Raw genomic sequence first — 72,089 nt, forward strand, 5'->3', positions numbered from 1 at the left:
TTGCCTTATGGAAACTTGTATATGTGCAGCAGATCTAATTTACCTCAGACTTAATGTCACAGTCTATACATCTAATCTCCCCACTGTTCTGTGTTACTGTCCAGTGAAGTTGTTCAAATGACCCAGTGATGATCCTAACACCGCAAAGTTGTGTTACCTCCATCACTGTAAGGTGTCACAGTCCTTTAGGACAGAAAATCAGTATTTTAAGGATCTAAACATTGCCTCAACAATTGAAAATAAAGTGTATTTTCAATTTTTAAATTTTTTTTATTATTAATGGAAACTAAGGTTGGCAACATTTTCAATTATTGGTTATCGTCATAGAGTTACTTATAATCTTGATTTTCTTGGTCTGCTTTTTGACTTTTTTAAAGCAAAGCCATAGCAGTGTTCTCTCCCACAATAGAGGGGCTGCTGGACTTAAATAATTTTCTGAGGACGTTGCACTTTACACCACCCACCCCCACCCCCCACCCCCCCCGGCATTTTTTTTATAGACTAATCAATTGTCTACAGGAAGAAAGAGAGACCAAACATATTAGTAATAATGGTGATGATCCTGCTTACCTTTAAAGTACTGTCAGAAACGTGATCATCACCAATAACAATTATCATGTGCAATAAACAATCAAGACTAAACTAATTATTTATAATATCACTATAATTGATTATTTTTTCAACTCTATTGGACACAGCATTTGTTTTCTAGTAATTTTAATCTAGGGGCTGACAAGTATCAAGGGCGTGAATGAAGTTAAGGTCATGAAGGGCAAGACAATGTTGCCTTTGTTGGACGTGAAAATTCAGGGGCAAAAAATCAGTTCTAGGGGGCAAATAGGCAAAACATAAATCCAACCCAAGGGCACCAGGGCAATTTCATACTCTTTCGTAAACCAACAAAAAATAGAGAGCATATTATGTTGATGAAATGAATTCCAACAAACACAAACCAATGTTTTCTGAGTGATTCACACACTAATTGTTACAAAAACAAAACATAGGTCACTTTTCCATTGTAAAAATAAAGTGGTAGAAAAAAATCCAATTTAAAAACAACAAACTTTTATAATGAAAAAATACAAAGGGTAATTTCACAAAAAAAAAAAATCAGGGTATTTTACTAAACTCAGTAACACACCATTGACTAATACATAGATTAGATTAGATTAGAAAATGGAAAATTAAAAACAAAAAAAGATAGATTTTCAGGCAAACTGATTGAAGATTTATCCATGGTTAGAGTTTGATAACGATAGTGGTCAAGTTAGTTGTTGGAGCTGTAGTTTGCTAACCGCTGTTAGAAAACCTATACAAACAACGTGACTTTGGCAGAAAAAAAACTCGAAATAGAAACATCGTCAGGTAATGGAGAGTGCTCTGCATCACAATTGTTTACCTATTGTGTGTTCATTTTTAGCGTTGGTGTTGGTGTGTTACAAAACAGCAACAGTCATTGAAATGTCTATACCAATTACCAAGTTATATACACTGAAGACATGAAAGGAGTCAGAATGTGTATTGCACCATTGCGTTTTAAATATTGCAATCTTAAGCCTGTTTTCTCACAATTCAATTTAACTGTCTAATCTCATCCTTCCTGCAGTACTTGACAACTAACTGTAAGTTTATTATTATTATTATTATTATTATTATTATTATTATTATTATTATTATTGTCAGGGATGAATTGTTGTGCACCTGAACATTAGGTAAATCTGAACACTTTGCTGCCACTTTACAGCTCTATTTTCTTTTTAAACATATTTTGATTTAATATGGTGCTCACAGACATAAAAATCACAGTGACACTGCCAGGAACACGTGTGATTGAAAATTCCTTGATGCGCAGTCATATTGAGCTCAGTCTAACAGCATCCCTCCCTCTGTTTGCCCGTCATTAACCAAAGATACAGTATGCTTTTCTCGTGGCTTAGTGCTGGGAGGTGCACAGTAAAAAGAATGGCAACAATAATACTTTATGATAATGAGTCATTTTCTCGTAGGTCGAGATTAGACAATGCAAGCCAAATTGTCATTTAGAGATATCTCAAATTAATTTATAGATCTGATTGATTTACAGAGATCTTTAAACTAATTCTAGATATCTTAAAAACTGCACAATTAAAGGTATCTGGAATTCAATTTGAGATATCTCGAAATGTTTTACAGATATCTCAAAATATTTCAAGATATCTTAACATGCAATTTGAGATATCTCTAAATGATCATTTTGCTTGCCATAATTAGACAGAGAATAGGCCAGCTGATTCTGAGCAAGTTTATGAATGCATTGTAGATGAGTGCTGACGGACACCGTTGGCAATGACGGGCAAACTTATAGGCAAATGTTGGCGTAAGTTTTTTTTTTTAAATTTGAGAGGCATTGTGGCAAGTGGCTTGGGCACTTTGGCAATTGCCGACAGTGCCATCGGTATCTGTTGGGTTACTGACCTGTATCTGAAACATACAGGGGGCATGCCTGCTGTACAGTACTATACTATAGTGAATGAAACAGGTTCCTACACAAAAGCTGAAATGAAACACGAAACAAAATAATTGCAGAGTTCTTTAATTAAATACAAATTATTTTTTTCCTATCACTAATTATGTACTCCATAGACAACTGAAATATGCAGAAAAGTATTTACTTGCGTAGACTACTGCATTTCCTTTACACAACTAAAATATACATTAAAAAAGTTGTGCGATATTCCTAAATATAATTAAATCAATGAAAGTATAGGGAAGCACAGAGTACAAACATTGTAAACTGGCGAATTACTGTGCAAATTTACCATGGTAAACGTCAGTACGGTGGGGTAGAAAAATTAGTGCTACACCATATATAGAAACAATCTTTTTTATTTATGCTTTCAGTTTTTGGGGAAACCTTTCTTTCAGATCTACATTTTTGTTTGTTATTGCTGCGCCCATGGTCACTACATTTTGCACATCGCATTCAGTGTGACACAATACATTGTCACATTGTAATGTTTCTGTATTACATTCATCATTGCATTTTAACACTGGCTCATTTGAAGTAATCTGAACAGGAAAGATGCTTGTTAAATGTCTAACAGCAGAGCAAATCATTTATTGAGGCTCGAATATCTTTCAGATAATCAAATTTTGCACTGATTTCATGGAAAGACATTTGCTGCAAAGTAAGCAACTGACTCATTGACATTGGACATAGACTTTAATATTAGGTTGGCATTTGTGTTTTGTTTCTATTTACTTTGGGAGTGTGTGTGCTTGTGTGATTGCGTTCATAAATTTGATTGTTGTGCTGCAATTCTCCGATAGAAGGCTTTTTTTTTTTTTGCCCGGTGGCATAGTTGCATCAATGTTGAATTCTGCAGATGCCATCGCTCAATCCTATAGTTGTATATTTGCCAACTACTGGCACTTCTATCTGTTCACTTGCCAGAAGGAAGTTCTAAATCATGACTTTCGGCACTGCAAATCCATTTATAGTGAAATCTCTCCTGTATAATGAGCTGTAATTTAAGCAGTTCTACGAAGGACAGAGGCTACAAATTTGCAGCATTTACGAACAGGTAACCAATATTAGTATATAGAGCCCTCAGTATGTGGAAATACGAAACAATGAAAGGGGGAAATCGCATGCTAAAACAGATGATGGAAATCATGTTTACTGCACAAAAACTGCATTCATAATCGTTGAGGGAAAATCTTGTGCATTGAGTCTGTACATCAAAAAATAACAGCCTGCCCAGATATGCTGAGATATACAGACACTCTACATATAAGGAAAATACTACTAGTTTCTCAGCATGTGTATTTTACAGAATTGCCAGAAGCCAAATTGACTAGTTTTTTTAGAGAAGGCATTTTATCTTTTAAATAATACATCGCCTATCTCAGCCCCTCAGCTTACAAAAACCCTCTTGTGACAATACTAGGGAATCTCATCTTTACTGATGAACTACTTATATAAAGGTATAGTGTTACAAATAGTGGCATGGTATATACTGTAGACAGCAGTGGTGGTCTTCAGAGGTGGCAAGGGAGGCAGTGCCTCCTCAAAATTACAATATACGTGATAAATTTATATATATATATATATATATATATATATATATATATATATATATATATATATATATATATATATATATATATATATATATATATAGTGCCTATAGAAAGTCTACACCCCCTTGAACTTTTTTCACATTTTGTTGTGTCAGTGCCTCAGAGTTTCATGCATTTAAATGAGGATTTTTTTCCACTTATCTACACACTATACTCCACATTGTTAAGAGGAAAAAGGGGGTGGGATACTTATCCAACTAAGCTATTTCAGTTTTTATTTTTAATTAATTTTCTACAAATTTCTAGAATATTTTTATCACTTGGAAGTTATGGGGTAGGATGTGTAGATAAATTAAAAAAAAAAAAAATTAAAAATTAATTCCATGTTATAAGGCAACATAATGCCAGGCTATAAAGCAACATAAGGTGAACATTTGACTTTCTACAGACACAGTATTATTGTATAAAATTCAAGAAAAAAAAAAGACATTTAACCTAAACCCTAAACATTCCTATATTAACAACAATTCTGGCTGCTTAGAGGAACCCAGAGAAGGTTATTTCCTCACAGGAGACTAGCCTCCATTATAAACTCATATCTGCTAGTAAAAACAGTACAGTGACACTGTATTTTTAAGCTTAGTTCACATCTATTGGACAATAAACACTAAACAAAGACACAATTGGTCCAAGTGTATTTTATTATCCACCAAAACCAACCAAGCAGTACTTTGCATTGATGAAAGGAACCAATCCTGTATCTGAAACTGCTGAGTCAACCAGTCACAGCCTGTCAGCTCGACTGGAGCTCAGATAGCATCTGTCAACAACAACCGAGACACAGACATTTGAGTCATATTTCTCTGTTCAGATATCAGGCACTAACCAGATAAACTATAAGCAACTCTGACAATAAAAAGTTATTTGTTTAATTAGGGTCTGAGGCATTTTTACCTGCTTGTTACTGTTGTTAAATTTTTGGCTTTAACTTCAGCTATAAAAGTTACAGGTACCTGTCATACATGAAATGAATGTGCGCACACTAAACTTTCATTTAAAAAAAGTGAAATAGTCTGAAACTCACCCTGTTCAATACAGATAACAAAAACCACAGAAAAACTTAGACTTAGAAAAAAACAACATTTATTACAAAATATTTTAGCATGGCCAGCTCAAATCTGACAGTGTACAATGCAACTTTAACAAACTGGACAATAAATAAGGGAATTGTGGCCATATATACAAGAGGGACCAAAAGCAACCAAAATGTTGAAAATTGAAAAGAAAACAGAAACACAAATCCATTCAAATTATTCGTCCCAGGTACCGAGATTATGTGGCACAAGATGGGGCTGTTCTCTGTGGCTTGAATGGTCAGCACGGTGGTGACCATGGCAACATAACCCTAGCTTTGGTCTTGTGCATCTGATCCACAAACATGAAAAATAAATATACATATTTATCGGAAAATAGGTCCTTATGCCTTCAGTGTCACCATTTCTCTTATTTTGTAAAGATTTTGTGTGAAAATATTTGTTTACTGCACCAGGTTAGGTGTGTTTTAGCACAGCAGCAACCTTCCAAAACACTCTTATTCAAGGCTATCTCTTAATATGGTCATCTACTGGAAATACACAAATAGGACCTAGTTTTAACACTAGAACCGCCACAGTTATACTCATACCTAAAATCTGCACAACCAAAATTAAATGAACAATTAATCATAAAAGGGTTTATTTAAAAAAAAAAAAAAAAAAAGTATCATAACAGTAGGAAAATGAAAAAATCACAATAAATTTAACACTTGCACCACCATAGCCGCTTTTTGAAAGTTTTGTGCAATTGATATTTAAATATCTCTGCGTATGTGAACATCTCGTGTATGTCCATTCTTAAGTGTTACTAAATATTTGAATTAAATACACATACGGTGTTTCAGCTGCAGAATTGTAAAAATGAATACGTTATAAGCACTTCCTTCTGCAACCGCCAGACCCGCAGTTTATGCAGCATATTGAAATCAATACAATATAGCCTGAGCTTTGTTTATTTAGTCTGGGCTTTGTAATAAAATCAGTCATTGTTAAAGAACTTATGATATACTCCTGTCGAGTGCTATTAATAATGAAAATCATAATAAAAGTCATTCTATTATTATTATTATTATTATTATTATTATTATTATTATTATTATTATTATTATTATTATTATTATTATTATCAGTTGTCCCAAAATATACACATTGAATCACAATACAGTGTGATATAGCTACACTACTTTTTTTCTCATCTGCCTGTCCTCTGAATCAGCTCAACTAGTTTATAACTGCCCTTTGTAATTCAATCTTGAGAACGTTGCAAACCCAGGTGTTGTGATCAATGCCTTGATCAGTCACCTCTTGATCATACATGCTAGTTCTTTTGTATCAGGTATAGGGCTGGTGACAGGCTGGCTGGTGTTAGTGTTTATTAGACTCTGCTGTGGGCCCTCCAATTCATTATTATCTGTAAACTGACTGAGATGGCTCAAAGACGAGTACTGAATATGGAAGAGGTGCTTGAACTATTACAAGAATTGGGTGAAGGAGATTCTGATGTTGGGGTGAGTGACAACGACAGTGACGCATCCTGGGCTGTCGAAACCATCAGTTCTGACAATGAAAGTGAGGACACCGAGCCCGATTTACCTGCAGGTCAAATACAACAAGTGCCGACCAGGGGGAAAGGGAGAGGTCGTGGCCGTGGCAGATCCAGATCCAGTACTGGAGAAACAGCTGCTGTCCCTGTGGCTCCTCCTGCATCTGCCACTTCAGCACCACCAGCACCAAGGAAACTATACCTGCTGTATCAGCTTCTCCAGGTGTAATTCAGGAGACAGGCAAAGATGGGACAGTTTGGAAAATTATAAATCCTGGCGATGAGGCTTTGAGAAAACACAGATCAGAAGATGTTTTGTCTGAAGCTTCAGGTCCAACACAAAAGGAAACAGAGATACCCCACTCAGTGCATTTCTGTTGTTGATCTCTATGCAACTGCTGTCACAGAATCACTTTCAGGAAATCCTGATATTCATATGTTATGATTAGAGAACAACTAGAGCCTGACTTATTACAAACAAATTTGCCATGGCATCAGTGGTTTGGGACAGCTTCATCACAAATAGCATTGCCTGCTATAAGCCTGGACCTAACATCACCGTGGATGAGCAGCTGTTTCCCACAAAGGCACACTGTTGCTGGTCACAGTACATGGCCAACAAACCAGACAAGTTTGGCATCCAATTTGGGCTTGCAGCTGACGTGGATTCCAAATACCTTATAAATGGTTTCCCCTACCTTGGAAAGGACGAAAAGCTCCCTGCTGGTGAGAGACTAGAAGACAGTGTTGTGCTGAGGCGATGGAGCTTGGGCAAGGAATGGAATGTCACAACTGACAATTTTATTACTTCTCTCCATTTGGCCAGGGAGGTAAAGAAAAAAAAATCTCAATCCATGCGAGCCCCTCTACACTCCTCAGGCAGAACGACTGTGCCACCCTGAGTGTATACAGGTGTTAAAAAAATTAAAAATGTGCATATTCTAAACTTTCTGCACAAATCAGTGACATCGGGACTGAAGCTAAACGACAGCCAGAGGCTGTTGCATTTTAAAATGCAACGAAGTACGGTGTGGATATACTGGATCAAATGGAACCACTGTATTCTGTCAAAGGTGGTACTCGCAGGTGGCCTGTGGCTGTTTTTTATAATGTTTTGGACCCTGAAGCCATCAGCGCTTTGGTTTTGTACAAAGAGTGCACCGGCAACACAATTGCTCGGAGGAACTTCATTTTGCAGCTAGCCCTGGAGCTACGGCAGAAACATTTTGGTAAGAGACATGGAAGCCGGCTGGCAAATGCCCCTCAACCTTCAACCAGCACTGTGCCCAGTGGCACACGAAATAAAAGACAATGCCAGGTTGTTAAATGCAATAAAAATAGATCTTTTGATGTCTGTGCCCGTTGTGAAAAGGCAGTCTGTGGCAAATGCACTGGTACAATTGAAAAGCGTGTTTTCTGGGTAGATTGTACTTAGAAAGCTGTAATAGAACTCAAACAGACAGACAGAGACATTTTTATAACTAGTTATTTGTGTTTCATAATTGTATATGTGCATACAGCTTTCTATATCTGTTTACACAGAAGTTTATTGTGTAAAGTTTATTTTATTACAGTTTTTCATGTTTATGTATATGTGCTCTTTTTGAAAAAAATAACAAAAAAGTTTAATTTTCAATGTAAATACAGTGTTTCAGCTCTGAAAATGTTATGTATGATGTCCATAAATAAAACTATTAAGTTGTATCTGATTGTTTGCTTTTCATTTTCATATCGAAGCCATTTTAAAATGGAGCTCCACATTTTGCAGGTGAGGCGGTTGTACAGTGTGTAGTCCAAAATCTCGATGGTTCTAGTGTTAAGTGCAGCTGTTTTATTGTCATATTTTTGAAAATTCTACAGGTCATTTCAGAGTGGTTGGTATGATTTATACCTCGTTTCCATGTACAGCAAACTCATGTCAACTCAATTGCGCTCTAATTGGTGTGGATGAAAAAGATGGCGTTTCCATGCTTTTCTGAGTTACCCAAATCAAAGGTCAAGACTTGACTTCGCTGCAGACGGTATTACAATCAGATTGTCAATGATTTAAAAGATAAATCCATCTAGATATTCTTTTGCATTTGTTTCATGCAGTAAATATACCTCTGACAGGCTGGTATGCAGAACAGGGAAAGAAGCGCTGGACAAGGGAAATAATGTGTCAGATGTCAAAGTGGATATGAGAATGACAATGATGAAACAAATTTGCTTGAAAACATTAAATTAGATCAGACATTTTCATCTAAGGATTTAAAAAATCTGAAATTGATTTGATGTGATCAGAAACCCAGAAGCAATGTAAACTGCTCCTGCTACAGTAGTATGATTTTTTTATATTAAGCATTTTTGTGTTATTTTTTTTTTTTATAAGGGTTTAATTAAGTAACAGCAAAAATGGTTTAAGCCAGACTTGTTAGAAAGTCTGTAACAAAATAGTTGATTGTTATTATTGATATGTTGCAGATACAACTATTTAAGACACATACCATGCAGGTATCACAAAGTACATAAACAAAACAAAACATTAAAATAAATTAGTTCTGCACCGTATAAAACTGAGCTGATTTTACCAGCGCTTGCTAGTCTATTAACCAGTTTGAAATGATTCTGAAGCAAATTAAAGCATTTTTGTTTTGGCTTTATATTGTTAATGTTTTCACAAGTGGAAATATTGTTCTACTATTACATGATGCTGTGAGCATTCCACTGTATTGTGTTGTGAACCATAGTTTTAAAACTGAGAGATAGCAAATGTTTAATGTAAAAGTGTACCAGTTACCTTAAAATCCAGGGCCATATAAGAATGATAAATACTGTAACTGATTAGAAGGTTCTTTGTTGTTCTCCAAGTTGCTCCAGTGACATTGTAGATGCTATAATGAGTTACTGTAAATGAGATACTGTTTTAGCAGACATATTTAATTAAGTAAACATTTATGTGAATGTTTTTGGAATTAAAAGTATAAATGCAAAACTGCATTGCAGTTTTCTTTGTGAATGTGCTAAGTAAAAAATGCCAATTCAAAATCCACCAAGGTAGCAAAACCGCCAAATTTAATATCCAAAAGGTCCCGTTGTAATAATAATCTTTATTTATATATAGTGCCTTTCATAGTTGACCACCAGCGGGAAAAAACTTTACAAGATATGAGATTAAGCTGGGTGAACTATGCATCACCTGCAGAGTCACTTACAAGAAGCACAAGGAGGTTAAGTTACTTGCTGGGGGTCACTCAATAAGCCAGTGGCTGAGCTGGGATTTGAACTAGGTCCCTCCTGGTTACAAGGCTGTTTCTTTAACCACTGGACCACACAGCCTCCTACTAATGGCATCTTTCCTCACCCTACAACACTGACATATAGTGATGTAATTTCCTTCCAGCCGGAATTGAGACTAGATTTCAGGCCAGCCCGAGGAGTGAAATCGGACCAGAGAATTCGGGCTCAAGCTGAATTGGGAACCAACTCGAGTGATTTTAAAACATGGAAAAGTTAACGGGGGTGGGGTGGGACAACTCAAGCACGTACCCGAGTTCTGTGGTTCATGGAAACATGGTAAGAGTCCATTGGCTCTCCGGGGGTGCAGCTAATAACAGTCTTGCTGACACTGTTTACTTTTCAGTAACTGATAATTTGCTCACATGGACAAAGTATGGCTCTTTTTTTGTATGGCCGATTGATGAAACAATGAGTTTGTAGTTGTGCCTCTTCTGACTTAAGAACTATTTTAAGCAAAGTATATTAGTGACGTGGTCTTGAAATCTAAATGCTATATTAGTGTTGTATACAGTGCATTTTAAACATACGCTGGCAGTGTGTAACAGTTAAGTTTATCAGAATAAACTATGATGTGCTACTGTTTTATTTTCTCTGCTGGCTAGTGGAGCACTTATGTTTAACAACCAAATTGGGGTAAAACATTAAGAAGATATGAAAAGTGTTGTCAGTCAGAATAGAATAATAAGATTCTGGGGGTTTAAGGGGACACCAAGCCCTCTGCTTTTTTCTGCCACCAGCCGCCAATGGTAGACAGTAAAAGGCAAAAAAGTAGATTTCCCTTGTGGTTTTCCATTAACTAGGTATTTAACTTATTAATATACAATGATACTCATAGATATTGGGACCTTTTGGATTACTGTACTTTTAATTAATTTATATTTAACATATTAAGCTAAATTAATTTTAATGGTATTTACAAGGTGCTCATGGCTTGTGCTGAACAGTTTTTTTTTTTCATAAATATATGTGATTGCACTACAATAAGTGAAATGAATAAAGAAACTATATTTCCAACAGAAAACTGCTCTGTTATGTTGATTTTCATTGTGTGAAGAATACATTTACAATAATAATAATAATCCATCACTGATTTGTTCAAGTGATGCTGTATGCACATGTCTTTTGGAAAAACACTTCACTTTCCTAGTTTAAAATACAATAAAAAAATAGAAACAAAGAAGCTTTGCATATCTGTTTATATAAAAGGGTGTATATCAAAGCTGCATATCTGCAATACTTTATACAGACTCTTCACTAATTCACTGTTTTTTATGTGTCAGAGACTTTGAGTGAATTTGTAACATCCCCCAATCCAAACTGTGTTCTTGGTGCAGAATGTCCCTTCTGATTTGTATAACGTTACTTATTACATTAACATCAATACAGAACTATTTTGCTCATATGCTTTGAACTTTGAATAATGTCAGTCAAAGAACAAAGCTGTTGATCAATGTCAAAAGTAAAAATACTTGATTAAATAAGGGCAGAGGCAAACTGAAATAAGAACAAATTACAAGACATGCTAACTAGGGTTGTCAGAACCATGTAATTGCAGCAATATTTTGTTCTCTTGGGCCTACAGCAATGATGGTTGGTAGACTTGAGAGAATATTTTTTTCTCTCGGGAAGGCATAGGGTTGTAGAAATTGGAATGGACCAGTGGTGCCGTTCTGAGGGGGAGGGTATGTGACAGGGGCAGGAGCAGCTTGGACGCTCCAGGGGAACCGCACTCATTTGCTTGAACAAGGGGCTTGGTCAGGGTTTGCTGACAGTGAATCCTTGTTTGTCTGAGGGGCAGGCCCTGAGGACCGTCCGACCAAACAAAAAGACACTGCACTACACACCCGTGTTGCTTGAGGTTGCAGATGAAAATGGTGCAGGACCAGTGAGGTAGTCAAGCCGGAACGCACCGGAACACTGTTCTGGAAAGTTTTTCAATAGGCAGAACCTTGACTTAAGAATCTTTACTAATTTGTTATAAAAATGCTTATAAAGCGCCCAACCACTGTAAAATTCTAATCACTTTAATTTCCGTGTGGATATCAAAATAGTCTTTCTGCACCATGCCATTAAATAATTACTAGGAACAAAAAAATGAGTGTCCGATTCCCTACATGCCACTTCTGAGTACATGAATTGAAGTCTCCAATAACCGGCCAGTGTTGCCAACTTAACGAATCTGATGCTAAATCTAGTGAGTTTAAGGGCTGACTTGGCAAAAATTTTTGTCAAAAGTGACTAGCTACAAATCTAGTGATTTCCAGGACAGTCATCGGAGAATTTCAGAGATACAGTGGCTCTCAAAAATATTCACCCACCTTGGACTTTTTCACATTTTATTGTGTTACAACATGGAATCAAAATGGATTTAATTAGAAGTTTTTGCCACTGATCAATACAAAAGTCCATAACGTCAAAGTAAAAAATGAAATCTACAGATTGTTCTAAATTAATTACAAATACAAAACAGAAAATAATTGATTGCATAAGTATTCACCCCCTTGAGTCAATATTTGGTAGAGCCACCTTTGGCAGCAATTACAGCCACGAGTCATTTGGATAAGTCTCTACCAGCTTTGCACATCTGAACACTACAATTTTTGTCCATTCTTCTTTGCAAAATTGCTCAAGCTCCGTCAAATTGTATGGGAACCTTTGGTGAACAGCAATTTTCAACTCTTTCCACATATTCTCAATTGGATTGAGGTCCGGGCTTTGACTGGGCCACTCCAGAACATTGACCTTTTTGTTTTTAAGCCACTCCAGTGTGGTTTTGGCTGTATGTTTGGGGTCATTGTCCTGCTGGAAGATGAATCTTCTTCCAAGTCCCAGGTCTCTTGCAGACTTCAGCAAGTTTTCCTCCAGGATTTCTCTGTACTTTGCTGCATTCATTTTGCCCTCTATCTTCATGAGCTTTCCAGGCCCTGATGCAGAGAAGCATCCCCATAGCATGATGCTGCCACCACCATGCTTCACGGTAGGGATGGTGTTCTCAGGATAATGTGCGGTGTTAGGCTTGCGACAAACATAGCACTTAGAATTGAGGCCAAAAACCTCTATTTTGGTCTCATCAGACCATAGAATCTTATTCCACTTGGTTTCAGAGTCTCCCACATGCCTTCTGGCAAACTCTAGCCAAGATTTGATGTAAGTTTTTTTCAACAATGGCTTTCTTTTTGCCACTCTCGTATGAAGGCCAGTTTTGTGAAGCACCCGGGCTATTGTTGCCATATGCACAGTGTCTTCCAGCTCAGCCATGGAAGACTGTAACTCCTTTAGAGTTACCATAGGCCTCTTGGTGGTCTCCCTGACTAGTGTCCTTCTCGCCCCGATAATCAGTTTTTAAGGACGGCCTGTTCGAGACAGATTCACTCTCCATTTCTTAATAAGGGACTTTACTGTGCTCCGGGGGATATTCAACGCCTTGGAAATGTTCTTATATCCTACCGCTGATTGGTGCTTTTGAAGAACCTTATTCCGGATTTGCTTTGAATGTTCCTTCGTCTTCATGATGTAGTTTTTCTTAGGAAATGTACTAACCAACTGTGGGACCTCCCAGAGACAGGTGTATTTAACCTGAAATCATGTGAAACATCTTAATTGCACACAGGTGGACTCCATTCGACTAATTAAGTGACTTCTAAAGACATTTGGTTGCACCAGAGCTTATTTAGGTGTGTCATAGCAAAGGGAGTGAATATTTACAATAATTACAGTGTCCAGATGTGCAAAGCTGGTAGAGACTTATCCAAATATACTCATGGCTATAATTGCTGCTAAAGGTGCCTCTGCCAAATATTGACTCAACGGGATGAATACTTATGCAATCAATTATTTCCTGTTTTTATTTGTAATTAATATAGAACAATTTGTAGATTTCATTTTTCACTTTGACATGAGTTTTTTTGTGTTGATCAGTGGCAAAAACTCCTAATAAATCCACAACACAATAAAAAAAGTCCAAGGGGGGTGAATATTTTTGAGAGCCACTGTATAAAATTGCCAAAGCGTTTAGATTATTCTATATTAGCAAAGTCCTTTTAGAATCACTGCCAGTCCTTTTAGACTCATTGTCAGGGTAATTAAACTTAAATCCAATAGTGCCCCACCCCATTTGCTTAGCAACAAGCTTAACAACCAGGAACCAGATTCTAAACTAACCAGCAACATGGCATCACCAGTAGTAAAGTTGGTTTGAAGTTTGATATTCATTTGATATTCACAACCATATCACCTAGACATTTCAAACCAACTTTAAATGTGAAGCTGAGAGGTTAGCCTTTCATTTTACTGTAAATTGCATAAATAATTTGTGAAAATCTTGCAATGTATGTAAGCCTTTAAGCAAGGTTCAGGGGACGGGAGCAGGGCTCCAGCTATACCTTATAAAACAATGAACACATTCAATTAATACTTTAACACCCATATATGTTAATCACTTAACTCACCTATTTAAAGGCTAAACACAGACACCTCCTGGTCTAAGTGTTTCAGTTCTTCTCTCTTTCTCTCCTTCTCCTCCTTCTATATGTGTCCTCCTTTGCATCAAGTCTCCTCTGGGGGGTTAGTGAGACTCACTTACCCAAGCCCGGGTTGGACAGCACCCGCAAGCCGTTGAGGGATGGTCTCACCATGCAAGTCAGAGGGGACCCCTAGCCATACTGTGTGTTGGTGCAACTAAGCATTCTAAAAAGTGTTTGAAAAGTGTTTTTGTTTTGCAATTTTGTTTTGCTGTTTTTCCACCCTCTTTGTTTACACTCCTGTTTGTGTATGTGCCCGGGGCCTTACTATTGCTGATATGGTAACATAGATTGCCCTGTATTATTCCACTCTGCCATATTCCCTACCATTGCTGGTACCTTAGGGGTGGCACCGTGCAATAGCACCTGCCATAATTGCATAAATAAATCAGCGCGTCTGTGCTGCTTGTCAAAGAAAATCTTCTGTGTCCGCCTCTTCAATACAGTGAATACCCATTCTTGTCACAACCCCATGACAGGGGCATTTGTATTAGCTTTGAACTATGCTTTTCCTCAAGGTGTTCCTCCTGTAACTCCATGCTTCTCTTCTGTTTTTTTAATGTTTAATCACAATATCAGAGTGATTAATATGGTGGCCACATTAACCCTTTGCGGTCCTATGTTGGACCAGGTCAAAGATAATTGTGTCTGGGTATATTTGAATAAATGATTTGCACATTTTATGTTTTTTTAAACTTAAAATGTGTAATGTATAGCACAACTGGCATAATATGCAATGCAAGCCTATTCCTTTTAACAAGGTTTAAGCTTTTCTTTTTTTAAATGTCCACAAAAAGCATAATAATAATAATAATAATAATAATAATAATAATAATAATAATAATAATAATAATAATAATAATACATATGTGAGGGAAAAACACCTTTTACCTAAAACAACCAAAAACCTGTCTCTAAAATGAATTCTTGTCCTAAGAAGAGCACAGGCTCACACGCTGCTGAAAAACACAGGTATTGTCTTTTTTACTGTATTTGGGAATGTTGATATGTAAGTAGGGCTTCTGTTTTTTGGGTTTTATTAATGCTGTTTTTCGGTGCTTATTTTTAGCTATTTTCAAGTTTTATGTAAATCTTTTTTTTCAGGGCTTTTGTTTTTGATATGTTGTATGAAATTAGTGTTTTCGGTTACTTTCCAAAATGCTTGAGCATTTTTTTTTTTTCTGTCAAAATATGTATAGTACTAACTCGACATTTATTGCACACTTAAGTTGTACCTTCATTCCTTTGCTGTCTTCCACAACGAAAGTCACAGGCACATTCTTCTGCTGTTTTTGTGTGTAGGCATTTTTGTACATTTTGCTACAATTCTGTTTTAAATCCCACTAACAAGCCTCCATCCTGATTGTAATCTTGTTTTTAATCTTGCAAGTGGAGTTTCTAATAGAAATGTAGGAATGTGCTGTCCCTCAGTTGTTGGTGCGGGTTTAAAGTATTCAGAACGAATCAATGATAGATGTAAGTCAGTAAGGCGGGACATTGCCCAGCAGAACTGGAAAATGTATTTATTATTAGTTTTGTAGTAGGTTTTATTTTTTAATGGGAAAGGGGTAACACAGTTTTTCCAGTGTTTTCCGATGTTTATTGGCTATCCATCGATTTCTTTTTTTTTTTTTTGTATTGGGGGTGTTTTATCTGGTTTTACTGGTTAAAACCGAAAATCAGAAGCTCTACATATAAGGTAGAAAAAGTTTGTTTAATGATTTCTGAAGAAATAGAATAAGACGTTACACTCAACCAGTACATGGTGACAAAACAGTAGGCTATAAACTAAGGCAAATCGTGTATAACATCTAGCTACCCATTTCTAGACTAAAATTGTTTCTTTCCATGCACTTCGTACCTAATGTTCCCAAAGTGTTAATATTCTACACGTCTTTATGGTGCACACTTTTTTAAATGACCTTTTATATTTACTTTCCTTGATCAAGTATAATGAGTTTATGGTATTAGGTATTAATTTGTTTTGACCTCACTTTTTAACAACAGTAGTTAACCCTTTAATTTGACAAACCCAACTATTTACACTTTCAACGTAACCAATTTCTAACAGTTCACCGTTCAGCACTGTTCATAGTTCCATATGGTACACAGCCGAGGACAGTCCATTGTCCCGTACAGTCCATAAATACAGTTCATAAGTCTCTTGGCACAATCGTGGGTTGCCCCAGTGTCTAATAAGTAAGTGTCTGGGGGTGTCTTCTCTCTCTGATGGGGTATATTCTTCTGGAGGGAGAAGGGGGTTTTTCTTCATATTGGTCACTATGGTCATTTGAATGCTCTCCTGGTTCAGCCATGTTTGTTCCATCCACACTTTGGTCCGGTGTCACTTCCCAATCATTGGGCATCCCTTGATCCTCTATTTCCATAGCCGCATTAAAGCTGGATAGGGTTCAAATTTCTCTACTTCCGGATTCAGTTAACTGCTGACATGGCTTGGGGCGATGTGCTGTGATGTATCCACACAGGTTGTCATCCTCTTCCAAATCAGTCATGGCTTCACTTTCAGCTTGCTGTGGTTTTTGTGGTGTCCTTTCATAAGGATTTCTCTGATTCTGCTGCTTCCCCGTCATTCTGCTTGGTAGATTCTCATTCTACCAGTGCCACTTTCTGGGTTAACTTTGTACATTGGACTGTCCTTGTGTTTCTTCTGGGTAACAACATAAACACTCTCTTCCCAATAGGACAAAGCTTGCCAGGACCACCCTTTTCATTCAAGTTCCTGACCAAGATTCTGCTTCCAGGGAGTAACTTTGCACAATGAACTTTTCTGTCCTAATATTCTGCCTTTTTCACCTTCTCTCAGTGCAGCTTTGGATGCTATTTGTTATGATTCTTTCATTCTCCTTCACTTCTCAACATAGTCCTGGTGTGTGTCTCCATTATCTGCTGGTGAGAGATCATACATGATGTCAGTGGGAAGAAGGGGGGTGGGGTCTTCCATATAATAAATAAAAGGGAAGAAATCCTGTGGCCTCAGTACATTTGCAATTGTAGACATGCACCATTTTGTTCAGGGAACTCTTCCAATCTGCTTTGGGTCTTCAGGTAGGGTCCTCGGCATGCCAAGATGAGTCCTGTTGAACCATTCTACTTGGCTGTTACCCTGGGAGTGATATAGTGTGGTTTGTGAACCTCCACAGTACTTCTCAAGTCTAGACAACAGTCGATTCTCAAATTCTTTTCCCATATCATGGTGTAACTTGGTGGGAAAACCAAGCGAGCACAAAATCATTGAAGATTTTCTCTGATGCTGTCTTCGCTGATTTGTTCGTGGCTGCATATGCTTGAGTAAAGTGGGTGAAATGGTCCATATAATTTTTCAAGATGCAGAACATCAAAAGAGATCATCTCAAATGGATAAGTTGTGACAATGTTCAATAGTGGTGATCTGGTTGGTTTGTTTGGTCGCTTTTGCTTGAGACAACTGCATCCTTTGGTGACATAATGCTCCACCTCCCTCTGTATGTGGGTTCAGTAGAATTGGTCACTTAGTAAATTAAGGTTCATTCCACCCCCAGGTGTCCCATGTCCTCATGAAGCTGCTTATAGATGTCCTGAGGGAATTTCTTTGGCAAAACCAGCTGGGATTGTGATGATGTTTTCCGGTGAAGAATTCCATTCTCATCAATTGATAGTTTGTCTCTTTCTGATGGATGCCTGTTTCTTGGTTTTGTACTGCAATACTGTTCTGATAGTAGGGTCATCTTCTTGAAAGTTTCTCATGGCTTCCATGGTTATCACAGCAATAGGAGATGTTGATTTGTCACTGCAACCCTGTGCTACTGCAGTTGTGATGGTCACCGGGCACATCCATGACACCTTTTCTTTGTGTGCACTTGTATTGCCTGTACTGTGCTACTTATGACCTCAGGATGAACTACTTGTGAGCATTTTTGCATGTATTGCTCAATGTCTAATGGCATGCGGGACAAACCATATGCATCCGCATTTGCCTTCCCAGGATACCTAATTGTAAAGTATCACACTTGAGTATGTGTGATATCTTGACAGGTGTCATTAGTAACAGTTGTAAGATGGGGGGGGGGGGGGGGGGGGTCAGATTCCTCCCAGCCTAAAAATAACATGTGAAAATGCACATTTTGAATAATTTAATTGCTTTTGGTTAATTTAATTGCATTTGTTAATTGTTAATTATTCCCTGCACCTGGAGGTCATTGTAAATTAGAACCAGGTGCAGGGTATTTAAAGAGTGTAGCCAGTCTGTTCAGTGGAGTGTGGCTATAGTGTGAAGAGCTTGTCTGTGACGGTGTGCAAATACAAATGTAAACCTACGTTTGGTTTAAAAGGGTGTTATTATTTGTTTCTGGCAGGTAAACAGCTTAGCTGCCCTGTGCATTAGTCAGGGACCTGCATACGTTTAGTTAGTGTTCAATGAGAGTTAGGTGTTTGTATGTTTTCGGTTGTTTGATTTGTAATTTGAATAAAAGTGTGCGTAAGCGTTTAAAAATCAAAGTTTTTATTTCTGGGTCACATTTTCAAAGGGGCACGAACCCAAATTACGGCCAGCCTATTCACACAGGAATGATCACTGTAGACAAACTGTTCCTCTGAAGACAAAGGAGAGTTTCAGCAATTGCCAATCCATCAGTCCATCTTGGGTTTTCATCTGTTACAAAGAGCACTTTCTGGTTCCTTAAAAGTGGCCCTGTTTGCACACAATATCGAACACCAATGGTCTGACCAGCTGGGATAAGCAGTCTCTGCCACTTCACTCTTACCGCACTCACACTGCTGTCATGATCGTTGTTTTGAATCAGCTTCATCAGCGTCTCTGCTTTCTTAAAATCACAAGAGAAAGCTGAACTCACAACGTGATGATGTCCTTACTGTCCAACCTCCATTTCAAGCTTAATTAATGCATCTAAAACAGATTGTAGCCAATAATTGGTTCCTCTGCTACGCTATGCTCACAGGACACAAGGACAGGTACTTTGGGTTCAGGTTGTAGTCCACTTTGTGTTCCAAGTTGGAATTTTACTTCAATCCATCCAGCAAACTGGATGTTTGTCTGGTTTACTGCCTTCCCAGTTAGCTTGGGGTAACTTTGTTCCTTTTTACCCCACTGGCAACACTGGGACTTTCATTTGATGCAGGTTATAGTCTGTCCTGCTATGGCAACCTCCTTTCAATTCCCTGCTGTTCTTTTGGTACGCTGCAGCCTCTTGAGGGATGGCCCTGCTGTCTACATTCAATGCAATGGTCGCATATCTCACCGTCACTGGTGTCTTGACAAGCCTTACAGCCTTGCTTGAGTGGTCTGGGTCTGCGGCTTTGAAAGGCTCACCATTTTTTTTTATTTCTGCCATATAGGTCGGAGTCCATTCTCTTGTGCGTTGCCGTTTTCCTGTTTTTCTCAGGCTGGGATGTGCCACTGCTTCAAATCTTGAAATCCCTCCTTGAATAGGAAATCTTGAATAGTCAGCTCTGGAACTCTCCCTTTGCTGGGTTGTATCAATACAGACAGGGACTTGGTATGTTTAATTTCAGCTTCCATGGCTCTAGTAGATGCTTGGAAAGTCTTTTGCAATTCAGAATACTGTCTCTTTAATTTATTTTATTGAACAATTTGTGTGTTATCTCCTTTGGCCTGTGTTTTTAGCTGACTGATGAATGCAAGCAAATCCAAAAGACATTGGTGAGCTCTACCCTTTTCCTCATGTTCCACAACATCATCTAAAGCTGGATTTGTTAATTGCATTAATGCATGTCTGTTTTTGTCTTGAATATTGTCATCTGCTACTGCAACCTTCACATTAACACACTTCATTTAACTGGAGCAGGCTTTCACTCATCCTGTCCTGCAATTTGTCCAGTTCCATCATGTTTTCTTAGCAACAGATCACCATGTAGTTGTTCCTTTGTTTCTACAGTTTGTCTGATAAGAGTACACTCCTTTCTGGATGCTACAGAGAATGTTTTTCTCACGTTTTGTCATCAGACACTGCTGTGCTCAATTATTACGGCGAAACCAGCTGATAAAGACATGTTCGGAAAGTAAAGGCTCTCTATTGCAGGTCAATGCTTGGTGCTGATAGGTTGAAACAATAAGCATGCACCCCCACATGGCAATGCGTAGTGCTAATTGGTTGAAACAGTAAATGCCACCTCCCACATGGCAATAATTTTTAGAAAGTAAAGGCTCTCTATTGCAGGGCAATGCTTGGTGCTGATAGGTTGAAATAATAAGCACCCACCCTTGCATGGCAATGCTTAGTGCTAATTGATTGAAACAGTAAATGCCGCCCTCCACATTGCAATGCTAATTGCTTGAAACAGTTGATTCATGGCACTCTGATCAACCATGTTCATATGTTAACAAGAGAAAAGTTGTGAGTACGGCCACAATGCTTCCAAAAGAGATTTCAATATATCATCGACTCCATTAGTAAATATTGAGGAGTTGCCCTTTTTTATGAATCTGCATTTATTTCTACATTTTTACAGTCATTCAGGGACATACTACACCTAAATGTTTATTATTAAACTAATGTGAGTTTAAATTATTAGTAAGAACACACATTTCAATATGAAAGCTGAACATTAATATCAGCAAAGAACAACTAAGTAACTAAGTTACAAGTAATACACATTAAAAAATATATGCTTATATTTAAATATTCATATTTCCTTGAGTCTTCTCTCCTGACCACCTGCCAAGTTTGCATTCACTTAATGTTTTTTGTTAGCTAATGTTAGCCACAATGCAGACCTTGGGTCAAACCAATATGTTTGTTTAGGGATAATTTTTTATATATAAATGTGGCTTCTGAATACATTTCCATTTATATAAACAATATATTTATTTACATGCAGGGCTTTGCCCTGCCACCTTTAATTATGTGCAGGGCTTTTCTCCTGCCCTGCCACAGTCACGTTTCATACTGAAAACTTATCATGATTCTTTGATCTGTATTTTTGTTCACATTTTCTGTAATTTTGTTTGTTATCTGTGTTTAAAATATTTGATTAAATCCACTAGGCTGCTGTGTTTCTTTTGTGCATGTATATAATGAACAACAAAAAGTGGAGGGGCAGAATATATAGTTTGCACCACATATTCAAAGTGTGTGGGGTGGGGTGGGGTGGGGTGGGGTGGGGGACAGGGGCACATGCCCCTTGTTAGGCGTCTAAGGTTGTCAGAAGTAACACTGTGAAATGGACATGCATATCCAGTTGTATTATTATAATTAAATTGTATTAATTCATGTATTTTGGATCAGCGGGGAACCGGTACAGCACGATTATGTCAATGATAATTTTTAAACAAAACATGCAGTTTCATGCAGCTGAGCTACTTTAAAAATTATAATGTAGGGAGCTCATTTAACCTGTAATTCTGTTATTGTTCTCAACAACGGTGGCACTGATGAGGGTTTTTTTTTACCTCATTAATTCAGTATTAAGTGTTTAAATTGCTTGCCTTAGGAAGGTACCTCTATAGCTTGCACTAATTCAGCTTTGCTACTTCTGACAACAGCATCATTCAATTTTGAATGACAGTGGGGCCTAGTGTCAAGGTAGTGCTATGCATAGCAACTCAGCCCTTGAAACCAACTTTTATTATTTTATGCAGTGGGTGTAACACTGGAGAGGACTGCATGAGAACACATAACAAAAACAAGACAATGACACACAAGTACTTTATGCTTTATTATTGTTTAAACATGTGACTTTTTATCCTAATGTCAAGATAACCTCCACCTGTCTTCTCTTAATTACTTTTTTCAGTGATGTGCTTACGTAAAGTGTACACTTTGTATCAAATGCCATGCTTTTATATATAGTAATTAAGGTTTGGAACTACTAAAATTAAAATAATAAAACATTGATTTGTATTAGCATTTAAGTACAAGTTATGCATGGAGCTGCTAAGAGTACAGAACATGTTCTTGATCACTGCCTTTGGCATCATGACTCAACTTACATATTTACAAATACATTTGTCAGTAACTTGCTTTTAACAAGCCAGTTTGTCTTGGGAGACATTTGAAATGCAGGATCAAGTTGTGCTGTTTCTCGATTTTTGTCTTGGGAGACATTTGAAATGTAGGATCAAGTTGTACTGTTTCTCGATTTTCACCATACTTGATTGGAGAAGTTACCTTCCAAGCTAGCTACCACCGGGAATTAAGAAATGTCTTAAGATATCCTGCACTACAATATTGATTTACTTATTCTTTCATAAACAATGTAATGAATCAGAGTCTTGGGGGAGTTTTACGACCCACTTCCGACCTGGACCTGCTACTACAGAACCAGCAACCTGCTGCAGCAACGTCTTCTTACCCGCAACCCGCTTTAATAAGACCAACAACCCGACCCGAACCCGCAAGTGTTTGTCCTTTACCTACTGCCTGCGCTGACTGACTCATGCTCTCACAGTCACACACATAGATATCTCTACCATTCTTCACAGATTGAGTTTATACAATAGGTTATACAGCGTGGTAGCTTTCTCTAGTGGTCTGGATATATTTTAACATTGTAACATATTAACTACCTCTACTTACTATACTATAAAATATATTCCTTTCGTGCCACAAGTTGAAAGGGAGCTACACCAGTGACAGGTTTTACAAGCAACTAATCCAGTCACATGTTCATTATTTTCATTCACTATGATTCTAAAATAATTCCACACTTCTGATTTACCTCTCGCACTATTATCCACTAGATGATATAAACCCTGCACTTTTGTTTGACCTTGTCCCTGGACATTTTTAATATCACCAAGCAGACGTAAAAGGATCTTTAGTGGAAGAAATACCAGTATATTTATCTTCAAATACATTATTTGGGGAAGGGTTAAGAGAACAGAAAATGTTTTTGGTGATTCCAATTCAGACCTGAGCTTCCCTGAAAATTTTATTTTTCTGACCCACACCCAAACCACAAATCACGAAAAAGTTCACATTCTCACCCGAACCTGGCCCGATTTTGTGGGTAACCCGCGGGTACCCGGCCCATTGCAGGACTCTATAATGGATGCCAGAAAAAAATACAGGTATGATACAGGTCTTTTTAATGTACTTTATTTTACCGTTGGCTACTAGAGGTACACTTGAAGTTCCCCAAAGGGAACTATTCAGGATAGATACCCTGGTTCTCAGGCACAAACACATTTGGCAGGAGAAGTGAATCTTGATATAACAGAAATAGCAGCTAGGAGAAATGTCAGTTGATGCAACAACAAGCGCCTGTGTGCAAAACTTCCTATGTATTGTATGTGTATAAAACCCTTGTTGCAAACTAACATGAGAAGAGCGTATCACGCAAGATTGCAGTGAAAGTACATGATGCTTACATTCACAAGGTTGTACAGGAAGCACACCCTGTTAAACAGTTGCATACAATACATAAGCATAGATCTCTCACGTGTAACAACAAGGAGTAGAGCCTTTGTCCACTCTTTCAAACAAGCCTTTTGTTTGTAGAATTAGCTCAATATAATTTTTGTTATGAAACAGAATTATCCTGTTTTCCTGGATAACCCAATGTCAGTACTTAGCCTAAGAGTTAATTCTTAATAGATGCAGCAGCTGACCAGTTAGGCTTCATGGCCTAATTTACATTTCAGGAGCCCCAGGGGAGGGGGGAAGGGGGATATGGGGAGAAAAGGGGTGTATATAAATGGATATATGTCAATTAAGGAAATTACTTGAATGAATTATTTTATCAGGTGTAACTTCCCCATCTAGAACACTATGCTTGATCATCCAATCATGACAAATACAAATTTAAAAAATCTTTAAAATGTAGTTTAGTGTTTTGTCTCTCTGGGAATAATACAGACAACAGATAGCAAAGGAAATAATGTATTATAGCTGTAGAGGCCTTGGTGAACTAGCAGATTTGTGTTTATTACAGTAATTATTATCTTCTCATGAAGCACAGGCACAACATTATCAAGATTAGTGGTAATGAGAGGTAGTACATGGTTTTAAAAAATTAAAACACGGTCTCTCTTAACCAGTTCTGGTTTTCTTTCTTTCTTTCTTTCTTTCTTTCTTTCTTTCTTTCTTTCTTTCTTTCTCTTTTTTGACTTTATTACAGGAATATACATTTAGTTAAAAAATAAATCAGGTTTTAAAATTCTTAATGCAATAGAATGGAATCGGTTCTATATTTAAACCTATTACTGCAAATAGGACTGCTGCAGTAATACGGCATAGTGCCTCTTACAAACCTCAAAGTGCCACATGCAAGTCAGTTGCAGCTTGTTAAGCACCTAGTCAGGACTTTATTTCCACAGGTATTTAAACAAAACCAGGTATTACATAAGTTTTAAGAATTAGTAACAGTTAAGAATGTATCTATGCCTTTAAACCTGTGGTATATATATATATATATATATATATATATATATATATATATACACACACACACACACATACATACATAATTGTGTAATATTATTATTCAAGCACATGTTTATTATGTTGTACTCTCCCTCACCTGCCACATCAAAAGATCTCATTATATTACCTCCAGCTGTCATTTGAATTCAAGGCTTGGGTTTTAAAACTCCATATATTTTCTGTCAGCTATTGAACAAGACAGGATAATCATTTCTCATTTTCTCTTTTTTAAGAGCAGTTTTATTTCCTAAATAATAAAATATGCATTTTATTCTCTAATATTAGGAGCATAATAAACAAAAACAGGACCATGCAATCTTTGAGGCAACCTTAAAAACACGACTGTGTTTTTTTTTTTTTTTTTTTTTGTTAAACCTGGATAACCAGGTTTTAAACCAGAATTACAATCTCTAGAACCAGTTACTTGTGTCAGTCTGAAAACCTACACAACCAATGCTTGCCAATTTCGAAGAGGTAAGCATCTGGGAACCTTTCACTTTGTATACATTCACTATATTATAAAGTAATAAATCCAGTATTCAGCATAAGGAATATAGCTTTTATAATAGTAGTCTGTCTGCTGGGTTAACCCCTGGACCTACAAATATATCTTACCACCTTGTTTTGGTAGAGGTAGTGGAGTTCAAATATAAATGATATAAAATGTAGGTCCATGACTGTCATTATAACATTCTGATATTGGGTATTCTACAATACAATGTCTTTAAACTTCTCTCAGAATGTTGATTTTATATTTTGCACATCTGACTGTACACAACTCTGCAGGTTATCATGAAATATAAATATTGAAAAATAGATCCTATTTATGCTGTGGTGTGAGATGGGTGACTCTAAACACACTTCAAATGTTGACCCTTCCGTATTGAAAACCCCAAACACAGTATGATAATTTATTCTTTCTATGTCTGTAGCATGAATAAATTACATTACCCATTTCAATTTTCAATACCGGAATGATTTAGTTAGCGGAGACTTATGGTCAAAAATATTTAACTGCATCTTATGCTGGGTTCTGTACTTTACATACATTAACTTTCCAAATTCCAGAGTTTCCAGTGCTCCATTGCAGACACCAGAACAGACAAGTTAGTCATTGGCTGCTTCTATACAGGACTGTGCTTCTGCCTCTTCCTATTGAGATTAATTGCTTATGCATCCTTTGTTTTAAAAGAAACAGGAGAGGCTGGTATTAAAAAAAAAATAATTAATTGAGTTGATGGTACTGTAAATATTTGAATTATTTGCAAAAGTGTTTAAGAACTTGACTGGTAATGAAGTATGAAGAATGTATAATGTTGCAATGTTGACATGTCAACAGAATTGTAAATTAATTTTGCCTTGTAGCATTTTGAAATCATTATTCTAGTCTTTAAATTCATATGTGGAATTTTTCCATTCCAAAAAAGGCATAAAACATTTGTAAACTCTTTGAAAATATGCCCCATATGTCCTGTAGTTGAAATCCAGCAATGTACAGATGATGATGTATCTATAAAAACATTTGGAACATTTTATTCTGATATGATCATTTGAGATTTATGTAGCTAATATGTTATACATTGGCTGAAAGGTAGCTTTTAACTTCAGGAGAGACCTTGATAAAAAAAAATCAAACGGATAACTGAGGTTTTGTTTTATTACTATTAGAATTCTGCTGAATCCTTTGATATTTTCAGGTAATATAAAAGCATGTATAAAACACCTGAAGCCATGCAGTATGGAACAGGTAGAGAGCTCATATCTCTACTTCAAATATCTTCAGTTGAGAATAGGTTTTCATAGCAGAACTGCCACACTAGTAAATACTTTGGATTTACACATAGTCACAATAACTACTTACTATGGATTAAAGTAACAATAACGTCCAGTTCTAAAATCGCAGGTTTTGGGGGCCACGTGCCTGCAGTATTACAGTAACAGATTCTCATTATTACCAATGTTGACAGTATTTACAAACAAAGTAGATACTCACTAAGGGTGTACCAAGTATACACATTAAAACATAATAAAAGGGACTGACTCATTACATTTTACCTGTTAATGCTTTCAGCAGTACAGTGAAATCTAAATATAAATTCCTAAGATTCCAACATGCATGGACTCTTTGCTGTGTTTTATGCTACAGGATATAAATATGCATTGTTTTCCTGAATCAAATTTTTGTATTCAGATTCAGGCTATTTCTTTCATCTATCTATATACTAGCTATATACTAGTACCCGGCGTTGCCCAGGGAAATTCAATATTTCAATATTTCATGCATGACAAATTGGGGAACGGTAGCCTTATGGTTTCCCATAAGTTACCGATCTTGGCCGTTTTTTTTTTGGTTTTGTGGGTTTCTTTAATTTGAGATACATGGCTACTGTAGTGATCCAGCAATGGGGTTACTAAATAAAGTACCAAAATTTTGGATCCAAACATAGCCCCTGGCCTTCCCCTGGATGAAAGAGGAGGCCATACAAAGTTTGCATAAAGGAACAGACAGACAGACAAACTGTATTCTTTATATATTAAAAAATATACAGTTGTAATTAAAAGTTTACATACCCCAGTGGAAATTTGTAATTTCTAGAAATTTCTCAAAAACAAAGAATTAGACGAAAAATCTTTTGTAGCAAAAGTTATAAGAAATAGCTGTCTACAATTATTTATCAGCAGTTTTTTTGCAAAACTCAAAAAATGCTAATTCAAAAGTATTTATACCCTGACAAGGAAAATGAAATTAATAGCAAGTTGAGGCACCTTTAGCAAAAATAACCTATTTGAAATGATTAGGATATTTATCAATTAGCTTTTGACATGATTCTTTATTCATTTCTGACCATTCTTCAACTCATACCAAAGGATCTCAATCGGATTTAGATCAGGACTAGGCCAGTCCAGAACCTTGATTTTCTTCTTTACCATTCTCAAGTAGATTTTGATATGTGCTTTGGATAGTTGTCGTGTTGGAATGTCCAGTTGTGCTATAAGTCAAGTTTTGTAGCGGCGTGTTTCAGCTGGTTAGCCAATATCATTTGGTATGCTATGGAATCCATTTTCCCATATAGAGGAAAAACTGCCCCATAGAAGGATATTACCTCCTCCATGCTTGACTGTAGGTATGGTGTTCTTTTCTTTGTATGCCTCACCAGACTTTCTCAAAATGTAAGGACTATCAGCGTGACCAAATAGCTCGATTTTTGTTTCATCACTCCACAAAACCTTTGACCAGAACTCATATCCATCATTCAAATGCCGTTTTGCAAACTTTAAGTAATTGTTCTTCTGACGTTTTTCTAAGAGTGGCCATGCAATACTTTACTTGTTCTTGATGAAAGAATCTTCTTTCTTCCAGACCAAGGGAGTGTTGTAATTGATAATAGAAACAATAGTTGAAATTGGATACTCAAATGCTTGTAAATCTTCTGGTATACTTCCCCAGTTTTATGACAATAAATAATTTTCTGCCTAAGGTCTTTAGATAGCTCTTTACTTTTTCCCATATTGACTTATTGACAGCAACCATCCTATGCCTAACCCTTTTATACTCTCTAAGAATATTCACCTACAATCCAGCATTTTCTAGACTTTTGTAGAATAAGGTTCTGCATTATCACATTGAAATTTCTAGCACCTTGTGGACAATACTATAGTAGCCGGAAAGGTTGTGAATACTTTTGAATTTTTGGAGTTTTGCCAAAAAAAAAATAAGGCTAAAATAAATAATTGTAGTCATCTATTTCTTGTAACTTTTTTTCCTCATCCACAAAAGCAAAACTTTTGCTACAAAAGATTTTTCCTAAAATTCTTTGTTTTAGAGAAATTTCTAGAAATTATAAATTTCCATTGGGGTATGTAAACTTTTGACTATGACTGTATAGAGATATATATTGTATACATTGACAGTATTTATCTAACACACTTTACATTAAATTACCTACTGACTTCAAACATGGTAAAGGTAGTTATTTAAAATGTTCTTATGGTGATGTGAATCTTAATTTTGATTCACATTGTGATTGGCTCTTCATTGTACACAAGTGTTGAATATGAATCAGTGCTTAATTATTGGACATTCTTTATATTAGTTGGGTCTCAGTGGTGTTATTAAAAAAAAATGATTTTAAATCAAATGAATTAAACAAAAGTTAGACAAATAATTTAGATAAAATGAGTGGTTTTATATATTAGATTCTGGCAAGCTATAGACAATTGTATATTAATTTACATTGGTAGACGATCATGTCTTATTATCACTGATTGGTAGTTATATGTAGATTGCAAATGATGGAAAAAGCATCATTCCATTTTTTTTAAAACCTGATGACTTAAACATGTTAAAGGGAAATACTTGGAAATTTCATGTATTTGCACACTCATACTAAATGCCATATTACATATCCAACCCTTTAAACTAGTGACTTCAGTAATGATTAAAAGAGTGTGACACATATCTGATTATTTCGTTTTGGCCCGTTCCAACCCGTTTTTCAGGCAAGACAAAAAAGATACAATGTCAAAAATACATAAGTAGGCTTCCATTTAGATGTACTGTAATTGGTTTTGTTGGTACAGTACCATATTTTCAACAGAAGAAGCATTTTAATTCCGAACGATATGATTCTGAAAATATCACATACTTTTAAATTTGATATGTATTGCAGCAGTATGTAAAATTCCCTATTAACGACCCAACAGCAAAATTAAATCAAAATGTTACTGTGACAGTGTAACAGGGAGAGATCTGTGCTGACTCTGCTGGCGTGTTCACGGGCTGCAGGAAGAGGGCGGCAGTCGTCCAACAACCGCCTGTGAGTCATGGCAGTGACAAGGGGAGGTGGGAAAGTGGGTGTGTAGACTTTCCCCCTCTCTGAATGGCTGAGAGGCGCATCTTGGGAGATTGTTAGCCCTATAAATTAACGCTCCGTTGTTTCCTCAGGTCTGCCCACTTAAACGCAACGAGAGTGCGGAAGCACTGATCCAGGACCAGGAATCAGGCGAAACAAAGAGTTTCATAGTGAGACAGAGAGAGCGGGGAACCCTTGGGCAGACCCCGGCATATTGTGACAGAACAGGCTAGTTAGCCTATAGAGTAGGACAGTGATCCGGGTTGTGCAGGTAGCGACGACCGGGATAACGCTGCAGAGTGCAGCACCTTTTATTTGTAGTTTTATTACTGTTTTATTTTCCATTGTTCTTTTTGCCTTCTGTTTTCGTTATTATTTCTTTGAGCACCTGCGAGTGCACTTGCTGTTCACGTACCAGCTGTGGTATTTCCGTGGTGCTGTCTATCATCGTTGATAGGCAGACCACGGTCAACAGTGCCCTCTGCCGGAAAAAGCAAGAACTGTTTGAAAATAAAACTGGGCACCTGTGTGGTGTTTTCAAGTACACCTGTCTGTCTCCTAGTCAGTGAATTACCCACACCCCTTCCACAGACAGAGAAAGAATGAATCTGTGAGAGCGAGGCTTAAAGGGAAAAAGCATACTCTGGACTGGATTGTCATACAATTCATTCCACGGGTTAGGTGGAAGTCGGCCATCTAGAAAGGGGGCAGAGCTATGGTACACCAAGTCATTTCCCCAGAAGGGAAGCAATGTGGCAACCACCGATTGGAGGAAAAGCAGTTGCACTCGCTAACCAAGGGGGCGTGACTGATGGTACAAAAGGGGATGTGGCTAGATGATCCGTTCCCCTTTTATTATGGTTAACAGCAAACCGTGAAAGGAAAAACTGTAAACCGTGTTTTGTTTGATTGTCGTGTCTAATAAAACTTGTTTGTTCTTGTTAGATGGCTAACACAATCTGGAGCTGTCGCTTAAGGCCAGCACCATCACCGGACAACACTGCACAACTGTTCACAAATCAGTTGTATTTCACCACTCACACTTTAACACTCACTCTGGACTTGTGATCATGTGTGTGCCATATGTGTGTGTCTGATGTGTGTTTAAAACTGTGTTTATTGTATTGGGACTGAACCCCGTGGATTTAACAGAGCAATGCACATTGTTGTGTATTACCAGTTCTCATTATTATTTACTGTTGTCAAGTGACACTGGATTACAAATAAAACCATAATTTCACCAGTAACTTTGTTGTTTGTCATTCTTTTGCACACTGCAAACCACTTTGCCACAGTTACCCATGCACAAAACTGCATAAAATGTCATTTATCTTATTTTTTTTTTTTAAAAAACACAGTTTCCAGAATTAAAACAGCATCCAAGCCATAGGATGCTGTGTGGTCCAGGGGTTGAAGAGACGGCCTTGTACCAAGGAGGTACCTGGTTTAAATCCCAGCTCAGCCACTGACTTATTGTGTGACCCCGATTAAGTCACCCTCTTTCAGATGAGACGTTCTTTTAAGTGACTCTGCAGCTGATGCATAGTTCACACACCCTAGTCTCATATCTTGTAAAGCACTTTGTGATGATGTCCACTATGAGAGGTGCTATATAAAAATAAAGATTATTACACTATGTAACACCATTTTTGTTCCTGGGTAGTAAGTGTTATTTCCTAATTGCTTATGCCTCAAAAGTATAGCAAATGGCTATTATTCCCCACAAACTTTGCTTTTGTGACCAGGACAGTGAGATTTTGAAATTTACCTATTTCCAATGAGAAAACGGGCGAATTTTTGTCTTTTCATTCACATAAAGTCAGAAAAAAACAACATATGAATCCAAATTAACATGTATTTATACTAAAGTAATACAAAAATGACTACAAAAGATTTAGAAGTGAGTAGTTTTTTGAGATTTACGATTATACTGTAAATCACTTTCAAGAATCAGCCCCCAAATGTAGTTTCCCATCATGTTCTCGTTATACTGTCCTTGGTAGCGGCGTTCAAAGTCTAGTATATCCTGGTGGAAGCGCTCGCCTTGCTCCTCCGAGTACGCTCCCGTGTTCTTCTTGAATTTGTCAAGATGACCATCAAGGATATGGACTTTGAGGGACATCCTACAGCCCATTGTGCCGTAGTTCTTCACCAGAGTCTCAACCAGCTCCACATAGTTTTCGGCCTTGTGATTGCCCAGGAAGCCCCGAACCACTGCGACAAAGCTGTTCCAAGCTGCTTTCTCCTTACTAGTGAGCTTCTTGAGGAATTCATTGCACTCTAGGATCTTCTTTATCTGTGGTCCGACGAAGACACCGGCTTTGACCTTTGCCTCAGACAGCTTAGGGAAGAAGTCTTGAAGGTACTTGAAGGCTGCCGACTCCTTATCTAGAGCTCTGACAAATTGTTTCATAAGGCCCAATTTGATGTGCAGTGGTGGCATCAGCACCTTCCGGGGGTCCACCAGTGACTCCCACTTGACGTTGTTCCTCCCCACAGAGAACTCGGTCCGCTGTGGCCAGTCCCGTCTGTGGTAGTGCGCCTTGGTGTCCCTGCTGTCCCAAAGGCAAAGACAGCAGGGAAACTTGGTAAAACCACCTTGGAGACCCATCAGGAATGCCACCATTGTAGTCTCTTGATGCCATCTCAGAAAAATGCAGATATGTATCCACTTAGGCAGCTGGAACTAAACTGAACTGGTGGGCTTAAGGCCCCTGTATTTATACTACTACTTATATTACTGGAAAGTTCTAGAAAGTTCTAGAAGTTACTCCAAGTTTACTCAGCACTGAATCTATCTGGATTGTTCTGGAAAATAGGTAAATTACAAAATATCACTGCCCTGGTGTGACGGAGAGCGAATGAATCCGAATCAAAAATCTCCCTCTCGACCAGTGAGGGCACTGTACAACAGGAGCTGCGGGCTTCCTACTGAATGGTTGGGCAGTTCATCCTAGGGACAGTCGGGAGCCGGCCATTCAGGAAGAGGGCGGCGTTACGGTACCTGGAGTCATCGCCCTAGTACGGTGAGCGAAGTTTCAGTCATGAATTGGAGGAGACGTGATTGAACTAGCTATCGGAGGGGGCGGGGCTTAGGGTACTTTAGGGGGACGTGACGCCGTAATCGGCTCCTTTGTTGTGGTTAATGGGAGGAGACAAGGACGGAATCTTGAATGAAGTGTGGGTTCATTGAGGAGTATTGTGTTTGTTTTGCCAGACGGCTGATACGAAGCTGGAGCTGCAGCGAGAAGCCCGGACCTGAACGCGCACGAGCACCAGCACTCAGAGCACCGCACCTGCACCAGAGCACCCAGTTTGGAGACGTGTTTTTGTGTTTATTATTTCGGGACTGCAACCCCTTTGTTTTGTAGCTGGTAATACCCATTGCTGGGTAGAACCAGCTTTATTATTTTGGGTCCAGTTTTCACTGGCAATACCCATTGCTGGGTAGAGCCAGCTTTATTATTTGAAACTCGGTTTAAAAAGGGCATTCAAAGAAACCTGACCGGTAGACTTTGTGTTTGTCCTTTGTTGGAGCACCTCAACTCACCTATACACCGGAGCACTACAAACCACTTTGCCACACCTGGTCACAAAAGCAAAATTTGTGGGGAATAACAGCCATTTTCTATACTTTTGAGGCATAAGCAATTAGGAAATAACACTTACTACCCAGGAACCAAAAAAAAAAAAAAAAATTGTTACACAGTGTTAATGTCACACAGTTCACTTGCAAATGAAAATGCACAAAATCAATTAAGACTACATATCTAAAAAAATACATCACAATATGTTTAAGTTTACTAAAATTAATGATTAACTGTTTTACATTACAGTAGCCGGTCTCTTTTTTTGTAACAGGTGGTGATGTACCAGTGTGCAAAGTGCAGTCACATTTGACCAAAATATCTGTGTTAGTACATTATTGTCTATGCTGTAGTCATTGTTAATGTGTAAATCTTGTTTGCTTTAAAAAAGTGACTTTTTTGTATGTACCACACATACAAGAAGTGAACAGTCTAATGTTTTATAATGGCTGCACACATTTATAAATGTTATTGTAAATAAATATAAACTTGTAGTCACATACTGTAGTATTTTTATTATGTTACTAAAGATAGGAATGTTAAACACTGTTATTCTCATAGTTTTGCTACCCCTGCACAGTTATAACATTTCATTAAAAAAATAAATGAAAAGGGGGGTGGGGTGGGTGACAATAACTTTATTATTATTATTATTATTATTATTATAAATATTACAAAAATGAGCTTTAAATTCAGCAACAGTGTTGTGGGCTATATATCACAACATTCTCAACGTAATTCTCTACCCTCACTGGACTATTTGAGTTCACTGCTGTCACAGCCGCTAACGCTGCAATATTCGTTGCTGAGTATACTGTCATGTAGGCATGATGCTGTCTATCTTCCAGAAACTTCTGCAAAACCAACCGCATTGGACTTTGTCCGCCATTTTTGAAAACATTCACTAACATACCGTTCAATAAGATCTAACTTCCACCTCATAGCGCCACAAAAAAGCGCTCTGCTTAGTGAACGCAGCCCTGATCCAGACAGGAAGTTTGGAGAGTGTCAATGGGGAGGATGAGCTAGTGTAGCTCTCGCTGTGGCGAGAATTAATTAATTAATTAATTAATTAATTAATTAATTTGGGAGATGGCCACCTTCTGCACGAGGTTTTTATGAATGGGGATTTTAACCCCATTCATGTGGCTATATTATGAGAGCGGCTTTTCGTCAGTCTCACATTACAAATAATAATATTGGACGGCTTTAATCTGTCCGCACACAACACAATACATATTTTTACTAATAATAATAATAAATAATAATAATAATAATAATAATAATAATAATACAAATAAACTATAAAAATAGCGCACAATATACATAGGGGAGGGGATCCCCGTCACACATGCCCCCCCTTTGTGCACAGCCCTTAAAAACCCAGCAGTCCACATGAAAATCTTGGGCTTGGAAGGGATGCTTTAATGGGCCCATGGCTGGCCAGGCAGTCAGTGCTCCGGCTGGCAGATACCCTTGTGAGGCGGCAGCCACAGTATTTCCTGCGGCAAAGCAGATCTGGCAACCCCAGACGAAGCAGTGCTGGTGACCCCAGGCTACGGCAGCAGCGGACCCTTGAGAGGCGACGGCAGCAGCGGGCCCTCAGGCGGCGACGGCAGTAGCGGACCCTCGGGAGGCGACAGCAGCAGCGGACCCTCGGGAGGCAAACTTGGGAGGGGAGCCTCTGGCCATAGAGGCAGCAGCAGGAGCTCCACTTCTCCCTTGTACCCTGTAACCCGTAGCTCCCCAGGTGATGCGGAGCAGCAGGCAACCCCAGGCGATGCGGAGCAGCAGGCAACCCCAGGCAATGGGAGGCAGGCATCCTTGGGCGGTCCAAGGCAGACATCCTTGGGTGGAGCGAGGCAGGCATCCTTGGGTGGAGTGAGGCAGGCATCCTTGGGTGGCAGAGGTGGAACCAGCAGGTATTCATCCTCTGCTGTTGGAGGTGGGAACTGCAAGCTGTCCTCCCATGGCGGTGGAGGCGGAACCAGCAGGAATTCACGCTCTGCTGGTGGAGATGGGAACAGCAGGCACTTTTCCTCCACTGTTCTCATCCTGGGCTGTGGACCAGGGGGCTTTCCTTTCTTTGGCTGTGGACACTCGGCGTCCTCCCTCTTGGGCTGTGGACATTCGTGAATAGCTCTGATTTCCAGAGCTAGCAGAAACTTCACAGTGTATGAAGACTAAAGTGTTTACATAAATATGGTCATACATGCTGTGTGAGCCCTGGGCTGGTGTGATTACAACTACAGGAGTGTTGAATTGGCATTTCTCTCGTTATTATTTCCCTCTCCTATTATGTGTCTTGCTCTCAGAATCGCTGAGCGTGCTTTGTCTTTTGACATCTCTATTTGAGAAAAATTGCAAAAATGATTTTGAAAATACGACAAAATGACCATTACTGCTTTTCATGGGTATAATCATCATAACTGATGTTGTGACTATACAATTTGGCCACTTCTCTCTCTGAAAATCGCTGTTGTCAGCAGTGAAAGTTGTTAGATTTGTCGCTAGCCGCTTTGACAATGTTTTTGTCTCTTAGGGAAACCCAAAAGTCTCTAGATCTAGCTTCAAAATTCTAAGTTGGCAACATTGCAGAGAAAGAGAGGCATGCGGGAAGGCCTTTAGCTGTGAAGCAGTGAACGAACCAGACGTGAGTCTGAAGAGCAGAGAGAGAGAGGGTGCACAGGAGAAAAAGATGATAGCAGTGAGTGAGGGCGTGACATAAATTAAGTGAGTGAGGGAATAGGCAACTTTTGTTGTGTGGACCCCAGCCCCAAACATTACATTATTATTATTATTATTATTATTATTATTATTACTTATTATTATACCAACATTATTATTATTTTAATATATTATCCGTATAACTAATACGCATATTGATTATGGTAGGCCTTAGTCAAGTCTTATTAGCTACATTATCACATAACTATAATTTAAATATAAATGAATGGAAACTCCTTTACTGTGATTGACAAAATGCTTTGTGTTTTCATTTTATTGCTCTTAATTGTTTCTCCAGACTATTCATTTGGTTTCTTGTGTACTGTGTGATTGTATGTCAGGACTGTCTTATGCCAAGCACTGGGAATATGATATGATGTAAATGAGCATGCATGCTCAAGGATCTACTTTAATTCTATATCTTAAAAAATCTTAAAATGTATTAATGCCTAAAGCACCAGGGACACACTCTGAAATTCATATATTGATTTAACTTAAGTCTGCAGTAGGCCTGCGTTATCTCATCTACATGATATACATCTAGCCAGCATCATATATCAGCTACAGTGAAACCACCTTGGAAGATCTCTGATAAGATTATCTTCCTGATAATAACAGGGAGCCCCAGCAGAGTTGTTTTAGTAAGAGCTTTTATATGATTATTTATTGATAGTGTGAACCAGGTCCTGTAATGTAAAACAAATCCTAGTATGCATCTTGGTGGAATAATTCAAGTTTGATTGTGTTCTATAACATTAATTCAATTACAGTATATACCATTTGAGATTCTGATGTTGTCAGGCAACAGAAGTTAAGCAGACTTTGACCTAGTTAGGAAGTGGCTCAGTAGGAAGCGCTGTGCTGTTGAAATTATGTTTTTTCATGAGGATCTTTCAACTTGCATTATTTTGAAGAAAACCCCAGTATCAAAGCCAGTCCTGCTGTGTATTTTTACATATGATCTTTAATTTTGCTAAGTACAGCCTGTATACAGTGTATAAACGTATCTGGTGTGGATAAAAAGTAACATAGGATTAGTAGGGTGATTAATTAAAATTTGAATATATATTTCAATATACCATATACATTATATTACCATCTGTCACAAAGACTGCCGGAGTGGGGGACGTCAGACCAGAAACAGGAACCAGGAAATAAACAAAGAGAGAGGTGGAGTTTGGTGGAGCTGAACGAATGGTCTCGCTCAGCATTTAATAATTTGTACAAGCAGAAAATAAAAGGTTGCAAAGACAAACAAGACACAGGACACGGCACTCGTCGCCAAAACAAAAAGACAAACAAGACGGACTATACAAACAAACACAGTGAGCTGATACTTCAACTATTCTTATTATCTTTACCTCTGTCTCCAATCCCATTCTCCACTCACCGAACACACAACCCCGAGTGGGTGAAAACATGTAGCTTTTATGCAGCTGTACCAAGACTCAATTTCTAATCAATCATTCAATTGGAGTCGCGGTATAACTGCACATGAATTAATAAAGTGCAATTCCCCGTGCTCACATATTATTACTTTTTACTTGCACGTGAAGTGCTGTGCAATCCTCGTGCCTAAATGCAAATATACAATTTAAACACTTGTGTTACACAGACCAGTTTATATCCTGTGTACCAATGACTATACACCAACATTAACACACAACACAAAATACACACAAGGGCAGGCACTTTGCCACACTGTCATATCAATTTAGCATAACTCTTACTATCAAGCAAATGTAATCAGTGATAGAGAATTTTACCTACACACTTAAGAAAAAACTTTGCTCATGATAGATGAAAACTGTACATACCTGTTCTGTACCAATACGGGCTACAACAGAAGATAACAGAACAGAAAATAGATGCTCTTACTACTGCAAGTCAAAACGCTCTACAGCTTTTCATTCACACAAGACAACAACATTCTACAGGACCAGCATGCTTTCCTTTAACCCTTTTAAATCAGTCATTTCAATGGTTTCAGCCCAATTTAAAATGGTTAAGAAATGAGTCTCCCTTTCTCTCATTTTAAACAAAATATGAAATCTATAGAAAAACTTTATTAACATTAGGTTGCCGATATCAAAACCTGTATAACTTCTTGTGGCAGAGCAAAGCTCTGGCCTTTAAATTGGCAGGGATGGGGTTAACTTCCCCTACCTGCCTGGGTTTATTATGTTCAGGTGGCTAGGGTTGATTAGTTGATTAGGTTGATTAACGATCAATCAGCGCCCAGCCACCTGATATAAAAGGAGGCCTCTGCTTCTCATTTGGAGAGAGGGAGCTGAGGAAGCAGGTTGGGGGTTTTTTTTTGGTTGTTTGGAAAGTTTGAATCCAGTGAAGGCATTGCCCAGCCTGGAAATTGTTATTTTTGTAAGTTTTGCTTTTTGTCTTTCTTTGTGTTTAAATTGCTTTGTTTTTGCCCTTGTGCACGTTTATTTTGTGTTTATTTATAATAAAATAGTTATTTTTTTGATCTGCAGTCTGTCTCTGGGCCTCTTTCCACTCGCCAGCCTGCCACACTTCTATATCACAAATCACAAACCTCTGAAAAGAGGAACTAATGCTGTTCCCATGGACTTTGTACTAAACAGTTCCTACAGTCTCTTTTAATTCACTTGCAACATTTCATCTATGTATTTTGTTTAAAGACATAGTAGTGCTGACTTTTAAGTTGTTTGTTCTATGTTGTTTATTCAGCTGATCTCCTGATAAAGTGTGAGAAACAATCTCTCTATTGACTATCTCAGTAGTTGCTAGATCTTCTACCCTCACCTCATGTTGGTTCTATTGCATTTGGTTCTACCGCTTGCTCTTTTTCTTTCTAAGAATTTAAAGGAAGATAATCTCCCCTCACCAGCCCACGGTGGAATGCAGAAAGCCCCAGTTACATGATAATATGGCCTTGGGCAATTATTCAATTCCTGTCACCTCCAGCTTACATTCTAATGCTATCTCCATAAATCAAAATGTTATTTGCCCAGGAAATTGACACAAACAAGCAAGCACTTTTGGGCTTTTTTTTTGTCAAACCTTTAATTTATTTATGTTGTAACTGTTTATGAAAACAAATTGATTGGCAATTACCACTGAAGAAAGACAAAGAAATAAAGTTGTGCTTCCTCTTGAATAATGAGATAATGTGTGTGATAGAAGATGGTACTACTGGCTGGTACTCACAATCATTAATGATTTTTCTTTGCAATGTTATTTAATTGATTAAGTAAATAGTTGGACATACATACATACATACATAAATAAATAAAAGCGTACTGACTAAGACCCCATTCACACTTGCGGTTTAGGCTGGCCCAGGGCCGTCTTATCTCATGAGTGAACGCTTGAAAAATGAAAAGGCGGCCCTGGGTCTCGTGAAATTTAGATCAGCTCTTTGATGCGGCCTAAAGTATGCAATGCAGCCTCAAGTGCGGCCTATCTACATGTGTGAACCCAACGCAGGCCCTGGGCCGGCCTTACTGCATCAATGCGGTGACGTAGCTCAAACCACTCCCCTACTAGGTCGAGCGTAGTAGATCAAACAATGTGGCAGAGTAGCAACTGGTATGATGCAGAAATTAACCCTTAGCAGTCCATTTATTCAGCACTTGTCAGGTGCGTCAGGTCCAATTTATTTTCACACATGCTCTTAATTTTACACGCGCTGTTTTAAATATATATTTTTTATGGACACGTCCTTGTTTTCAGCATTTACGATTACGCACGATCCAACACGATCGCTTCTTTCCACAGTAACCGACTGCACTGTCAACACACGCCTTTATCGTATCTTATGCAGTAAGTACAGTACCAACAGTATTGCAAAAAATAAGATTGCCATATTTACGTTTGCAAATTTCCCAGCTCAATCTCTTATGTTGACTTCCGGGAATGCAGTGTTTACGTCACTGTTTACATTCTCGACAAGCACTTCGCCTCAATATAGGCTTCCTTTTCAGCCACATACGTGAATGTACTTTGACCCCCTAGAACCGCAACTGTGAATGGAAACTGTGAATAGCCCAGAGATGGCCCAAGGCCGACTCAGTAAGTGTGAACGGGGTCTAATTCATTAACCTGACTAATGCTGGTTAATGAATGTGAAACTTGGTTGTTTACGCCCACCCTTGTTTTGTTGATCACGTTTTGTAATTTTATTAACAGACCACAAATCAAAGTTAAATTGAAGTAAAAGTACTTGACAGGCAAAAAATTCAATAAAACAAAGCTCTCTGGAGACCCAATCAAGTGAACTAACCCTGCTTGATCCACTGGTTAGACACATCAAGTGGACGAAATGTGGTATGCTGCGATTGATCTTGCAGTTTAGGTCAATGATATAAAAATGATCCAGTCAAAATGTTTAGTACTGTACATTTTCAAAATAGGCAATTGGTAGTAAATCTATAATAAGCAACCCTGCTCGTTCACATTTCCCACTACATGCTACGACTACTACTACTACTAATAATAATAATAATAATAATAATAATAATAATAATAATAATAAATACCTGAATCCGAATTTTTCAAGGCTCTCCTAATGTCACTCTCTGCTACCATATCCACAATATCTCATTTACCTGTTTTTATTGTTTTGTTTTGTTTTGTTTTGTTTTTACTTTCTAGAAATTAGTTCTGTAAGTCTTGCAGAAACTGCTCTTAAGCCATGTATTTGTCTTTTTCTTTTTTCTTTTTCATTTTTTTCTTCGTGTTTTTGTTTTTGTAAAACAAATCCAACTCAATTAAGTTTAAATGGTTTTACTTCACCTCTATAGCTGGTCACTCAAGCCTGTTGCTGTCAGTAATGCAGAAAAATAATACAGAAAAAACACTGGCACGAATTCCCAGCAATGCTAATTTAATACATTTTGGGGTACAAACTTTTGTTGTCCTTGGTAGGTAACCATGGATGCTACTTACGGTTAATGTATCTTCTTGCTATTAGTTCATAAAGGATTAACAAAAATATATTTCTGTGCTTTGCAAAAGACTTATCTATTTATTTACTTATTTATTGCAAAGGGCTGCATTTTTTAAAAAATTGTAGTAGCTTCAGTATTTCTTTTGTATAATCTTGGTAATAAAACAATACTATAAAGTACTATCATTTTATGAGTCAAATGGCAATAATCTGAAATGCTGAAAAAATTGTGTCACTTGTGTTTTAGAAGCGCACTTCCTGAAGCATGAGGAATGTGCGTGGTAAGTGAGCGCTACGTCACATAAGTCACGACAGTGGAGAGAGAATTTGGAGTTTCTAAACTGTGAAAATCCAGCAAACGTGCAACATTTTAATCCAACATTCCCTGTCCCACATGTAAACTTATTGTAGAGAGACGATAAAACACTGGGTTTGGAAACAAAGAACCATTTGTTTCATCATTATCAGTTATCATGAAGAAAACAGTTTTCATGCTATAAACTGTTAGTTTGAGATTGTACCTTCAGAATGTACATAGACAGCTACAAAATTGATTAATGATGCATTAATAATGCATTAAAACAATACATTACAATATTTATATAAAATATATGAAAACACATCTAAATAGTATACAAATTGTACTGAAGTTATATTGTCAATATATATTGTTTCCTTGAGAAGCTATTTTTTTGGTTTAAAAAATAATACTTCTGTTTACTTCTTTATAATAGAATATACCTTTGTTATCTCAATATAATAAGAAGAGAATGAATTCATGACTGCTGTCTATTCCACTCCAATGATTATCAGTTAAGGACTCTTGCAGACACATCCAGCACCTCGTGACCAGACCTGTAACCTGTACTTTATATGCCTTGTAAATTAATTGAACTGGTATTACCTGTAAATGTTTTCATGTTTTTATATTCACATAAAGAGTTTCACCTCAATGTCACAACGAGGCACCCCCGTGGGGTTACTGTATGGATCACTTTATTGTACATTGTTAAAAAGCACCTGTAAAGGTCCATAAACTCAGTTATATCCACAGATCTTTCAATACAACGCAATTAACAATCCATAGCTTATGCTGCACAGCACCTCTGGTTTTGCATATTTTTTGTAAACTAAGTGGTCCTGTTTTGTTTCCCAAGGGGGCTTACAATGTGGCAGACAACTTACAATTGCCAATATATCATTGTGGATCTGTAGATACTTTGAAGACATGTCTATACTACATGTTGTACGACTGGAACATCTTAGTACACCTACCCCTAGTGATTTACGTATACTTTACATGGCTCTTTTTTTTATTTTCATCATTATGCACTGGTGACATTATCTGAATCAACATTAAAATCAAGGATAGTTATTATACCAAAAAGATGTTTAGTATTTTTGAAATGTATTTAGCAAACATAGTACTTTATAGGATAGTTTACACACATACAGTCAAAAGCAAGATGTTCCAGTGTTGTACAGAAACATTTTAAAAGTCTAGGGACAGATTCTTAAAGCTTGTTACTCCAAATTGTTATTAGAACAAAAGGAAAAATACCAAAAATACTAAAACAAATGTTAGAAAACGATTGAGTGTGAACCACCAATCAGCTTCCAGATCTAGCAGGCTTCTATTTTGCATAGATGCCTGCTGGAACGTTGAAGCACTTAACTGTGAATTACATTTTAAAATCAATTTGTGCATAAATACTGGCTTTTTCCCTTAACATTCTAATCTACAACTAATCTGATAACATAAAAAGCTACTTAAACATACTTTCTGACGCGGGTCTAGAGACAGGGCACTACAACGAAGGCTCAATTCGCAGCTACTGGACAGCAAATCAACAGGGACGCCATGAATGGTCCATAATTCTGTCATCGACTGGATACAAACACGCTCCCTCAAAACCAGCCAGTCAAACTCCCAACCCTGTTTCAGTTATTTCCGCACCAGCCAATCCACTCCCTGCCTGCTCGAATGGCGCCCCGCCTCCAACAACAAGTTTGGAGTCAGTCAAAATACTACGCGGACCATTCAACAATTCTAGATGTCCAGATAAATTATAATAAGAAAGAGTAAGATCCCAATAAATAAATACGTTCGCAATAATAAGAATTTTATTTTATAAGAATTTTATTTTATTTTTATATTAATAATAATAGAATAATAATAATAATAATAATAATAATAATAATAATAATAATAAAAAGTTTTCTCTACGTGTATGTCGTTTTTCTATACTAATTATGTTAGGAACTATTTTCCTCACCTGAATGTTACCTGGCGAAATATCAGAAGTTCAAGGTAAATATAGGGTTTTTTTTTTTGTTTGCTATTGCAATTTTATTCATTATTGCACAATATAGTGGCAACATTGACTTTACATACTATGGTAATTAGAATGGATATGTGATTTGTATGGTAATGCATGACAATGTATTTAAATGAGGCACCCCACTCTGAATAATGAGATTAGCTTTATTCACACCGTATTTACTAAAGAGCGGTAATCATGGTACACCTTAAAGTGAGCGATAATTAGTTTGTTTGGAAACCAGGCTTTAACCACTGATAGGCGCACTATTTAAACCTATTTTTCTGGGGTGAAGTCTATCTGGCATCATGGAAGCATTACTTGCATACAGAGGCTGTATGATCCGAAGAGCTATAGAAAATGAACAAAGGCGTAGGAGGAGGAGGAGGAGGAGGAGGAGAAGAAGAAGAAGAAGTGTTTTTGTTTTTTTTTAAAGAGAAAATAAAGAAATAAATAACTTTCTAATAGTAATAGAGCCCTCTCCATGCAGGCTCTACCATGTGATAAATAACCTGAAAATGTCTAGAAATTGTATGTAGGCCAATATACTCAAATATACTAATTTACACGAAACACATTACCCCCACTGCATGATTCCTAAACATGAATAAGTATGCAGGCATGGTTTTAATCAATTAATCAATATATTACTTAATGTATTTTATAGTACAGAAATAGGCAGATATAACTAGAAGCAGCTTTCCTAGAACACTGACAAAAAAAAAAAAACTCAATATCACAAAGTATTTTATTTCAATGGAAGTCTCAAACAATAGAAAAAGATGCCAGAGTATATAATGGTAAGTCTCAATATTTAACTTATATTCCAAAATATAACATTTTTAGCAGCACTGAAAAAGATATTGACAAGCTGTGAAAATGTGAAAACACTACCACTATGAAATGTACCTTTGTATGACTTTATCTGGACTCTTGGCACTTCTTTTCTGGCACACTTGATGGCAATGCTCTAATTCTAATGTTCTAATTCTGCAACTTTTCCTCATAATGCCTGTTGATGCAGAATCCAGTGTAAGAAAACTGGTACTTCTGCATTTCTTTCTATAATTTTTTTCAGCACACTGCTAGCCAGTCCACTCTTTTGTCCAGTCATGTATTGTGTACCCTCTTTTGTAATCCCAGTTAGTTTCTTCCAAGGTGATTCCTTCCATGGCTTCTTGAAGTTAAAGTCTTTTCCTGTGGTTGTCTTGTTCATGGCACCCAAAGCAGTTCAATTTCTTCTTCTCATTTTCAGAAAAAGCTTTCATTGAGACCATAGCTTTTTCCAGTAAACCCAAAATACTTTGTGAAGAGCGTCATAGTGACGTTGTATGTTATAGTCTTTCATAACTGCAACCGTTGCACTGCAAATCAGACATAGTGCCTTGCCGTAAAAATCATGAACTGAACAAATAATTATCTGGCTGACGATTTTGGAATCTTCTGTGTTCCTCCTCTACACTTAGCTTCTGTGACATCTCCAACAACTTTTTGGATACTGATTTTAAATTTTACACAAATAAAATAAATAGTTTAAACAAGCCTTTGCTTTGCTATCCTAATCAAAATGATGTCTTCTGTGCTGTTACATGTGTGCGTGATGAAACAGATCCTGTGTGCTCTTTGATTGGCTATTTTACTTTGTGAGCTTAATGGGAGTGTCACTCATACAATGCAGACTGCACATGTTTGCAATTGCCCTATCTTAATTGAGGCTGTGGCAGGGCAGACGAGCCCTGCTTGTTAATAGGGAGCAGGGCTAAGTCTTGCAAGAAATGTATTGTGTGGGATTAAAAAATAGGTGAATATATTGTGTTTATTATTGTGTGTTAGCAGCTCGTCTCTGCCAGACAGCTTGTGTGAATGCGTAGTCAGCGATTATTGACAAATGAACTGTCGGCCATGCAAACTAAAAAAAAAAAACTCCAGTGCAGAATGTGGCCATCTCCAAATTAATTAGTTGGTTGTTAATATGGAAATGGCCACTTGCATATAAACATGTCTGTGTTTGTATTTGAGGTGGGTGTTCGAAGAGGAGGAACATGTGTGACAGAGATGGGTGAAAAATGGAGACAAAAGTAAAAGACGAAAAGAAAAAGAAAGCAATTGCTACTCGTGCTGGACAGACCAGCACGGTGCTTGTTTGAGTGTCAGCTTTCTGGTCTGGGGACTTCATGACTCAGCTATCCTATCACAGAGGCCCATAAGGTCTCATTTACGAAAAGGGACTAAACATTATGGTGAGCCATGATTGTAATGAGTGTGCACATTCATGATTTCCGTATATTTGCTATTGCAATTTTATTCATTATTGCAATTTTATTCATTATTGCATTAGAATATAGTGGCATGAAAATGTATTTTGAGGCACCCCGCTCTGAATAATGAGATTAGCTTTATTACATATACTATGGTAATTAGTACACCTTAAAGTGAGATATGTGATTTGTATGGTAATGCATGATAATGTATTTAAATGAGGCACCCCGCTCTGAATAATGAGATTAGCTTTATTCACACCATATTTACTAAAGAGCGGTAGGAGGAGGAGTACACCTTAAAGTGAGCGATAATTAGTTTGTTTGGAAACCAGGCTTTATGACCACTGATAAGGCGCACTATTTAAACCTATTTTTCTGGTCTGAAGTCTATCTGGCATCATATTTAGCATTACTTGCAGTCTACAGAGGCTGCTATGATCCCAAGAGCTTTTCAAGGTGTTTTCAGCAGGTACTGCATGTCCTGCTGAAGCAGGAGGAGGAGGATTACATTTCCCACACAAAGTACAGTACAGGAAGTTCTACCAGGTTGCTGGCTTCCCCATTGTGATGGGTGCTATTGATTGTACTCACATAGCACTGTCACCATCAAGTGAAAGGGGGCATATTTCCAGAATAGGAAGTATTTTCATTCTCTTAATGTACAAATGGTGTGTGACTCTCAAATGAGAATCCTTAATATGGTTGCCAGCTATCCTGGTAGTGTCCATGATAATGTTATATTGCAACACAGTGGGCTTTTTGAAGATTTTGAAATCGGAAAATATGTGGAAGGATAGTTGTTGAGTAGATTTTATTACATTCAAGTTAGTAATGTTGTTGAAAATTGTAATTATTAGTTAATTTTCAATAACAATCTTGTTTTATTGTTTATTAGATGATGGAGGCTATGGGCTAAGAGCCTGCTCCGCTGGATGAGAATACCAGGCAAGGAAGAGAAGTGAGGCTACATATCACCAATCAATGTTTCTTGTGTAGGTAGAATAAAAAGAAAATGATGCCATTGCACAACATGACTTGTTTACTTTTTTTTTTTTTTTAATACATGTTGAATAGTCCTGTTACCGTGACAAAATCGTATCCATAGCAATGAGTGTGGTGGTTTTAAAAAAAAAAAAAAGGCATATTTTGCCTGCTACATTGCAATAATTGTTTCACAATGTTTTTTTTTTTGTTTTGTTTTTTTTTTTTTTTTTGTTTTTTTTAACATGCCTATGGCTCTTTGGCTGTGACCCAGGGCATTGCCATTGGGTTGTATGGCTGCCCATATTGCCTGCTTCTGGAAGCAGGAGTTTTGGAAGAGGCTGGAACAAACAAGGTATTATAATTCAAAACAGTTATGCTGACTACTTAATGTGCATGTTACAGCTTCATTTAGTGCCCTTTCGTAAATGAGGCCCATAGTCTAAATAAGCACTGTTATTGCATTATGATTTACATAACCTTGGTGCACATAGCATTTGAAACAGTAGCTAGTAATGTATAGTGTATGCTTGGTTTACTACAAAATAATGTTTTGGCAGCTTTATGATCTAATGGCAACAAATCACATAGCTAATACATTAATCTATCTAACTATCCAGTGGCCAACTTGATATATTGCTATTATAAACCAAGAATCAAGAATTTAAAGATACCTGTATTGACTATGGAGGGGGGGGATTATGTTCAACCTGATAAGTCAATGAAGAATGACATCTAATTTTCTACAATTAAAAGGATAATTTTAGTTATTGATTTTATGTATTAAACTTGGAAATGAATTATAATGTGCAAAACATTGGGCTAATAAAATACAGTTTAATGGTTAAGATAGTCTCTTAAGCTGTTGTGTGCACTGCAAATAATGTACACTTGCCTATTTAGCCTTATCCATTGCTTTTTAATATCACAAATTAGGATGTATTCGCAAGGACTTAAAGTAGAACTGATAGAACACATGAAATACCAATATAAGATTTCATTTAATTTCATAAAATGAAAGATATAACCAGTTTGTGAGGAAAATTGAAAAGCAAAATGTTGTTTTGTTTTTTTTTTCCAAAACTGGTTTTGGTGCCAGAGCACATAATTAAACCAACTACTGGAGAATTGCTTGCTCAAATGCTATTAAATGCAAATAAGTTTGCAAGACATTTTATTTGTCAGTTGCACCCAAAGACCTCATAAAAATGTTCCTCTTAGCTTTCTCATGATGAAAATAATATAGATTGTGATGAATGGTCATGGCTAAAAAATTATGTAAAATAGATTTTTAACACACTCTGATATTTGAATTCCTACCGCTTTCACAGACAAGGTATATAAATTCATAGCAGCTCTGCATAAAACACAGGGTTATATGTGTGTCATCTGACATAAAATGTTTTATTCTACTAGAACAAAGGGTAACATTATTTATTTATTTATTTTTACTTGAGATAATACCCATACAAAAGTTTGGTAGATATAAAAATGTTAAATTGTAGAATATAAAGTGAACGATTATGCATTGTATTGTGGATAATAGAAAATATGATGACTCTAGAAGGAGTGCTTATGATAACGGCTTGGTTCTTGACAGGAGGTTATTTTGTTGTCTTTACACATGATGAGCCTTAAGAGGTTACATAAGGAATGGCTTGAACTGCCCCCTGTACTGTAGAATGCCTCATCCTGTGAAATGTTATCCACAAAGAGAGGTGAAATGTGATCCCTATTTGCTTCTTGTCCAGCTGGACAGAGGCTCATTAGGTTTCACAAAAACCCATTGAATGGAAGTCTGCAAAGGACAAAAGCGGTTGGGATTTACAGGAGCAAATACTGTATATGTTAGTGAAATGTGGCTGCTGTATCCTTGTCATTCCTCCCAGGAGGGACTTATTAGTGGCACTGAAGATAAGAAATGTCACAAACTCAAAAGGATATGGCTATTCCTCAGTGATACATAGACAAATAGGCAGTGAAACAACTTTAGGTCCCTTTATATTTCTCAATATTATCTGCAAACAAATAAGGCTTGAATTCGATTAATGCTATACACAAGCGCAGCCTTTTAATACCTTCATTTTAAAAACAGCATTAAAACATGCCATGCCAGGCTGTGATGGGTGCAGTTTCAGGACACTAGTAGCTGAGGAATGCTGGAAATGTGAGTTGGTCAGAAGCAAAAGGCAAGAGAGTGTCAACCAGAGGGTCAGCTTAGTTAAAACTGAAGGGTCAAAGCTTAAAGGCTCTTAAAAATGTACAACAGATGTAGTGATAATTACACCTATTGTGGTGCAATTCTCATCTGTAATTTACACATTTCCTGATCATATTCTAATTTTTGTAGAATAAAATCTATAGTGGAAGAAAGTGGTTTAAAAAGAGGTAACTTCACTGACTCTACTCTGACGAGTGTACAAAATTGGTGACTGTACAGTTGATTTTGGGCAATGTTTTTAGTATGTTTATTTTTATAAATATATTTTAAATAGGAATTAATGAAATGCAACCAGAAAACTCCAGAACAGGGGGAGACCTATCTGTCATGCTATATGCACTATGGTTACTGGTCATAAGAAGACTATACCCTGTTACAATCTTTGTTTATGAAACATGCATTTATGACAAAGAATATTGGTGAAAGGTAGCATCAGATCTCAAACCCCAACACTCAAAACACTGAAAAACACTGAAAAACACCTACACGTACATATATAGGGGGTGTAATCCTACTAATCCTACCCCTTCCAAAACTGAATGGGGATACCAACCCATTCCACCCCCAGAGAATACCTTCGATGACCCCTTTGTTTCTTAAACAATTCATTAACTGTAAGGGGATCATCATCACTAACTTCAAAGCCACTGGATAGGTATTGTTGTACCCCAAACTATTTTTAATAGAGATCCCCTTAATACTAAATAATGTAGGTAACACTATCCCAAAACCACACAACACACACAATGTCATGGAATTGAGCTATTCATTTGGCTATACTGAGATTTTTTCATACTAACTTCGAAAGAACAGTAATGCATATATCTGGTTTTCTGCTTATTCTGGTGTTTCTTTACCGGGAGGTGGGAGGGGGAGGCCCCCTCCCCCTCTCACCCCCTCTTTGGAGTCTCCACTTTATTTTTTTCTCCATGACTGCACTAGATTTATTGCACCAGTAGATTTCTGCAAAAGAGAAGAAGGCAATGGAGGGCCCGAGGGATTCCCAGCAGGAGATCACCTGACCACACTGTGGTCACAACTGCAACAAAAACACATTCCTCAAGAGCCATTTGTTCTAATCTGGGGCCCAGGAGGGGCTGGGAGGAGTTGAATTAGAACCACCAAATTCATTCACATAGAAAGTGTGTGTATGGGGTGGCTGGGATCTCACCAGAGCCAGACAATTATTTTACAGCCAGGTTGTCCAGCTAAGACCCAACTGTCAAGAACAAAGAGGAGATAATTGGTACATGTATTTGCAAATTCATTTGAAGTTTAGATAGCTTAATTTCTTTTCAGTTATTTGTTTGTCCCTCAAGGACAGTCCAAGCAATTTGCCACCTCTTGTTTCCAATTGGGGTCCAGTATGTAAACTAGTTTTGCAACTGACAGAACCACAAGTTACTTGCTCCTGGGGTCGCAAACAAAGTTTGGGCCAAGATAGATTTTGGAAGCAGATTTGTCTGACTCCCAGTCTCTAGTCCTTCTGTGCCTCCAGTAGTTTATTCAAACAAATAGGATATGATAGTTTTGGCTTTAAGACTGTACAGTATCACAAAAATCACAATGGAGTCTGTTTAGTACTCACCTTACTGAATTAACAATTATCAGTTTCCTTTACTCATAAACTGATGTTTTTCATTGCCATTTAAATAATAATAACAATAATAATAATAATAATAATAATAATAAATAATAATAATAATAATAATTAATTTAAAATTATGTTTTATTAATAACTTGAAATTGCCTAAATAAAACAAAACATTCACTGAGTAATGGTTATATCATTTATAATTGTAAATACTATTGTTTAAAATAAATGTGGTGATTGAAATAAAACAAAGCTACAACGTGAACGGGGCTGCAGCAGTCTCTAGCTATCCAGCAGCACTGGTTATAGTATAGTACTGAGCTTGATTCATGGCTTTGCAGCGATCCTGAATTTCTAAAAGAGTACTCTGTCGAAACTGACAGGTTTCATCTGTTGTTGTATTGTTGTCTGTAGCAGACAAACTACTTGAAAGTGTATTTTGAGAAGTGAAAGCATTTTTAGCACGCAGGTGATACAGCAGACTAGATGCACTTGAGTGATATTGGAACCGTCAGAAAGTTTTTTGAAATAATAGTTCTTCAGTTTAAGTGTTTTGCTCCATAATGCGGTTCCGTGACTAATTTTATATACAAACGACGGCTGCACTCATTCAATTCTGGCATGTACGTGAGTGTATTAAAATGGTGCCACAGGAAATAAATTACAGTATGCTGAGAAGGTCAAGACAGAGGAGTGCGATAAACGTGTGTTAAAAAATGAATTTCCCCAAAAATGTTCACGTTAATCACAGAAGTTAAATGCAATTAATTGACCGTCCTAATTTACATTATTTGTAACCAGCTAGGAATTAACAGGAAGGACAATGACTTTTTTGGCCAAGACTGTGGAAATTGGTTAGCTGTAACCCAGTTAGATAGAACAAAGGAGATGGCAGGTACTTGCCTTTGAATGTTTTTCACACTTGACTGATACCATTTCTTTGGCAGAAGGGGCAAGAGGCCATTTTTCACTCTATGATTTTAGGAACACCAAAGCTTGCACAGTTTTTCCAAAAATAAAAAAATATAAGGCAAAAAAAAAGGCATGGTGTGTTGTCACTCATCTCTTGCATTGTCGAATATAACATGGGTGAGTTTTAACAACGGTAGTCTATGAACGAGAATAAACTGATTTGATCCCTTGGAATTAAGTCACTTTGTTTTGCCTGTGTCTCTGTCTCGCCCAGTTGTCAAACTTCGCCCCCATGTAAATTAGATGTTGTATCCCATTTTACTACTGGGGCTGTCTATTTTTCATGTTTTAATAATTTATTTTATCCATGAGGATCAAAAATGTTATACTTATCTTCAACTTTGAGGAGCTATAATTCTTCTTATAGGACTTACCAAAATACCCAACTGTGTTTCACGGATAAACAAAGCAAGAAGACACTGAAAAGGACTTCTAGTCAAGACATTTTATTGTATTTTCTAAACAAGACTAATTGCATATGTGTAATCAAATGAAGGGTAGTAGGAGATTAAAATATACAGTCCCCAGGGGCAGGTTTGTCAAAACGTTGGTAATTGGATTTCCACGTTTGATCTGGATTATATTGTACAATTGGGATTTTGCAATCGGGATTACTGTGATCCAGATTTCGTTTTGGTAATCTGATCGCATTTGTAATCGCGATAAAATGTTTCAGTTTGGTTTTTCAGAATTTAAAGAGGAGATCAGGATTACTTTGACCCAAAATACCAGGATTATTGTGATCCTACTGCAAAGGTGGATTTAGCTTTTAAATTATCACAGAACATTGATATTTTGTTTGAATTGTCATAGAAAATACACACTATATGTCCAAATAGAGTGTTAGAATACAGTACTTACATATTTATTTAAGATTCTACAAGCATCAGTCAGTTTCATCCTATTTCCCTATTAAATGTAGAAGGCAATATTTTCTTCAGCATTATTGCTCAGAGATCTATTGCTCAACCTACCAATTAAAGAAACAAATAGAAACTCCATGTGACATTCCTGGATTTGGCTAAAGCATAGGGTTCAGTGCCACATGAACTTCCTTGGGCAGCATTTTATTTTTTCAGTGTACCAATGCCAATAACATATTTAGTGAAAGCCTACTTTGGAGATTTTAAATTTTATTTTTCAAGTTCAGAATTCAGCAGTACATGGCAATGCCTAGAAGTTGGAATAATGGCGATGCACCATTTCTCCACTGGCTTTTACCATGGCAATGGAAGTAATTATTAGGGTATCAAAATGATTAGTGGGAGGAGAGGACTTGGCTTCTGGAATGCGTATACCACCAATTCGAGCATACATGGATGACATGACAACCATGACTATAACAGTAGCCTGCACTAATCGGTAATTGGGCAAATTAACCAATAACATCGAATGGGCACAAATGCAATTCAAGCCCACTAAATCAAGGAACATCTCTATAATTAAAGGTAAAGTAGTAGATAAAAGGTTCTACATTAATGGTGAGGCAATACCAACAGTGTCTGAAAAGCCAGTGAAAAGTCTTGGGAGATGGTACGACAGGGATCTAAAGGACACAGCTCATGTGGGAGAAGTTAGACAACAAGCAGTGGAAGGATTGAAGAGCATAGACAGCAGCGCTTTACTGGGCAAACTGAAACTCTGGTGCTTTCAGTTTGGTCTACTGCCAAGGCTGCTGTGGCCACTGACTGTGTACGAGGTTTCTTTGACAGCAGCTGAGAAGCTGGAAGCTTTAATCAGTTTATGTCAGGAGTTCATATGCCTCAGCAGAGTGGGACTTTATGGTAAACCAATGCTGCATCTACCAGTCTCTGCTCTAACCGAGGAGTTTAAGTGCGCCAAGGTTTGACTGGAAATGATATTAGTAGATTCATGTGACAAATGCGTAAGGGAGGCAGCACCTGTGTTGAAAACTGGAAGGAAGTGGTCGGTAAAGAAAGCCGTGGAAGTTGCAAAGACTGCCCTTCGAATTGGTCATATTATGGTGCAAGTTCAGCAAGGAAGAGGGGATCTTGATCTCAGTTCAGCTCCTCCTACATGGCAAAAGGCAACCCCAGCTCAATGGAGGAAGCTGGCAGTCAACAAGGTGCAAAAGCAGGAGGAGAGGATGAGGTGTGTAAAGGCCATTTCGCAAGCCAGGCAGGAAGAATGGATGAGATGGGAGAGTGTGGAACAACACAAGATTGGCTGGCAAGACCAATGGACAATGAAACAGAGCAGGATCAGTTTCCTTATCAGATCAACATATGATGTTCTCCCATCCCATGGGTGAGGATCCTTCATATCCTTTGTGTTCATCACCTGCAACATTAAGGCACACTTTGACAGAATGTAAGGTGGGTCTTAGCCAAGGATGGTTTACTTGGTGCCATGACCAGGTGCTGTGATGTTTGGCCTTAGTATTGGTAGACAAGCGTACCATGACCAATAAGTTGCCACCAGTTCCATCAAAGCATTACGCACAAAAAACAACAAGAAGCTGCTAGAGACTGGAAAATGCTGGCAGATGTTGATCAACGGCTTATTTTTCCACCTGAGATTGCAACCAGTAATCTTCGACCAGACATTATCTTGTGGTCTGGATCAGCATGCCTTGTTCATCTGGTAGAGTTAACAGTCCCATGGGAGGATGCTGTGGATAAGGCATTTGAGAGGAAGAAACTTTGGTATGCTCAACTAGCTGCTGAAGCGAAACAGCGAGAATGGAGAGTCTGAGTTTACCCAGTGGAGGTGGGTTGTCGAGCATTTGTGGCACACTCTACAACCCGGTTTCTCAGAGATGTCAGGTTCAGTGGCCATGAGTTGCATCGCACAGTGAAGAACTTATCTGAAGCAGCAGAAAGGAGCAGCAACTGACTGTGGCTGTGACGGAAAGATTTTGGCTGGGAATCTCAAGCAAAATAGAAAGAAATCAACGCTAATGTATGGGTAAGTAAGCTGGGCTGAGTTGAGTGGGACACGGAGGGAGGGGTGGGGGGTGGGGGGTGATGCTGGGTGCCAGAATCACTGTTGAGCCCTCTTTAGGAGTTGTGGGCTAGTCGACAAAACACAGAGGATGGAAGGTGCCCCCTTGAGGACCCCAGAGATGTACCCTACTTAGCTCAATCCAGACAGTTGTCATGCTAATATGCTGAGGAGACCACACTGTGGTTGATCCTCGGAGCCAGCATCGCAGCCATTATGTGTGTACTGATGCGCTGGGGAGCCAGCATTAAACTTCAGCCATCAACACCAGGCAGAAGGATATCTACATCATCAATTGGAAAGAAATGCAGATGGATGGAGATGCAGATGGATGACATTCGTTTACTGTAAAGCTATGTCTTAGTTGGTGCTTATCTTGGCGAGAGCCGAGTTCAAATCAGCATGAAGTTTTAACATCTACTCTCAGGTAATGGAAATCTTGTATCCATGCAAGCAGAAAGAAAAACATGTATTTAGTGGTATAGCTTTAATTAAAAAAAAGCATATGCATAGTATTATTATTGTTATTATTACTTATTAATTTACCCAGGGAGAATTACAGCTGTATACAAAAAATACATATCAAGAATTATAGTACAGTTAAGAGCAAGATATAAAATACAGTGACTTCAGTCCTAATAAGAGCAAATACAAAACACAGTACGATTTGATATCGGGGCATTTAAAAAGCAAATAATAGTGCTGATAGTTACATCAGGGTTAGATACGAGTGCAAGTGAAATACAAAATACTACAGATTAGATTAAGTGCAGGATTAAATACAGTAAAATAGGGAGCAGATACATGCAAGTTAAAGTGCATTAAAGGCAGAGTGCTATATTGTCCAGAAGGGAAGAGTTAAGTTTTACAGGTGTTGTCTGAAGAGGTGTATCTTGAGGAGACGCCGGAAGGTGGTCAGGGACTGGGCAGTCCTGACATCCATAGGAAGGTTGTTCCACCACTGAGGAGAGGAAGATCTGAACATCATCAGCATATAAATGGTATGATAAACCATAGGATGCGATGAGGGGCCCAGGGAGCGGGTGTAGAGAGATAACAGGAGAGGACCCAAGACTGATCCTTGGGGGACTGCTGTTGAGAGAGGGTGAGGTGTGGAGGTTGAGCCACGCCAGGTTACATGGTATGTGCAGTCAAAGAGGCAGGAGGAGAACCAGGCCAGAGCAGTGCCAGAGATTCACAAGTCATCGAGAGAGGATAGGAGAATAAACTGATTGACAATGTCAAAGGCAGCAGAGAGATCGATGAGAATTAGGACAGAGGGAGAGAGGAAGCACGGGCAGTGTTTAGCGAGTTAGTGACAGACAGGAGAGCAGAGACCGGGAGGGGGGCTTGTTTGAAGACAGAGAGAAAGAAGCCAGAGATGAGAGATGTGCTGAGAAAGGAGAATATGAATGGGAATAGAGCAGGAGCAGCAGCTTGAAAGGTGAGTGGGGAAGGGGTCCAGGGCACATGTGCTGAGTTTGTGGCCCTGGAGGAGAGAGCAGAGTTCAGGGTCTGAGAGGTGAGAGAAGGACGGAAGGAGAGTGAGTTAGTAAGGGAAACAGAGGATGTTGGGGTTGGAGCAGGAGAGGGTAGGGGGGAGGGAGAGGTGTTAAAGAGTTTGCGGATATCCAAGATTTTAGAGGAGAAAGAGGCAAAGTCGTCAGAGGAGATAGAGGAGGGAGGAGGAGGGGGAGAAGGTTGAGGAGGGAGGAGAAGGTATAGAATAGTTTCCGGATTGGGTAATAGTTTGGAAATAGAAGCATTTGGCAGAGGAAAGAGTAGAGGAGAAGGAGGAGAGGAGAGAGCGGTAGAGGTCTAGTGCAGCAAAGAGTTTGGTTCTCTTTCATTTCTTTTCAGCAGAGTGCAGTTTGGTTGTTGCTGAGTGGAGCACAGAGGAGAGCCAAGGTTGGGGAGGAGAGGGGCCGGCAGGTCGGGAGGTGAGTGGACAAAAAGAGTCGAGAGAGGAGGTGAGGGAAGAGAAGAGGGTGGGGATAGCAGAGTCTACATAAAGTTGGGAGAAGGAATTATTAGGCGGGAGGTGAGAGAGAGCAGTGGAGGCAAGGACAACGGGGGAGACACATATGCCTTCACATACGCCTCCTTAAAGCTCATCTGAGAGATGCTGGACTCCCAACCGACGAGGAAGATGAAGAAGATGTCTCTAAACACAGATATCCTTTTTTCAAAAGTTTTATTTTTATTCAATTTAGATTTAGTTATTTCAATTTTGCTAAGTAGGCATAAATAAAATAACCATTATTTGCATGCATTATATGTGTACTAATATTAAGTGATAAAATAATATTTTAAAAAATTAAGTTGTATTTTCATCATTATTACCACAATCTTATTTATTTTGTTAAATTAGGTTATATCATAAATAAAGCCTCTTAAAAAAATAAAAAATAAATTATTAAAAATAATCCTATTCAAAAACTGGATTTCATAATCATGATTACTTGTTATCTGGATAAACGTAATCCAGCAGTGACATTTTCAGAAAAACCTGATCAAAATTATCCAGATAAAAGTAATCTCGATCACAAAATATAGGATTACAAAATCCAGATCACTTTCATCCAGATTATAAATTTGAAAAATTGGCCCCAGAGGTCCACATGGGACCCTGTAAATACAACAGTTCTGGTTTATGCAACTTTCAGCAACTAGTTAACACCAATGGTGGCAGGTGGCCAACATTTTTGGGTATTCCCACCTCAGATGCAGATGAGGGGATGAGGTCTAGGGGGCAATCTCAGTGGTGAAAGCACTGTCCAGTGGATTTTTTTCTTGTTAGAAGCAATTCACAAAGTTTGCTCTGCGATGCCTTATTGTGGCAAATGTTTAGATTTTTTTTACTTTTAAAATTTAAATTTAAGTTATCACTGAATCTAAATCAATCCCAAGTTTAAAGACCAAGAACAGGAAAAAAATAAGACATCAGATGGAAGTCACAATTAACACCAAAGGGAAAAAAAAAACACAATTTAGAAGATGTTTTTTTTTTTTTTTTCAGGAACCGACAGATCATTTATATAGACCTAATAAAAGACTGATCAGCTACAAACAAACAGTAAAAAAAAAAAAAAAAAAAATTAAAAACACACCTAGAAAAAAAATCGGACCGTGTGCAGTGTTCTAAATATATATATCATATATATATATATATATATATATATATATATATATATATATATATATATATATATATATATATATATATATCTATATATATGGTGTGTGTGTGTGTATATTTTAATTGTTTAATGTACTAAATAATACAAATATACTTTAATAACCAATTACCTCAAACAGGCAGTAGTGGTCAGTAAATTAACAACAACAAAAAAAACAAAGAAAAATTGTCACATTCAGCAACAAATAAGACAAATAACATTAATTTAAAGTTAGTCAAAGATAATTAGACTTGAATTTTATTTTAATATTTAAACAGCTTAAACGTTTTCTGTCATTCCGCAAAGTAACACACCATGCAAGACTGAAAAGAGATGAAGTCTTGCTGCTCATATTTATAGCCTTTGTTTTCTTGGCACATACGCCCTGATCACTGTGTTCGCTAATCAGCAGCGCTCTGTCCAAACATTTTTAAGCCAATCATAGCCAGTCCTGGCTGACGGCTGGCTGCTACTGTGCATGTGCACAGTAGATTTGGGTGCTCGCATTTCTGAGTGAGCACAGCCCGGCTTCAGCCCATTAAACAGATGGGATGAACAGCATTGTTGATGTGCTAGTGTCATGTGAGAGGAGGAAATTAAATGAACATCACCCAGAAGAAGGAAAGCACATTTCATTAATAAGAGACTGGGGGTTCGGCGAGCAAGCGAACAGTGTTAACCAACCGCCCCTGGACAACACCCCTTTAGAGTAACTGGGCATTTAACCATGCCACAAACTTTTATGTTGTTTGTTTGTTGCTGCTGCACTATGGTGGCAGGAAAATACATTGATGTAATATTTGTTCAGCAGGAGACACATGACATCATAGACGCATCTTGACAACAGTGACTTTGCTAAAATGACATAGGTATCCCTATAGCCCAGTAAGGTACAGTAGAATATCCTAGCACTTTATTTTTTACTGTGTTATTTATTTCCCTTCTCCTTCCTCTGACAACTTGAGGCACCACAGAACCACAGCCTGATAAAGCGTGATGTCAGATGTTATTTTTATTTACATTGCCACAGCTGCACCTTGTTTAAAATATTGTATATTACACCGTGTAAATTTTTTTTTTTTTTTTTTTGTTCCTGGGTAGTAAGTGTTATTTCCTAATTGCTTATGCCTCAAAAGTATAGAACATGGCTATTATTCCCCACAAACTTTGCTTTTGTGACCAGGACAGTGATTTTTTGAAATGTACCTATTTTCTAGAACATTCCAGATAGATCCAGTGCTGAGTAAACTTGGAGTAACTTCTAGAACTTTCCAGTAATATAAATAGTAGTATAAATACAGGGGCCTTAAGCCCACCAGTTCAGTTTAGTTCCAGCTGCCTAAGTGGATATATATCTGCATTTTTCTGAGATGGCATCAAGAGGTTGCAAGCTTTCAGCAGACACATTTTGCTATGTCTGCGGCCAATTTATCAAGACAAGAGCGAAAAAGTACTCCGTGGAAGCATGTGCTAAGATGTGTGAGGCCTACAAGGCATTTTACGGCATGCCTGTCGGGAATCAAGACAAACCCTGGGCACCTCATTTCACCTGCAAGCACTGCAAAAAAACTCTGGAAGGTAAGATGGACAATTGTTGCTCGGAATTTTAGTTATAAAATTTGTTAAAATTTTAAAAATTGTAAAAGTTTTTAATTTTAAAATGTTTTACAATTTCAATGTTATTGAAAAAATATATCATATATGAAAAATGTTGCGAGAATCTCTTACACATTAGTCATGGGTGAAATAAATGTATTTTTGTAGGATGGTACAGAGGGGAAAAGAGAGCCATGAAGTTCGCTATCCCAAGAATTTGGCGGTAACCCACTGACCACTCAAGCAACTGCTACTTCTGCATGGGGACCCTTCCAAACGTCGGACTGGCAAGAATTCACCTGCTATCACGTATCCGGACCTTCCTTCGTCCATCGCCCCGGTGCCACACTGCCATGAGCTCCCCGTACCCACTCCTCCGGAGAGAGAGCAGCCGTCTTTAGAAGAGAGCAGCAAGTCAGAGAGCGAGGAAGACGTTGTAGATCCAGATGACAATTTCAGAGGTGGAGCTGAGGAGAGAAACCCATACTACCCCAACCAAAAAGACCTCAACGACTTGATTAGAGATCTTGGTCTCACCAAGTCCAATGCCGAGCTTTTGATGTTTAGGCTCAAGCAGTGGAACTTGTTGGATGAAAGTGTGCAAGTTGCAGATCAGAAAAAGCGTTACCAACCTTTTTCCAGCTTCTTCACCCGTCAAGATGGGCTCTGCTTCTGCCACAATGTGACCAGTCTGTTCGAGGCAATCGGAAATCACCTGTAACCAGAATGAGTGGCTCCTCTTCATTGACAGCTCATCCAGGTGTCTCAAAGCCGTGCTGCTCCATAATGGTAACACGTACCCGTCTCTCACGGCTGGGAGATCATAGGAAACTTCAAAATGGTGGCATTCCATGGGTCTCCAAGGCGGTTTTACCAAGTTTCCCTGCTACCTTTGCCTTTGGGACAGCAGGGACACCAAGGCACACTACCACAGGCGGGACTGGCCACAGCGGACTGAGTTCTCTGTGGGGAGGAACAACGTCAAGTGGGAGCCACAGGTGGACCCCCGGAAGGTGCTGATGCCACCACTGCACATCAAATTGGGCCTTATGAAACAATTTGTCAGAGCTCTAGATAATGAGTCGGCAGCCTTCAAGTACCTTCAAGACTTCTTCCCTAAGCTGTCTGAGGCAAAGGTCAAAGCCGGTGTCTTCGTCAGACCACAGATAAAGAAGATCCTGGAGTGCAATGAATTCCCCAAGAAGCTCACTACTAAGGAGAAAGCGGCTTGGAACAGCTTTGTCGCAGTGGTTCGGGGCTTCCTGGGCAATCACAAGGCCGAAAACTATGTGGAGCTGGTTGAGACTCTGGTGAAGAACTACGGCACAATGGGCTGTAGGATGTCCCTCAAAGTCCATATCTTTGATGCTCAGCTTGATAAATTCAAGGAGAACATGGGAGCGTACTTGGAGGAGCAAGGCGAGCACTTCCACCAGGATATACTGGACTTTGAACGCTGCTACCAAGGACAGTATAGCAAGAACATGATGGGAGACTACATTTGGGGGCTGATTCATGAAAGTGATTTACAGTATAATCGTAATTCTCGAAAAACTACTCACTTCTAAATCTTTTGTAGTCATTTTTGTATTACTTTAGTATAAATACATGTTAATTTGGATTCATATGTTGTTTTTTTCTGACTTTATGTGAACGAAAAGACACAAATTTGCTCGTTTTCTCATTGGAAATAGGTAAATTTCAAAATATCACTGTCCTGGTCACAAAAGCAAAGTCTGTGGGGAATAATAGCCATTTTCTATACTTTTGAGGCATAAGCAATTAGGAAATAACACTTACTACCAAGGAACAAAAATTGTGTTACATAGTGTTATTTTATACTGGAAACAGTATCCCATTGAAAACCACTGCGTCAGTATGTTGTATTTATTTAAATTTGTATTCCGAATCAATAGTCCTCACCTATGCTAACCACCATTTGGCTGTGGCATTTTTTCTAATTAATGGAGCAGAAAATGCATTTTAACTGTTAAGCCATTACTTGACAAATTTGGTCTCCTAATTTATAGTGCATATTCAATTTGCTCTTGTCATAGCCCCCCACCCCCCCACCTTTTACAAATTGGACCCAATGCAATTTCAGATGTATTCATCTAATTACAGTCAGCACTCAGATATCCGTTACCCAGATACATGTCAGTTGCATTTTACTGCCCTTGTATTAAGGATAAAACCAATGCTAATATATATAGTGCCTTGCAAAAGTATTCAGACCCCTGACCAAGTGACCAAGAGTGAGGGAGGTGAAATTATTATTTTACCTGCAGCTTGAACAATGGTACCTATGGCACTGGAAAAATAATGTATTGAGTTAAAGCTGTTATTGCAGAGAAAGGTGGCTCTACCAAATATTAATGTGTAGGGGTTGAATATTTATGCAAGCAAGATATTTCAGTTTTTTATTTTTCTTAAAAATATTTCCCTACATAAAACCAGTGTCACCTTACAATAATTGATTCTTAGTTTCAGTGTTTAAAAATAAAATATCAAACAGAACGAAATTTCAGTACCATTTGTAATTCGGTAATATGAGAGAATTGGTCAGGGGTCTGAATACTTTTGCAAGGCACTGTGTGTGTAATATATATATCTAGTTCTATATAATAGAAATATATATTTATATTAAAGGAAAGCAGTCAGTCTGCTCAGTGCTGTTGCTGTGTGGAGGGCCTGGTTGATGGTGTTTTCAACCGTTATGCAAAAGGTACTTTGAAATTGTTTTTGGTGTTTAATGTTTTTGTGTCAGCCGGTAAACCACTTAGGTGTCCGGTTTTATTATAATAGGTATCTGGTGAATGTTTAGTTAGTGCTCCAAATAGGAGCTAGGTATTTTTTTCTTTCATTTTTGTTTATTAAAAGTGTGTGTGAGCGCTGTTCCTTTCAATCCTTTGTGTTGGGTCGTTACTTTGAAGGGAAAAGAACACGTGTGAGTCTGTGTGTGGTGAGCAAGTTAACTATATATATATATATATATATATATATATATATATATATATATATATATATATATATATATATATATATATATATTATATTAGGTGGGCTTCAGTGAGTTACAGAAAAATAATTCAGTGCTGTAAAGACGTTCTATGTCATTTGTTTATTTGGTTGATTGCCTTTACCTTGTTTTAATGTCCTGTCCCCCCTTCAGTTTCTCTGCGATACGATTGTACCAGCTTTACATTTTTTTTTTTAAATGTACTCGTTTTGTTGATCATTATGAACATTTCTGTACTGTGGGTGTTATATGTATAATAGTCTATCTTTTATTATGCAGTTACACAGCGTTTCCTCCAATTTCACATGATGAAAATGCAGCAGGTGGGGTTAACACAGGGATCTAATATAATGCACTCTTCAGGGCATCCCACGACTCCTGTCTTTCAGGGGTCCACACAAACATTTTGTCTTTTCACTGGTGGCTGTGTCTGGGGGCAGCAACCAGGGATAAATCCTGCATGAACCTCCGGCAATAGGAGATGAGTCATAATAACACTTTCATCTGTCGGGGGTTGTCCGGGACTGGCCAGTCCTTCACGCACGTGGTCTTGTCTGCCTCTGTGGTGATCGCCACAGTGCTCAGCGGTGACCCAGGAACATCATTTCTCTCCGCAGCAGGTTTGAATTTGGTTATGTTTCATATAATATTCATGACCTTTCAATATTTTGCATTTCAGTGTGAAGTATAGGGATCTCAAAACCACACGTCTCGGCTGACTATTTTTAGGACAGTATATTTCATATACCCCATAAGGAATCATGTGAGCAAGATTTCATACAAAGGTACAAGCAGATTATTTAAATCGTGAATAAATGTGAATAAATTTGATATTTAACTGGAAGCCTTCTGAATAGAAGTTTGCTTCAAAGCCTTCAGACATCATAAAATACTTCTAGTCAAACTATTTGTCATTGAATTTCAGTTTCTTTTAGTATTTCTAAAGGTTTGAAAAGGAAGAACATTCTTAGTCCATTAAGGAATTGGCTGTCTTGCTGAGAAGACACAAGCCATTTTGTCATATAGGTAATTAGATTACTTTTCTAGTCTGTGTTGAGACCTTCAAAACACATCATGTAGAGGATACAAATCACTGCATAGAAAAAAAAGGCATTACTGTTAACCCCTTCATGGTTTAAACAATTGTCAATTTTCTGAAATAATTAATATTGAACTGTTTTGTAAAAATGCAGTTCAAAGATTACCTGCATTTTTGTTGTTTATAAAATGTGTGATACACGATATAGAGTTAGTAAATCTATAGTATCAACTAGCTGTGATAGCCATGGCTTCCAATTCGTTCTCACTAATATTAGCAACATTGTTCTCTCCCATCATTTCTTTTGTGCTGAAGATCTTTTGCTAAAGTAAAGCAGAAGTAATTTTTATTCTCTCATGTATAAAAAAAAGATGGAATATTGCAAGTTCTAACAACAACACAAATATCCACCATTTATAACCTAGTTATACATTAAATTCCATAAACATAGTTTAAATATTTAAATTACCATCTGTAAGTCCCCTTCCCCATCTACCTCACAGACACTATTACCAACACACTATTTCTCTTCAAAAGTCCCCATATCAAGGACTAGCCCATGATAAGCGTGTTCGACTCTTAGGCGCACAGAGACAAAAACAATATTGCCAGTTTTGCCTGCCCAAAACCAAAATTCATCAAACACATTTTATTTCTTTGTAGAAATGAATACTTGGGCCCAAAAATAAAAAGCTTCAAAGTGAAAACTATCCCCAGCCTCTCAAACACCTCCCCCAGCAGTCTGAACAGAGCATCCAGCCGATCACACTGTACCACTGACTCCGCCTGCGAGCAAAAAGGGCAACCCTCCTCCACCACTGAATCAAGGTGTGCCAGGTGTTTATTAGTGGCTATCACCCCATGTATAATTCTCCATTGAAGATCCTCTGTCCTCTTAAAAACTGGCAACTTATACAATATTCTCCAGTTTATTGCAGTAGAAGGGCCAGTACCTAAAACCTCCCTCCATTTAGAATCCCTGACCTCTATCAATGAATTTAAATAACCATCCTTTACATAGCACCATACCTTCTTATTAACTGTGTGGAAAGCTCCCACTGTAAGAGTATTGAAGGAGAGCAAACTCCCTTCACTATCCTGCCACTCCCTGACAGCAGGTGTAACTATCAGGGCAGAGAAAACCAGCTCCTGTTCCCTGTGATTTGTGTCTTCCCCTGTCAAGAACTCCTTGAAGGAGCTGGGTACCACTGCAGACACCTTGTCCAAAATCTGTTCGACACACCTGACTGAGTGAACTCCTGTGTGTTGTGCTAATTCCTGTGCACTCCTTCACCCACGTCCCCCCCCCCCCCCCCCCCCCCCCCCCACTCCACGCAGGTCAGCCAGTTTTGTTACCCCTGCTATTATAAACTGTCCACACAGAATAGGAGAATCCAGAGCCTCTACTGGAAAAACTGGATTGTATAGGAGGGGCTCCTCCAGCACCCAGGGGCCCTGTGCTACTTCCTCACAAAGTGAAACCACAAACACCTGCCAGGCCTGCAACACAGAACTATAAAACTGTGTTAGCCAAGTGATATCCATGTGCTCAAGCTGCATATCTACCAGACCTTGCTCCCTCTCTTGCAGCCACAGGTACAACACTGCTGTTTTCAACCAGTGTTGCCCAGACCAGAGGAAATGTACCAACATCTTCTGTATCTCTGACAACAATCCTCTAGGTGGGTCCAGAACTGCCAGCCTACACCACAGCATAGAAGCCACCAAGTTATTTACCACCAGCACCTCCCCCTATATTACAGCTGGGGAACAACCATTTCCACTGACAACCAGGCACCCATCATCTCCACCATCCCTTCCCAGTTTTTATGTACAAAAGGTTCCATTCTCATCACACTCCCAAAACCTTTAACCCAGCCCCACTGTAAGGCCCCAGGGAGCTGCGGGGGGCCCCTTCCTTGCCAGGATCCACACAGCCACGCCTCACTCTTATCCCAGTTAAGCCTTACAGAGGAGGCTTTCTCATAGAATGAGAGAACACTGAGGGCCTGCACATCTTCCTCACTGCTGATCAGCACTGTCATATCATCTGCCTAAGCTGACAGCGTAATGGCTGGAGTCTGCGGGGTCCTGGGCATTACCAGCCCACTCAGTCTGCTCCGCAGCAAGCACAGTAGGGGCTCTATGGCCAGGGTGTACAGTTGTCCTGGGAGAGGGCAGCCCTGCCAGATCCCCCTCTGCACTGCGAGGGGCTGGCTTAGACCCCCGTCACCTTCACCATACAGGATGCCCCCCTGTACAGCAGCAGCACCCAAGACACAAAACCCTCCCCAAACCCAAAGGCTTTTAGAGTCTCAAACCGGTAATCACGATCCACTCAATAAAAAGCTTGATCAAGAGAAAGCAACCTGACGTCCACATGGAAAAATTTTGAAACACCTAAAATGTCCCAGATCAGAAATAGGTTGTCCTTGATTGTCCTATCAGGAACACAATATGTCTGATTCCTGTGTACCACTGCTGCTAGGTGGTCCCTGAGCCTATTACCGAGACTCTTGGACAAAATCTTATATTCCACACAAAGCAGTGCAACAGGTCTCCAGTTCTTCAAGAGACACAATATCCTTTTTTTGACAGCAGTGTAAGCACTGCCCGACAGCAGCTGTGCGGCAGCTCCTACTCTCAAAAGCTGACTTGCACCACCTCATAAAAGTCCTCCCCAATGCTTGTCACTTGTCGCAAGTCGCTTGTAAAACTCTGCAGTCCGCCCGTCGATACCTGGTACACGGTTGATAGTTGTTAGACAGCCACTGTAAGCTCCTGTAGACTGAGCGCAGTATCCAACACACTCCTTTGCTCTGGGGCCAGCGTAGCTGATGCAATAGCGCCGTGTGCTCCAGGTCAGAACCTTCAGTCTGAAAAAGGTCTGTATAAAAGGACATAGCCTTTCCCCACATCTCTCCTGGGTTTGTTGTCACTTTCTTACAGGGCAGCTGGAGACAATGCATCTGCCTGCACTGCACAGCACTCCGCTCCAGACTAAAAAAATATGAGCTGGGGGCATTCATATCATTCAGTGAAACGAGCCCTAATCATTACAAGAGTTTTATATTAAAATGCCAATAATAGTGATCACGGGGTGCTGGAAAAAGAGACAAATTCACTGCTACCAAATGGTGATCCAACAGGCTTGTAGGAAATATAGAACATTTAAAAACCTTATAATTCATGGTCTTCAAAACATAAAACCTTTTCAAACCTGGCTGCACTGACCCTATTTCCTGACACTTTGATAAACTCAAACAACAAAGCTCTTTCACCCCCGTCAGTGGCACCATTTATATTAAGAGAGCCCACGTGTAAACACTTCATTGAAGAGTAAGAGAAGGAAAAACAAAGTAAAAACAAAAACAGAAAACAGAATAGAAAAGCACCTGTGCAATTTTTATCCAACATTTATTTTTTGAAGCACCAATCACCTTTTGTGCAGCAGCCTATATCTTTTCTTTTGACTCAGCTCATCATACCCATTGCATTTACAAATCGATTTCATTGATATCATAAACATATTGCTTTCCGGAAAAAAAATCTAATAATTTTACTTTTTTTTCTTTTGTCTCGTCTAAAAAATGATCAAATACTGAAGAGAATACAGCTCACATTTCCCTATCTGACTGGTTGGAATTTCAGAGAGATTAGAGGAGAAGCCCCCCTCCATCTCCCCTTCCTCCTCTGACAGACCCGACTTCTCTGCCAGATCTCTCACAATTTCCCCACTCGGCTCTCCAGCCGCAATCACTCCAGGCTGTGGATCCTGTGCCCCTTCAGCTCTGCTTTCCCCATCGCAAGGGTTCAGAAGCTCAGGGGTGCCTCCCTTTGAGACCTCAGCTTCAGAGCTTATGTTTCTCTCACTCCCAGCACCCTACCTTCCCTCACTAGGGTCTTTCTCTCTGTGCAGACAGGCAACCTTCCTATGCCTGATATCTCCATACTTAAAACAACTCATGTTATCAGTACTCGTATACACTACATATGAATGCTCCCTGTGCCGACAGCAAAAAGAAACATCTAATGTTTTTGATGGTGAATTTAAAAACATAAAAACTTGCCTTCTGAATGAAAGAACATGTCTTACCTCTGCACTCTTGCAGCCCAATGGAATCATTTTCATTGGACTTGTCATTTTCCCAAATTGTGTAATTTCTTTCTCCATAACCTCATTTTTTATAAACAGGGAAACATTAGAAATAATGTAGCCAGAGACGACAACGGCCACAAAACGGTCACAAAACGGCCACATTTACCCACACACCACTTTCAATCAATCTATTAACTAGATTTTCTTTCTTCAGAACCACTACTGCTTTATTCATACGTGATGCAGAGAAGATATTTTCACATCCAATCTTCTCTCCCACAGCCAGCAGCACATCTTCCACGAGGCTCCGCTCTCAGGTACACACCTGAAACCGTGGTGGGTGGACGAGGGCTCTCCATCCAACCGAGACACCATCATGGCTAACAGCCGCCTCCTCCCCTTCTTACTAAGTTACACCTCTACCAAACTCGTAAAAAAATAAACACTCCAAACAATAAATGTCGTTAAAAGTAAAAAAACTAATTTTAAAGTTTATAAAGAAAATGAAAAAAAAGAAAAGAATCAGAGATTCACCAAAGCTCCAACAACCTCATACAGCAACTCCCAACCACCCCCAGCATATACCATGAGAGAGAGAAAGAGAGAGAGAGAAAGAGAGAGAGAGAGAGATCTGTATTTGCAAGTACAGCTTTCAGTTCTAATACGTCAGATGCATGCTCACCGTTTAGGCCTCGCAAAACAAATACAATGTGTAACCAATACTGATTTTGGGCATCCGTCGAATTGTCAGTGGCCACTGAGAAGCAACCAGACATTTTACCAATTCCATAATCTCCTGCTTATGATACTCGGCAACTTTAGGTAAGTATTCATGTCTCAGCTGGGCTGATGAAAGAATCACTCCACCATTTGCTACACTCAGTCTGAAGAATTTACGTAACTTTTGGTTGTCCGATTTTTCAGAGCGATATTTGCACAAACAAACGCCTCTGTCAGGTCAAAACTGAATGTGTTTCATGCTTGACGGTTTTCAGTGGACTTTTGGAACAGGAAGTCAACATTTTTTGTTTCTATGCAAGTAAAGTAGTCGCAGTACTGTTCTGGATTTCTGACTTTCTTTTTTGGTGAATACTTGACTCTAAATGCATGTCAACAGACAATTCACGGCAGTGATCTATGGTAACATTGCAGGACGTACAGAAGAGCTTACCTCCATTGCAGTGTACAACACCTGCTGGATACTGCTTTAAGTTATCTGCTGCAGACATATTTTTTGCCCTTATAGAGACATCCATTTTCATGTTTACAGTGTGTAGTATTTTAAATTCCCATCCAAATTGCATATTGTCACATGAAGTACAAATGAAATACAAATAATAATTATGAAATACTTTATTTTTATTTCTTAAGAATATTGTAAAAATCGCTCTATTGGGCGGATTTTACAATTTCCGCGCAGCGATTTACCAGTGCTGGACAGTCTGTTCTTATGGGATTTTTAAATCCTGAGTTTTGCTTGACACAGGAGAAAATTTATCAGGGCATACCGATGACAATATTTAAAAGAATACTTAATATTTAAAATTAATAATTTTTTAGTGAAAAGCTCCCCGAGGTTCGTCAGCAGGCCTTCTAAAAAATAAAAAAAATGGCTGGAATCGTAGACTGTAAAGAGATGGAACACTGTTTTCATGGCGGGGCAGAAGTTGCACTGCTCCCCCACACCTGGGTCAGCCCCGCTCAGCCAGTGGTTAATGGCGACAATGCCGTGCAACACTCACCACTGCAGGTCCCTGGAGCTCTTGGGCTGAGGCAACTTGCACAGCACCTTCCATTACAACAGCGCAGACTCCTCCATCTCCAGGTGAACCCCACTTGGTGTCAGTCAGGTCTTCACGTCTGATAATGCTAGGTTTTAACCACAGTGCTGTATAGCTGCCTCTTCTCTACAGAGTGAAACTGTAGATTGGTCTCTTCATCCAGGGATAACAGCATAAAATAATTTATTTTTATTATCTATACACAACAAAATAATTAAATAACAAAAGAAAACAAAATGTGTGAGGGAAGGAGTGCAGGGGTGAAATCCAAAACAAACCGTGAGAACTCATCTTTAATCGTCGTCGTGGCGAACCATACATAAACAAAAAAAGACAAAAGAAATATAAGTGTTTTTTTTTAAAAAATCCTGCTGCATCAAACTAGTCTCTCCCTCCACCCATTTCTCCTCCTATTTTACTTTCGGACCAACCCCGAACACAGTAGTACGTTCCCTTTAGTATGTAATGTCCCGCCTCTGTAGTCAGTGGAACACCAATCCCCAACCGACAAGTGTCCTTATCCTTCACTTGACTCCAGTGGCTGGAATTTACATACTCGTACTTCCGCCCCTCACTAAGGTGCCGCCCCTCAAAAAGATGACTTTTGCCATGGTCACGAGATCTTGGTAAGGGAAGTCCTGAGTTGGTTTGATGCCATCTACTGTCGGGAGGCTGAATCACAGACCGAAATCCCTTTGACTCATCACACTATGTCTGGTCACTGTGCACAATATTAACCTCTCTAAGTCGGCCGGCCAGACCTTTAGAGAAGAGCTTATAATCGCAACACAGCAACAACACAGGACACCAGTTCCTCAGCTCACAGAGGTCTCCTTTTTTGGGTAGTAGTCAGTACTGCCCTGCTGCAGCTCAGAGGCATTCATTCAGCACCTGGTACAGATCATTTCCAATGAAATTTCAGAAATATTTAGAGAATTCAGCTGGCAGTCCCTCCAGCCCAGGTGCTGTTCCATTGGACAGCTGTGTGACAGCAGTTGTGAGCTCCTCCAGTGTGATGACCATGTCCAGGCCGCAGCTCTCCTCACCCAGGCAAGGGAAACCTTCCAACAGCCTCTCTGTCTCCCTCTGATCACAGCCCTCAGCCCGGTACAGATCTGAGTAAAATTTTGATGAAGCTCTGCATGGCTGGAGAATTATCTTCCCCGGGTAGCCTCAGTGTAAGCATTTGTTTTCTTTCAGCTTTGTTCTTCTCAAAGCTGAAGAGGGAGGTCGTGGGGGCTTCCATGTCTCGTAATTCCACAAATCTTGGTCTTACCAGGGACCCATTGACCTTCTCCTCCAGCAGGCTGTCCAGGCACTGTTTCCTCTCTTTCAGGCTGCAACAAGCCCCCTCCATGCTCTGACCACCCAGCTCTCTCTCTCAATCTCTAAAATCTCATTCTCTAGCTGGCTGGCAATTCAGCTCACTAGTGACATTCTGGGTGAATTGCTGGCAGACAATTTTAATTTTAATTTTCCCCACATCCCACCAATCTCAAATTAGAATAGCATCCCTTTTCTTTTCTCCAGTTATTCCGAAATAGTTTGAATATTTATTTAACCCTTAGTGGTCCATTTGTTCAGCCCCTGTCAACCACGTCAGGTCCAATTTATTTTACACACACTGTTTAAAAGTATTTTTTCACAGTAAAACAGGTTTAAAAGGCACTGCATAACAGCAGGACACTCAGTACTGCATCTCCAGCCAAGCCCCACCCTTTGTTCACTGTATTTATTACATACCTCTTCATAGTAATGCATACTGATAAATCCTCTCCTGATGACCTGTTTTATCACCAAACTCCTCAATAATGCGATCCAAGTCATTATTTTATTACTATAACATCTCAAAAAGCTCTGCAAATGTCTGTGATATTCTTTGAGTGCTGGATGCGGAAGCAGCTATCTTGTTTTTTTATGTTCTTGTTAGGTCTGTGGTGCAGGGCCAGGGTCTGTGTATTGCTCAGATCCGCCAATTTTATTTTGGCTTATCTCAGCTCCTATCGGTCTCACTCGGCCATTGAAAGGTTTTCTCAGCTTTTTCTGGAGAAAAAACAACTAGAGACCCGAGCTTGACGTCTTTTTGATGATGTCAGATAGGGTCAGGTATCGGAAAATTGTAATGTCGGACCTGATCCAACATAGGACTGCAATGGGTTAAACTGTGTGTTTTGTAATAATTTAATGTTAAAGTGCCAATAGGATGTGAAGTGCTGTGCAGTGGGTAAACACAAAACAGTTGTGATGAGGTGGTGATCAGATAGAGATGTGGGTTGAATACTGCTACTAATAATTTTATTAAAGTGGTGCTTTTGGGTGTAAACCAATATAGTTTTATAGATTAAACAAAACACTGTACCTCCTTGTTGTTCCAGCTCTCTGGTAGTCTCTCTTTAATGGAGCCCTGCGCGCTCATTTTATATGATGTGGCTGCTCCCAATTATCACCAATTATTCTATTTAGGAGCATCCACATACTCACATGTTTTTAGCAGGGACAGGAATTAACTCTATCCTTGCCAACCAGCACAAAAACACACATAAACACCAACACTATTTACAGACAGAGCAACAGGAGTAAACCAAATAAGTGTTGAATCTGTGTGAAGTAGTTCATGCCTCAGGCAAAACTGTTGTCTAGCTCTCACTTGTAAAATTGTAGAACTGTGTCCTAGAAAACAGTGATCATAATTTATTGTTACTGTTATCTACCAAAAGTACACAAGGCCTATTTACCTGTTCTTTGATATAGACTGTAAATACAAACACAGTCCGAGTTTGGGGAAGAATTTCAGTGGCATAAAAGCAAATTACTTATGTTATGTGGCATTATGAAAACTTGGTACATCAAAACAAATAAGATCTGGCGTTATAGCACAAAAGCTGCTGAAGCGGAACAGCGAGGATGGAGAGTCCAAGTTTACCCAGTGGAGGTGGGTTGTCGAGGATTTGTGGCACAGTCTACAACCTGGTTTCTCAGAGATGTCAGGTTCAGTGGCCAAGAGTTGCGTCGCACAGTGAATAACTTATCTGAAGAAAGGAGCAGCAACTGGCTGTGGTTGAGACGGAAA

The sequence above is a fragment of the Polyodon spathula genome, chromosome 5 (genome assembly GCF_017654505.1).
Source record: "Polyodon spathula isolate WHYD16114869_AA chromosome 5, ASM1765450v1, whole genome shotgun sequence".
Taxonomy (NCBI): domain Eukaryota; kingdom Metazoa; phylum Chordata; class Actinopteri; order Acipenseriformes; family Polyodontidae; genus Polyodon; species Polyodon spathula.